The sequence below is a fragment of the Micromys minutus genome (genome assembly GCF_963924665.1).
Source record: "Micromys minutus genome assembly, chromosome: 2".
NCBI classification, from domain to species: domain Eukaryota; kingdom Metazoa; phylum Chordata; class Mammalia; order Rodentia; family Muridae; genus Micromys; species Micromys minutus.
This window is the reverse complement of record NC_137971.1, coordinates 59,419,662-59,491,750: the sequence shown is the minus strand read 5'-3', so window position 1 is coordinate 59,491,750 and position 72,089 is coordinate 59,419,662. Positions and strand designations below refer to the sequence as shown.

The following is a 72,089-nucleotide window of genomic DNA, read 5'->3' as shown; positions in this document are numbered from 1 at the left end:
ATTTCATCAGGATGGGTGGCTGTCTCTCAGCCCCTGAATTCTGCTAGTGCACTAACCTATGCCTACAGGAAAAGCCCCATCTGCCACTGACAGGCTTCTCCTGGTCACTTATTGCTACCATCAAGTTACTGACCAAAAGAAGAGTATTTCACAATCAAAGGGTACCCATTGGTAGAGCCACTATGGACCTTGAGAGCACAGGTAGAAGAGTCATATCCATCTCATTATAATGTATGGGGTCCTGGGGAATACCTCGGGAAAGCCTAGCTATGAGCTACTATGCTCTTGGCCAGGGTGGGGCATGGAAAGGGTTCTCTTAGTGGAGTAGCATTTCTGTGAAGTCTCTTTCAATAGGGGCACTCTCTTTGAGGGGATGATCTCTGGTCAGTAGATGGTCTCTCACTAAGTGTGCTTGCTGTTGCAGGGTCTCTCAGTGAGGCAGATTTGGTTTCACATCATAGCCCATGTGGTCAAGCACCCTTCTGTAAGTTGTTTGGACATCCACATATACCCTAGACCCTACTGGCTTCCCCCTGGAACACCATTGACTTTGAGGCCAGGTATGGGGGTATATAGGGCATGTCCTAGACTGAGGTAGAGAGCCACTTTGTAATGTTCACACCCATCAGGTCTGTGGGCAAACAATTCCTTAGGTGAGAACTAACACCTAAACTTAGGAGGCAGGAAAGGAGCTCTCTCCTGTTAGGATACCACTGTCTTATCCCCTACCTTTCCAGGCTTCGGATAAAGGTGTCAGAGAAGTCTCAGAGGAGATAAAGCTAGTTTCAAATCTCTTCTGAGTCTCATGGCCATCAGATGACCATGGTCCAGTCAAGAGCATAGTAGCTCATTAGCCAAACTTTCCTGAGGTCCCTTCCCAAGACCCTCTACATTATAATGAGACAGAGATGGCTCTCTTACTGTGCCCCTCCTCCAGGCCTATGATGGCTGAACCATTGGGCTGCCCTTTAGCTTTGGAACATGCTTGGTTAGCATATGGGTAGTGGCAATAGGTGACCATGAAAAGCCTGTAGCTGGCAGCTGGGGCTCTTTCTGTAGGCACAGGTCACTACTGAACTAGTAAAATTCAGGAGCTGAGAAACAACCCCCACTAAGATACCACTCCCTCTAAAGGACCACTCTTTTAAATGATTATGCCCACTGAGACACCACATCCTCTGAGAGACTACACCACCAATAAATCCTATCTGAGATACTATCTCACTGACAGAATATACCCACCAAGAGGTCATACCCCAGGAAAGCTAGAAATCCAGGTAACGTAGCAAGGTGGAAGGACAGTGGTTCACAATGCTCTCTGGATTATGATAGACAAGAGAAGGGAGACCAGTAGGCTATGCTGTGAGTCCCTCCCCTAAGTCCCTGAGTTTGCGTCTCTGGTGCAGCTATGCCTCACTATAGTCAGAAAATACTGCCCAGGAAAGGCCATGGCCAAAGTCAGTCTAACGTAGCCAGAAACAGTGGAACAATGAGATGCCTTGATATAGTACCCAAAATCTCTAGAGTCCAAAGTCATCCTCCACAGACCCAGAGTTTCATGACTCCCTGGCAGCACGGAGAACATTGAACTTTCTGGCCAGCCTGGATGTGTAGACACAGACCTATTCTCATTTAATTACCATAACCTACCTGCAGCACATGCTGCTGAGTCTACACCACCATGTAGGGAGTGTGGGCCCTAAGCAAGAGCCATGCCTTAGACATAGGTCCACTGCAGACTCGGGGCTGATTCAGCAGCTGCCTTTGTCATAGCCTCAGTGGCTGCCTGGTGTGCAGAGTGCCAGGATGAATGAGTTATCTCTTCATTTAAATGCAGATTTGGGAAGGAACCAAATCATTCTCCTCTTAAGAAATTGTCAGCATAAGTATGCATACTGAATTAGAGCAAGGTTATTTCAAGTCACTCCCGCCATCGGTTTCCCACAGAAGCTGACGGAGCCCTGCTCAGCCCCGAAGTAAAGCGCTGCTGCCTGGAGGATGTGTGATTAACATGCAGCCTAGGCTCACAGTCAGTGTGGCAGCCTGGGTCCCACATGGGTTACCGACAGCAACAGCTTCCAGAACAGTTCTCTGTCCAATGCAGCCATCCCACCCCACCCGCCTTAGCCTGTGCCTGTGATCAGTGGGAAACAAACTCAGTCGAAGGAGTTGCAAAAAAATCTGCTGGAACCTCAGAGGCCACTAACATGGGCCCCCCCCGGGCTATGGTATGGGCACAGCCAGGACTATTGCTGCGTAGAACAATTCTGTAATCGCCCACAGGGCTCAGGAAATGCATCTGTGGTCCAGCTAAGGTCAACAGCAGCTACATTCATTCCCGTTGCTTAGTACACACCTGTGTCCTCAGAGGGCCAAGCCAACAGGTATCGCAGAGACACAGGAGAGCCATCCATGCTGCTCCTGTTATTCATGAACAAGGAGAGTCTGGGGCCTAGAGAGTAGATCGTGTGGTTCTGCTGTCCACTGATGCCTCTCCAGTCTACAAGGTGACACAGGTCCTGATGAGGACCTGTCTTCTAGTACAGGTCTCAGGTAGGCTTATCAGGACTGGGGTGGTAGCAGGACGAGAGCTGTTAAAACCTCAAGTTGACAAGAGGAGCCCTTCAAAGCCTCCACTCATGAATTCTCTAAAATACAAAACTAGCTGTGGCAGCACCCAGCATCCCCAGAGTATGGGGTCTCCTTGGAGATAGTCATGATGGTTTTTTTCTATTGAGTACACCCGGCACCATTTGGGGCAGCATCTGGGCTGCACCAAGTTAGGCCACTGTGGAGCCCCTGGCTAGGGTGCTGTCCTGAGGTCTGTTTCAGCAGATGCTTCTTGCAGCTGACAAATGGATTCATCTGATTGCTCTGAAACACTGTCTGTGTGGACTACGGTCACTGCCATGTATTATGTTCCTGGAAGAATCGGGGTAGGAAAAGTGAGGAACTCAAGGAATAGGGACAGAACATCATCTTGGTGCTTTGCCCTGTCTGTCCCATGACCTTCACTGGCGGTCTGGGTATCCCTGAGCTCCCAACCTGCTGCCACAAGGCTGGTTCCATGCAGCAAGGGGCTTGTTCCCACAACCAATTACTGTACAGTCTACTGTGTGTCAGTCCAGAAATGTCTGCAGACAGACACTAGCATGTGGTTGAAGCAAGGAAGAATCTCAGAAGGCCATAAGGTGTGACCAAGCTCTATCAACTTTCTCCTTAAAGCTTCAAGTGCTAGGACCATTTCAACTCACACAAGCACATGGAGGAAGAGTAGCCCACCAGCAGCTTGTGTGCTGACTCTAGCAGGGTCAGCAATATGGGGCAAAGGCCCTGCTTTATATGCTATGTATAACCTCCAGTGGCTCTCATGTGTAGCCATTATAGAATGAGATAGACAGATCTTTCCAGCATTCTGAGCTATGTCCATCCGGTTGGGCTCCACACAGTGTGATGGGACTCAAGGGTTCCAAAGCAGAGTCGAACTGCCAACCTTCAGTGAGACTCCGGTAGTTCTTGGGTCCTGCTCTGGGACCAGAAGAGGTTGTCTGTGGAGACCTGTGTTATGGATGGTTGACCTGATGCTCACCTCCACCTCCTGAAGCACCGATCTTACCCTGGTGTAATTTATCCAGCCTTGACACTTAACACATGTGTAGGTATACGACCATGTGGCTGAGTGTCTGGATAGAAGGCAGACTTATGGGGCAATAGTGTCAGATGTTTTCCAGAAGCTTTGTGCTATAACAGCAGGTGCTTCTGAGAAACTTGATGAGAAGTTAGGAGCATGACTGGTGACCTGCCCAACAGAGGACAGAATCTAAATCTGCCCAGAGACCAAGCACAGAAGGCAGGGTGTCTTAGGGTTTTGTTTCTGTCAAGAGACATCAGGACCACTACAATTCATATACATGACAACATTTAATTGGGGCTGGCTTACAGTTTCTGAGGTTTAGTCCATTATCATCATGGTGAGAAGCATAACATCCAGGCAGACATGATGCTGGAGAAGGAGCTGAGAGTTCTACATCTTGATCCACAGGCAGCAGAATCAGACTGGCTGAGCAGGTGGAGCTTGAGCATATGTAATCTCAAAACCCACTACCACAGTGACACACTTCCTCCAACAATACCACACCTACTCCAACAAGGCCACACCTCCTAATAGTGCCACTCCCTATGGACCAAGCATTCAAGCATAGGAGTCTATGAGAGTCAAACCTATTCAAGCCACCACACAGGGGGACCCCCACCTAACAGGCTTCTTCTGATGGAAACATACAGAATTGGTATGAGGTTTATTCTTTGGAGTGATCTAGCTAGGTATGCTGAGATCCATGGCCTCCTCCTGGCTGTAACATGGGAATAGAGGCTGTTACCGGTCAGCATGAGAAACCAGGACCACCCTCACAGGGAGGAGCGCAGAGAAGGTATGATGAGGAGACACTGTCAACTCAGCCAGTGAACTGGCCGCACAGGTGTCACAAATGAATATACCCCACATAGAGGTCCAGAGGGACAGCAGTAGTAAGAAGGCCAAGTCTGAGATGAACCCCTGCACAGGCTGAAGTCACACATGGGGGGGTGCATTTATTGGAGACAAGTATCTGAGGACCTTCCTGAAGCAAAATGTCTCCTAAGTCTGTAGAATACTGACTTCTTTTGTACCCCTTCAGTATCCTCAAGCATCTGAGAGCACGTGCCAATCCATCTAAACCAGCACCATGGGACCAGCATGAGAGTCAGGCTTGGGAAGGATAGCCTTGAAGCTCACAGGAACAGGTCCAAAGAAAAAACTGCCACAGGCCCCAGTGTGCACACACAGGTTACACATAGAGTCTCCAACATCTTCTGCCAGAGCCCACAGCATAGGATAGAGGGTGCCTGAAGTATTCACAGTCATCCTTGAGCCTGTCAGAGATTTGCAGAGACTCTCTCTAAGACTGTCTCTGCGTCTCTAAGACTTAGAAGGAATGAAATACATGAAACTGATCTCACTGAAAACCTTGTCCAAAACTATCCCCCTGCCTCACGCATGACATATGCATGATAAAGGAGCAGCAGCTCTGAGCTCCCAAATTCTTGAGGCAGCCTTCCAAAACCCATCATCATACAGCTCCAGACAATCTGGGTCTGGCATGGCTTTATGGGGACGCCCATTTGTCACAGGCCTTACAGCTGTTTGAAGGAAACCTTGAGGGACTCAGAAGGGCAAGTGGTATGTTCTGAGTGTACCAAGGGTTGCCCCAGGGATTAAATGCCCATCAGATGCCCATAATCTGTGTCTGTCCTTAACCTGTCCCTAACCAAAACATAACCACTCATGTGGAGAAGTCACAGTGACTAAAACCTGGACAGTGATTTTTCAGGGATCATAAGCCATGCTTGCCCAGAGAGTTTCAGCCAAACCTGCCCTCCAGAAAGTTTATAGCTATAGATAATGGGTTATTGGGGCAGTTGAGGCAGCAGAGAAAAAAGGAAGAAAAAGGAAGTCAAGAAAGAGACAGAGAGAGAGGAGGGAGAAGAAAGACTAGGGGGAAAGAGGGAGGAGAGGGGGTAGATGCCGTACACACACAAAGCCCTGCATGCAGGCCAACTTGGATCATTCTAAAGATAGTCAGCAAGGATAGGTACAAGCATGTGACTGCCACTACCCAGCCTCCCATTACCTCTCCCTAACTGGAACATCCAGAAGGGAGGGGCAGCTGCTTTTCTCATTTGTGAGCAGTCACAACATTAACAGCAGGAGAGGAGACTGTGCCATCCAGTGGGGTTCTGAGGATGTCTCTCGGCACAGACACTAGGCTCTGATGGCCTCTGTGTCAAAACAGTTTCACGGCTTCCCTTGTGGGTCTAAGGTGACAGGGATATCAGGACTTGCAGATGGAACCTGATACTCCCCTGCTCACTGAAACTACTCCCCTGTGTCCAGCACCATGCACTGGACTGTGGTAGCTACATGGAAACGTCTGGGAAAGTGTCCCAAACAGTGGCAGGTATGGGTTGTATGGGCACAAGGCAGAACTGAGCCAACACCATCTTTGCTTTCTCTTTCTTTGCCTTGGATTCCACCTGTGTCCCGAGCCTTATTTCCTTTTCTGCGGTGCATGAAGAGCTGCTATCAGCTTACAGTGTTCTACTAATGAGTTTCCCAGTGACTGCAGCATCGGCAGCCTTCATCTCCTCCACTGTCCCTTCCTACTCCTCCCTCCTCCACACCCACTGTCCCACAAATAGGGAAGTCTGCAGAATATTAGACCCCCATTCTGGGAATCTGCTCGTTTCCCTCCTTCCTGTCACGGGATCCTGCTCGCTTGAGTAAAAAAGTTTTTTTTTTTTTTTTGATTCAGAAGACTGACTTGCCCAGGGTGTCTGCTGGGTATAGTTTTGGTATATGGTTATGACAGCTTTCATCCTGAGGGTGTGTTGAGGATGGTGCTCTCCCTTGCCCCTCAAATGGGCCTTCATGCCTGAGTCAGTGCCCTAGCTGGGGCTGGTGTTTAGGGTTGGTGGGAAACAACCCTGAGACTTTCTGGATGATGTCTTTATCTACTTATCTTCATTCATTTTATTTCTATTTCTTTTCTTTCTAGTCTTCCCAAACACTTAGTAGAATGTAGAGTATCTTATCCTTTTGCTGAGAAATAGAGTTCTCTATGCCTTTATATCATCAGTGATTACTAGCAAAGGGGGTTTTGCTCTTCCTACACAAAGGAGCAGGAAGCCCCCAATTGGCTGGAAGACAACTTCCTCCTATCTGCCTCATCTGGGTCTCCACAAAGGTCAGGCAGGCTCTTCAAGTCATCTCCAAGGCAGCACGGTGGGCCCAGCCCTCTGTTGGGAGCAGGACCATCCTACTCAGCCCCGGGTACTTCAGGAAGCAACTGGACACAGGCCTGTTCCGTTCAGTCCACCTAAAAGCTCAAGTCGCCCTGCCATCTGTGCTGGGGACATTGCACTAGAGAGGATAAGGCTCCCCGCATCAGCTACCTCAGGTAGGACTTCTCAGGATGCAGTTCAATGAGGTCAGCCTGCTCCACACTATAGGACTTCCAAGGGCACCACAGCAAAACTCACAGAGGCAACATGGGATAGCAGATGACAGAGAAAAGAAGACATCAAGGTAGACATTCAGCCATCAGCTGGTGTGCACTCTGCAGCTCATTGGTGGAGAAGGGACTTTCCTTACAAGAAGCATATCCTCTGTGACCTTCACAGGACAGTGGAGACAACACCTGTTATATCTGCACACATGTGACATTTGTAAGGCCATCTTGCTTCAGTGAGTGTCAAGGTGCTGGCTACCTGCCAAGTCAACAGCAGAGAGGCTGTGGCTTTGGAATACCTCTGGCCAATATATGCTAAAAGACACTGCTAGAGTATGTGGACTGGCACCCTCCCTGGGCCCAGTCTCCTAGTGAGAGAGAAGCAGGCAGCTGGCCTTTAAACATTGCCTAACCACTGTGCAAATACTTTTTTCAGAAAAGTTAAATTAACACATCACATTCACTTTCCATCTTTTACTGTTATATAATAGAGTCCAAACTTCTCCCATCATAAGGGAGCCAGCAGGAACTGCAGCTCCTGACAGAGGCCTTCAAGGTCACTCCCATAAAGGGAAGCAATGTCATTGGACCACATGCAACAACAGCCCTCCACAACCCAACCCCTACCTAAGGGGCTATTCATCCATTGGGCAATGGGGAACTGGAGGTACAAAGAGTAGGTAGCTGCACTGGCAAGTCTTGGCTCTAATCAACAGACGCACCCTACCCTTAAAAGTCAACCTCCAGGGTCCTATAGGATAGAAGTCCTCTGATGGGATGCATTTGCTTAGTCAGTGGAGGTTCTAGATGAGGGTCCCATGTGACTGACATAATGTATTAGTATAGGCAATAGAGGTTCTAACTAAGGGTTCCATGTGACAGATATATCTGACAGAATCTATTAGTCAATGAGGGTGGAACCAGCCCAGGAAAAAGAAATTTGTTGCAGTCAACAAAGATGAAAAAGGAGCTGGAGATCTGAAGACTGCTTTGACATCAGAACTGGAGATGCAGAGTTTGGAGTTTGCCTAGCTGGTCTTCTGTCTGGCTTTGGGGATTACAGTTAAGTGACTGGATGAAACTCAGACTTTGAACTTTAGATCTTTAACATTGTTGAGACTGCTATAGACTATGGGGACTTTTGAAGTTGGACTAAATATATTTTGCATTATGCTGTGTTTAGGTTTGGCCCCTGTAGACTCATGTTTGAACAAGCTTATGGGAGCCAGAGACTGGAATGTGATAGTTTGTATGTGCTTGGTCCAGGGAGTAGCACTATTAGAAGGCATGGCCCTGTTAGAGTAGGTGTGGCCTTGTTGGAGTAGGTATGTCACTGTGGTTGTGGACTTTAAGATCCTCATCCTAGCTGCCTGGGAGCCAGTCTTCTGCTAGCAGCCTTCAGATGAAGATGTAGAACTCTCGGCTCCTTCTGCACCATGCCTGTCTGGATGATGTCAAGTTCCTGCCTTGATAATAATGGACTGAACCTCTGAACCTGTAAGCCATCCCCAGTTAAATGTTGTCCTTATAAGAGTTGCCTTGGTCATGGTGTCTGTTCACAGCAGTAAAGCCCTGCTAAGACAGTCATCTATCTACAGCTTAACAATCTCACACACAGGTTTCAATAGCCACCTGAGCTGCCCTTACCCTTCCTGGCTCAGGAGCCTCAGAGATGGACAAAAAACCTGTGAAGGTCCAGCAGGCTCTTCCAGGTCAAGGCAACAGGAGTAAGGACAGAGCCCTTACAGGGAGCTTCTCGGGGAGCTAGAGCTCTTCAGCATGCAATTCAGTCTGTTCCTATGTAGCCTGGATTCACCAGTCTCTCAGACCATAAGCAGCTAGGGCCCACAGTGATGAAGTGGGTGTCTGACTTCCCTATCACTCATATTTAAATATGTGTTTTGATCCCTGAGGGTTTAACTTCAAATGTCACAAGCTGTTTTCCCTCGGTGACCTTCAGTGGTCCCAGGTGCCAGTCGGGTAGCCCTGCCCCTCCTGAGTAGGTCAGGCTTCTGTATTCATGATCCTACCCCAGGATCTCTGCTGGCCCAGGGTCACCATCAAAGGCCATCCTATCTGAGTGTCAACCCCTCCCACCCCATTCTCACATCTTCCCGCCTCACAGCCACACCCTGTCCTACACTCAGCGGGTACTCAGTGGACACTGGGTGATTTATATGGCCTGTATTTAGTTTTTTTCTGTGCTCAGAGCACAGGGGGAAGAAAAGTGCCCTAAGAAATGAGCCCTTGTCACATTGCAGCTGCACAGTCAAATGCAGACACCCCATTAGGAGGCCAATCATTTCTAAAGGTTAAATACGATGGTGCTTGAAAAATAATTCTAGCTGTTTAAATGTAGGGCACTGAAAAAAGTTCAGTCCAAGAATGCTCTCTGGCTCGAGGCAGGCAGCATTTCCCTTAATGTTGGATAGGAAGCTGTTTGCTCCCACCTCCTCCCTTGGGATGTGGGACACAGAGGTCTGGACTCAGCTAACGTCACATGGCTAGGCCTCTTCTCCTTGTGCCACTGACAGATAAATATTCTTCCAGCCAGCACAGCCTAGGTGAACGAGGGGATGAAAAAGTGAGATGGATGGGAGGAAGAGTATGAGTAGGTGGACGGGTGGATGGGTGGATGGATGGACGGGTGGATGGGTGGATGGATGGATGGATGGATGGATGGATGGATGGATGGATGGATGGACAGACAGGTGGGTGGATAGATGGTGTCCTGATTAGCTTTTGCTTTTCCCTTTTAGTCAACTTTGATTTGTAAAGAAAAGAGTCTCAATTGAAAAATAAATGTCCCTGTCAGACTGGGCTGTGGGCAAGCCTGTGCTGCATTTTTTAAGGTGATGTGGGAGGGCCCAGTTCACTGTGGGTAGTGCCACCCCTGGGCTAGTGGTCCTGGGTACTATTTTTTTTTAAGGCTGAGCAAGCCAGTAAGCAGCTCTTTTCCAATTTTCCTGCTTCTATTCCTTCCTCAAAATTTCTGCTCTACTTTAGTTGCTGCCTTGGCTTCTCTCAATCACAGACTACATAAGTAAACCTTTCCCTCCCCAAGCACCTTTCGGTCATGGTGTGTCTTACTTAGGATTTTACTGCTATGAACAGACACCATGGCTAAGGCAACTCTTATAAGGACAACATTTAATTGGAGCTGGCTTACAGGTCAGAGGTTCAGTCCATTATCACCAAGGTGGGAGCATGGCAGCATCCAGGAAGACATGGGGCTGGAGGAGCTGAGAGTTCTACATCTTCATCTGAAGGCTGCTAGTAGAATACTGGCTCCCATGTGATTGGGCCTTCTAAGAGTGCCACTCCCTGGGCCAAGCATAATCAAACTGTGTTTCATCACAGCAATAGAAACCCTAAGACTATGAGAGAATGGGTGAATGAGGAAGGGGCTGGGTGATGGTGGCAAACCTGCAGGAGAAGAAGAGGAAGAAACGTGACTGCTGAGGTAACAAGGCAGCAGGTGCCTGAAAACATGGCAAGGAAGGACAACACTATAAGGACAACCAGGAGATCCCTAACAGTTACCTTATCCCTCAAATGCATCATACCTTCGTGAGTTCAGACACGCAGGGGTATGTCTTATTATTGTTGTTATTGCTATGGTTTTCAAGAAACATTTCTTTAAATTCAAATTTTGGGTAAAATATAAGGAAGCAAAATGGGGTGGAGCTAAGATGGTAGGAACATGCAGGAAGCCCCAGGTCAGATCCCCAGCACCACATAAAACCAGCCATGGTGGTGCACACTTGACATCCCAGTCCTCAGGACGTAGAGGCGGGAGAATCAGAAGTCCAACATCAAATACATAGCAAGTCCAAGGCTGCCTGGGTTCCATGGGTCTCAAAAACTCCCATTAGCTCACAAGTAACAATGAATTACAGGAGTTACAAGGAAATGTTCTTACTCCCTCACAAGAGACCTGACAGAGATGGAAATTCTCCACTCAGCAGTGGGGGCTCATGAGCCGGCTTAGCCCTGAGGACCAATGGGACTGCAGAACTGCCGTGAATGCTCACTTCATGAAAGTGCTAAAAATAAAAAGAGGGGTGGAGGGTTGTGGAAGTAAATGCATGGACAAATGATGCTTGTTCTAAAATTTTTTCTTAAACAAGGTCAAGTATCACAAACATACAAATTAGTTTAACATAAACAAGCATGTTTGGGACTTCCTTAGCTACTGTGTGAAAATTATCTGGTCTTGTGCAAAGAAATTATAGATTTAGTGTTTCCAAAAATAGTCATTACTGAGTGTGCATGTAAAAGTGTGCATGATGAGTGAGCAGCTGGTTAGATATTGCAGCTCACACCTTCCATGGATGGGCATGGGTGGGTGTGAGAGACACATGGACACAAGGACATGAAACCAGTTTTGTGAAGTTGGAGCCCCTGATCCTCCCAGAGTACAGGGGCAGAGGAACCGCGTGGCTCCTCGTGTTCTTATTGCTTAGATTCATAAACACTTGGAGCACAGTGATGAACGTGCCTCCCTGAGAGATGAGCCCTTCCCAACTATGTCGGGTCATCTGCCTGCTGGGCTTTTCCCACCAAATCCAGCTAGGTAACCCCCATGTGAGCCTCACTCTGGGACTGACTGAGTGGACACAGATACTGACCCATGGGATGGTTAGAGGCCAGTGGAACACACTGAGTCTCATGTACTCTCCCAGAAAGTGAACTCTAACCTCAAAGGTTCAGCTACCGTCTGCCCAGCACTGAGACACACTCACATGTACTCTTGTGCGTACAGTTCTGTTGGCAGTGCAGATTGGAATGCCTCAGGGCCAAAGGGATATCCAGATCCCTTGCTTATTCCTGGGATCTGCAGACACCGCCAGAATGTTCTGCACTCTGGGGTGGGCATCTGCATGTGAGTGAACAACCAGTGCAAGCATGCATGGCTGCAGCTGGGCTGGGGCTCTCAACAAGCAGGCCTGAGGCCATCAAGGCTAGTGATACACCAACCCACTGTCAGAGTGGCCCTACTGGCTTCTGCCAGTACTAAAATGGCATTTTCCAAAGTTGGCTCATCTCCACATTCCCATGTACCTCATTCCTTGCACAGCTTGCCAGCATTTCCCTACTGTAGAGATATTTCAAGGTATCCACCCTGAAGCCACAGCTCTGCCCTTTGGCTGGACCCACAATAGATGATATTGACTATGATGCTACAAGGTTACCTGAGGCCAAGTCACAGCAGCCCCCCAACACTGAACCCCTGAATGGATATACCCCACACACCTCACCCCTGACCTTCAGCACAGGGCTGCTGAGACCAGTGGTCACCTCTAACTCTGGCCCAGACATAAATGGAAACAATGAGACGCCTGAGGTCTCCTTGGTGTTTCTCAGAAAAGGTCATGAACCCTGAGTACCTTAAGCATGGGGAGGAGAACAACAGCCACTTGGGTGTGTGACTAATGTCCCACCGGCATTTCGGAAGAAAGGCCACTGTGCAGCCAAAAGGCTTTGCATATACCTGGAACTCAAGGAAAACCTCTGCTTGGCATGGAACATTCTAGCTAGTCCTACAACCCAGTGAGGGGACTGACTTGGGTGAAGCCCTGAAGATGCTTCAGAGGAGACCTGCCAAAAACCCTTGCAGGTGGCACATTCTCCCCTGGTGGCTTATTCTTCCCTTGTGGCAAAGAGAAATTAGAAGTGACAAGAAACAAACATGTGACAGACCTCAGCTGAAAATTGATCTCTGTCTGGAAGGCACATGCTGTATAGACCCCACACCACTCTTAGCCTGCAGACGCTGACCAGAAGCCGAGGGTGTGGAATAGAGTTGATGCTAATGTAGTTCAGATGCTCTCTGGTCTTCTGGGCTTGTGCGTGGCCTTTACTTGGTTTTAGGGTCCATACAGGGGAATGAATGCAGGATCAGCCTCCAGCACTCAAGACTCCAGCTACCTGGGGATAGCTCACTCCCCCCGAGACCCAGAGATGAGACTTTCTCTGGAATATCAGGTACTTTAGCTCCATAGTGTGAGGGGAACCGTAAGCCATTGACACTGCCCAACCTTCTGTACTGTGTATCCCATTGCCTGGTACTTCAATGATACACTGTCTGGCACTGTAGACTAAAGGGCCATTAGGTTTGGACATATCATGGCCAAACCTGACCACTGAGAGGCCATCGTGAGGAGCTAGGCCATGTGACTGTGGGGCTGATTGATAGGCAGAGATCATGTCAGCTCTGTGCGTGGCATTAAAGGACAAAATTTCTTTGGACTCCTATAGCAGTGGGGCGGGGGGCTGGATAGGAAGAGACTAAAGTGGGCCACAGGTTCTATGAACCATGGAACTTGGGGAAACTCAGCTGAGTCTGAGCCATCTAGGCTCAAAGATCTCTGAAAAGGTGTGTGTGTCACTGCTGACCCCAAGTGCAGGTGAGGCTACTTCCATGGCAATAGGGGATACTGGCCAAAGGCCAGAACTCTGATTTATCTACTTACATAAGGTTAGGTAGGTGAAATGACATGAGTAGGTAGTCGAGGTATGAGAAAGGATGCTCTTCTTCATCCTCAAGATCCTAAGTGGTCTCATGTGAGCATCAGTCTCACTGTTTCCCTGGGAAGAGCAAATGAGTCTTTATGCGTGTCATCTTAAAGGTCGTGGGCAAGTAATGACCTGTGTAAACCACAGGATCAGAGTTTCCAGACTAGTTCTCCCCTGGGCTTCAGCGATGTTGTCTGGGGTCGGGGACCACTCAGATGTGGCCTAACAAGAAACCCTGGATCCCAGTGCACTGCATAACCATTGACAATCCATTCTCCATCCCAGACAGCTCCCTCGGATTAGAATGAAGCAAAAACTCTAGCCCTGTGCAGCCCAAGCCTGGGCCTGCATTTCACACCTGCCACTTGCCTGCTTCCTCTGAGGGCTCCTGGGAATTCTGGCACTTTCTCCTTTTAATTAACACATGGCATCTATGACTTCTGTCACTTAGTGAAGCTGAACGGGTGTTCCCTCTGGAGGTTGGGGAGAATGGCTCACGGCTAGAGCACCACTCCGTGGTACTGTAGCCGGATGGCTGGTTTTCATTATCATAAAACCCTTAGGTGACTTTTCATCCGTTTCAGACAAAAAACAATAAACAAGTTCACATACGTCTAAGAGGCCCAACCCAGGATGCAGCGCAGTTTGACTCAAAAAAACCCCAGAGGAACACAGCCTTGTCCTTCATTGTCCTACACTAGGAGACAGCATTCTAGACTCTATTTCAACTTACAACTCTGATGTCTGCAGCTGAGACATAGTGACCTGGGGTTTGCTCTGGGCTGGCCACGCAGGGCTCACACTAACCATGGTTGGCCGGCAGATGGATAGTGTATTCCTTACTTTTCTCATTGGTATGATGAAATACAGAATAAAATCAATCTAACAGGAACAACTTGGACTTGTAGCTGAAGGGATGAATGGCCGGGCCCCACAGTGTGCCAAGCATGGTAGTAGAAACTGTTCACGGCACAGCTGTGGTTGCAAGAGCATGAGGCTGCACTCTCACAACTCAGAATTAGGAAGCAGAGAGGAGGGACAATTGCTGCTCAGCTTTCTTCTTTTTTTCTTTTTATTCAGTCTAGGAGCTTAACCCACCCACACTCAACTAGGTCTTTCCTTCTCACTTAACTTCTCTGGAAACACTCTCACAGATATGCCCAGGGATGTGTCTCCTAGGTGATCCTAAATCCCATTAAGTTGACACTGAAGATTAATCCATCATAGATGGCTCAAACCATAGGCAAGCAAAGAAAGAGAATACACTGGAAATTTTTCTCAAATCACTGAGAGATAACTAATGCTTCTAGCTGCACTGGACAAGGAGATTCTATCACCCACTATAGAACAGGAAAGCACACTGCTTCTTCCAGTGAAGAGCCAGGTGTTGAGGGCAGGCAACTGGCAGTACATAGGCCTACAGTTAAGACAGAGTCTGTCTGTCTGTCTGTCTGTCTGTCTGTCTGTCTGGGCCTTTTTTATGCACTGGCTATATTGTGTGAGCAAATGGATGTGGCTCCCTTCTTCAGACAGGCCTGGTTTGTGTGAGCAATGCCCCTCTCAGACTTTGAAACTGAAAGAGGTCAGGAAGGAAGAAAAAAGGAAGAGGAGGAAAAAGAGGGAGCAGGGTGGAGGCGAGGAGAGAAGAAATGGAGAACAAGTGAGAAGGAAGGAAAGAGAATTAAGAGGAAGAGGAAATGGGGGGAAAGGAAGGGGAAATAAGGTAGAAGTGGAAAAGTGTGGAGAGGAGAAGGATAGAGGAAGAAGATCGTAGAGAAGAAGACAGGAACAAGGCAGGAGGAAAAGGAATGGAGGAAGTGGGTAGAGGAGGAAAAAGGACAAGCTGGAGGAGATGGGGAAGAAAGGAGGAGGAGAAAATCAGGTTCTTAATCCATTCTGCGCTCTGCAGATCTAGGCAGAGAGCCCAGGTTTGGTGGCCCCTGCCTGATCCAGAAGGGAACACTTGTCACGAATGTATCACTATGAGCACCAGTTAGGATGAAAATCCAGGAGTAATGATGTCAGTTGTATCTCTCGTTACACACAAGTGTGCATCACCAAGAGGTCACCTGGCAGCACACACAGTGAAGACACTTGGGAACAGATAGATTTCAGTCCCACCCAAGGACTACAAGCACATCTTTTTCTCTTTAGTGGAAACATTGTAGAATTTCTGCTCTGTGTCTACTCTCAGAACCTCTAGAGCTTTCAAACCTGATCAGCGCCTTCCTCAAGCCTTCAAGTCTGCAAAGACAACATCAAACTAGGATTAGGGTTAGGGTTCAGACTAGGGCTAGGGTCAGGGGATCAGGGTTAGGTTAGGGTTAGGTTAGGGCTTAGATCAGGCTCAGGATCAAAGTCAGTGTTAAATTAAGATTAGATTAAATTTAGGGTTAAGGTTTGAGTTAGGCATGCATCTGCTTAGGGAAGTCCTTACAGGAAAGGTTCCTCTAGGAAGGTGTTCTAATTGCTACTCTGGTAGGGAAAGAGCTACTTAATCTTCCTGGTTATAGTCCATCACTGATGAAGTCAGGACAGGAACTCAAGACAGGAAACCAATGACAGGAACCGAAGTAGAGCCCATGGAGGAACACTGCTTACTAGTTGGTTCCCTACAGCTTGCATAGCTTTCTTTCTCACACAGCCCCTGAGGTGAATTTTTTTCATTTACCAGGGTTGGCACCACCCACAGTGGGCTGCGTCCTCCCACTTCAGTCATTAATCCAGAAAATGCCTCCTTTTCTTGCTTACCAGACAATCTGATAGGGGCATTTTTCTCAATTGAGATTCCTTTTTTACCATGTCAAGTTGGCAAAATACCAACTAGGACCAAGTTTATGGCAACAGTGGGGAAAGTTTGGCCCAGGCACTGTTGAGAGTTTTACAGTGTCCACAAAGACAAAATAAGCCAGGTCCTGGCAGCCAAGGACACATCTGAGCCTTCACTTGGGGATACAAAGTAGAGTCACCAGATAAGAAAGGTAACAGGAGGTAGAGGCAGGGGACAAAGGCTGGCTCTTAGAAGATAGCTGTTCCATCCCTAGTAAAGCCATGAGGCAGTGTGGGAACTATGCTGCATAGATCTACAAGAGCCGAGGCAGGGAAGAGCTAAAGCTCAGCCTGGGGAACTCAGAGTCTCCCACGAGAGGGAAGAGACTTTCCCACTGGGGTTGCTCTACAAACTCCTTGTCTTCTTCAACACCAAGTGCCAAATCTGTGTGTGTTTGTCACACCTGACTGGGAACTTAAGAACCATGATATCACATTTACCTAGTTGCACATTATGCTTTTCAATTTTGTTTCCAATTGAACACTATCTACCCTAAAACATTCCCTCTCACAGCCTGGCATTAAGCAGGGGTGATGGAGAGCTCCTCCAGGCCTGCTTCCCACGGTATTGTTCTGTTCTCCTCGGCTACCTGCCCAGGAGCAGGGTCCATGAAGCCTGCTCTGAAATGACCATCCCTATCATCAGGGAACAGCTCCTGGGAATGGTGTTTTAGTTTTTATGGGAGGTTGTTTGTTTGTTTGTTTTGATTTTTGTCTTTTTAACTATATTTCATACCCATTGACAGATCCTTTAAAAAGGGGGGGGGGGGACTCCACACTGGTATGAGGCACTTGGCAGCCAGTGAGCCTCCAAGAGGCAGGTCAAGAGCTTGGTTAGTAAGCGCTCTATGTTAACTTTGTTTGACAGGATGTGGGGGCCACGGTACTCAAGTTTCCCTCAGAGCCTTGGGCTGAGGCTGCTGAGCTGGGACAGTGACCAATGGGGACAACTCTGTCATCTCGGCAGGTAGCCAGGCTGCTTCAGAGACAAGAGTGCAATAGCCTACCACACATGCTCAGTTTTATCATGACGCGTTCGGGGACAGTGTTCATTGGCAGAGAAAGTGGCACAGGAAGGATAGCACGTCCCCCACAGCCACCCAGATTTCCGGCAAGCCTCCTTCTCTTCACAGACTATTTTGAAACAAACCCCAGACATTTCATCACTGTCTATAAATACTCAGCATGATAGCAGAAAAGTAATGGCTATTTTGTAAACACATCCCTGATACCACCACCCAATGCTCAAACAGCCAGAAAGATCCTTTGTAATCAAGCACAAAGCTTGCTTCAGGCTGTCTGGACTATGGTAACCTTTGCTCCTACATCTGGAGAAGGGCAGACCTCCCTGTACCCTCTGGCCAAGCCTCTGCAGCTTTCACTTTCTGCTAGAGAAAGAGGCTAATTAGTCTGGCCAGCACCCATTCTGGCTTTGCAGTGACCTCTCCCAGTCTTGCCTTCCAATCCTGGCTTCACTGTGGCCCTACTTTCTTCTACACCAGCCACTGTGTCTTGGACACTTTTCTTTTTCTGGACAGATTTAGAAACAGAAGACCTCAAGCCCTGGACATTGCGGTGGAGTAAGAAAGGGAAGAATGTGAAGACCAGCATATTCAGGGATGCTTGATGTCTCCTGGGAACACAGCTACTGCAGGCTACAAAGTAAGCAGCGGTGAGGTAAATGTGCTGGAGAAAGGCACAGAAGGTTGAGCCCAGGGTCAAGGAACTGGGTCCTAGAAGAAAACAGGGACAAGACCCTGCTGGCCCATCTGAACTCTGAGCTCAGGGTGAATGTGAGACTGAGCTGCCATCCTGGAGTTCCGAAGTCACAGGGAACCCCACCAGGTGCTGAGAGCTCCAAGCTGTCCAGGGCAGCAGCTGTTTGTTTGCCCCACATCTTCCCCACATCTTCATGCTTCAAGGTTACTTAGGGGCATTTTTCCCAGTAAGAGACTTCTAACACATTGCCCGAAGGGCTGTGGTAAAGGAGAGCTCTGGGGAAAGGTGGGTTTGTGAGGAGTGGATCTTCAAGAGATCTGTTTCCTACATAATCAGATTAGATCAGTCTAAACATGTGCGTCTATCCACAGCTCTTAGAACTCCCCTAACATCCAAAAGAGTTCCCTGGATTCTCCACCTCCACCAAAAATGGCTGAGCACCACACTCACCTGCAGAGATGTGGTAAGAGGCCTTCTCTTCTTGGAATCACCGAAAGCCTACAGTAATAGCAGGGAGCACGCTGCCATGCCCTACCACCAGCCTTCCAGCAGAAGCTTCCAAAAGCTGTTCTTTGTGACCAACACTGCCAGAAGCCTTGTGCATTACCCTGCCCAGACCCAGACAGCCAGCCTCATCTGCCCTCTACAAATAAGAAGAGGAAGCTGGCAAGAGCCACTTACCTACAGCGTGGCCCTTTGGGATGACGATACCTCAGGTGCTAGAGGAGGAGAGAAAAGTATAACCCTCTAGTCCTTCCTCCCATCTGCCAACAGCTAAGATGACCAAGGGCAAGGGACACAGGAGTCCTCTCTCACTGTCTTGTCTCTGACTTTCCACCCATCAACCCTGCCCACTTCCATGAGTCTGGGTTCCTGGGGGTCCTGATGCTGAGGCACCAGCTCACCAAATCTTGAGAAGGAGGAGAATCAGAAAGACAGTGGCTGTGCCTTCTCTTTTAGGAGCGGTGCCATTCACTAAGACTTTCTCCATGCTCACTGAGAAAAAAAAATTAAACAGATGGCCTAACGGGTCAAATATTTGGAGTTTGTTACATGTATTTTGAAATTAATGAGGTTTTTAACTTTTATAAACTCCTAAATTTCAAAATACACCAACTTAGGAGAAAAGAGTTCTCAGTTGTGTGACACCAGCTTGTGATGACCTGTTTCCTGCCCTGTTGTCGTTGGCATTTCAATGTGCTCTATTCCACTGATATAACAAAATACTCCAAGAAATCAACTTAAGGCAGGAAAGGCCCACTGGGCTCTTGACTGCAAAGGTTTCTGTCCATGGCCACTTGGCTGCATCGCTTCAGGGTTTGTGGTAAAACAGATAATGGCAAGAAGACATAGTGATGAGCCAAAGAAGCACAGGCAGAAGAGGAAGGAAGGGGAAAGAGGAAGAAGAGAGGGAGGAGAAGAGGAAGGGAAAGGATAAATGAAAGCCTGGAAATAACTCATACCTGTGGGTACCTTCCCCTTTTCCCAGGATTCACCCCCAAGTTTCTGCCACCTCCCAATGCACCACCCAAAAATGAACCTACAATGGATTAATTCATCAGTAAGGTCATAATGCTTATAATCCAGTTCCCTCCCAAATATCCCACCTTTGAAAATGGTTGCATACATCGACCTGTGCCCTTACACGAGACCTTGGGAGACATTACGGATCCCATCCCCTGTGCACACGGAACCCTGGCTTGGTTCCATTAGTGCTTGCTAACAAGCCCTTTCTCTAGGGTGGGAGTGCTGGTGTCTGTTCTTCTGACAGCTTGGTCAACAGCAGGGCTTCTAAGAAGGCTGGATCTCTTAGGAAGAGTTTAGTGTTGCTCTACCCCTATGGCACCCTACAGGGTGCCCCCACCCAGTGGTCCATTGCTTCTCAGACCTGCCGTGCCACCTTCATGGTTTCCAGGAGCCAGCTGTAGACAGAGAGGGTGTCTGTGCTAGTGGTTCCCACCATTCCATTCCAGGGCCTTACTTCTGTGCACCCCTACATTCAGGAGCACTTAGGAGCAGGAGAGTCTACCTCCCTACGCTGCTGGAACCACCTGCATAAGTCAGGGTGGCCACTTTTGCCTCCATTGGTTATGTTTGCTTTCCCCTCGTTTCTTGACTTTTTGTCTGAAATTAATTATTTTTCTGTCCCATTTTGTAGCATGGGCAAATACTAGAGTATGTCAAACAAATATAATAAGAAGCTAACTGAAAAAGCGACAAAAAGTAAATGTCTCCACTAGAAAAATTTTATGTTTAATGATGAAACTAATGTTACTGGGTTTTTACACACAGGAAGAAAGTGATGTCTGATAAATGGTAGCAAAGCATGTGGTGAGCAATCATCCGTCATCAGTTGACCAGCCATAGCTGCACAGACATGCTCAGCACAGGAAACTTCCACGTTGGCACATGTGTGTGCAGACACACACACACACTCAAACTCATAAGCTCTTTCATAGTCACACTCATATATTCACACTATGTGGTCACACACTCATGTACATAACTCCCACATTCATGCACACTCCCACATTCACATCCATACTCATACCCACATGTGCAAGAACATTCACCCAAGCCATGCATTCACTTACACATGTGCACACACACACACACACACATATTCACACATGTACATTCATTCTTGTTATTAACACCAACTACACACATTCACACCTGATGGCACATACATATGAGCATACTCTCACACATGCTTGCACACACACACATGCATTTGCATACTCACACTAATACCCAAGCACACATCTGACTTTAGGCATGCTCACACTTACATAATGGTGCACACTCACAATAATGCACCCTCACTCACATGCTCACATAAGTCACTTATACACACACTCATGAATGCACATTTACACACTCACATGAGTATATTCGTGTCCTCACAAGCATCCACCGTCATACCTGCATGTACAAACACACATACACAATCAATGTGATGACTAGCTTCATGTCAATTTGACACAAACTGGAGTCACTTTGACAAAGGAAACCTCAATCGAGAAAATGCTGTCACCAGACTGGCCTGTGGTCAAGCCTATGGTGAATTTTCTTGATTAATGATTGATGAGGAAGAGCCTAGGTCACTGTGGGGGATGCTCCCTCTGTGCTGGTGATCTAGACAACATAAGGAAGCAGGTGAGCAAGCCAGTAAGGTTGCCTCCAGGTTACTGCCCTGCATTTTGGTACTGGCTCCACTCAGTGGTGCACCCAGTAGCTATGAGGTAAAATAAACCCTTTTCTTCCCAAGATGCTTTTTGATCTGTTTTATCACAGCAATAGAAACCCTAACCAAGACATTCACATTCACACTAACATATACACACATGCTCAGAGACATTTGTTTACATGCCTGCACACCGTCATGTGCATGTACATTCCCACTCACAGATGACACAATCCAACATTCACATTCACACACTTCACACCCACACATTTCACTCACACTTATTCACATTGGTGTGATCACATATATTCACACCCATACTCCACTCTCATGCACATTCAAACATAAACACAAGAACACACACATATGATCATACTCCTACAACCACACAACTCACCCTAACATGTTTAGCAAATCTACATTGGCATGTTTACACACATTTGCACTTGCTTGCTCCTCCACATTCATATTTATGCATCCACATTGACACACATACTCACATATACTCACCTATTCCCAACTATCTGCACACCTACACACATCTATCTAAGCCTGCATGTTTGCACACTGACACACTCACATTTTTGTGTACTGTAGCATAGTGCCACACATACAATAATGACTTGAACACTCAGGAGCTCACTTACATTCAGCTGTACTTGTACACACTTGAACTCTGAGACACATTTGCACACACTTTTACACATTATCATTTGAGCAAATATTTTCTTCAATACATGTGTGCTGTCTGCCCACACATGCTGACCTGCACATTTTCTCACATACTAACACACATATGCACATTTTCACACTCACAGAACACCATGATAGCTGTGATAAGGGCTCACAGAGCAGCAGAACTGCCCTACAGTGTGATTTGCTGGCTGCTCCCCAGAGTGGGTATTCAAGTGTCTCCAACCCACCTCTGTGTTGTATATTTAAGCTCTTCAAAACTTCTTTTCTTACCAACAGCTCAAAGAACAAATGACTGGATGAAAAATTATTAGAAATTTAAAAATATAAAGATATTTTTAGGCTTAAAGATATTTTTGAAACAGAGGAAGAATTATTTCACAATGTAAAGAAGAAGAAGGCTGCCCTGGGTTGTGCCAAAATTGCTAATCCTAGAAACACCAATGACTCAGAAACATTAATTTTTAAATAAATAATTACTTTAACAAAATTGCCAGGTGGAACAACTTGCTTCCTACCCCGTCTAATTTGGTTAAATTGCTCTGACCCAACTGCCAGAGGACACAGCAGGAGCAAGGCCCCCTGGGAGGGGCAGGCAGCTAGCAAATGCAAGCCACACTGATGAATAGTCCAGGTGTGATTTGGTTAGCATCACCCAGAATACTTAGAGGGTGTGGGCTCCAGGCTCCAGCTAGAATTTAGCTGCTAGATGCAACAGGAAAAGGACCTTGGGCATCAGGGTCTGGGCAGCACCGTGGACAGTTCCAGGACAGCCTAGCGCCTAAAAGGGGCTATCTAGGGAGGGCCAGGTGCTCTGTGAACTCCAGCTGGGATTGACCTTAATATCCTACCCATGGCTGACAGTGGCCAGGGAAGAGGATGGATGAACTGGAGAGTTGGGAGGAAACAGGTGGATGAACTGGGCAGAAAAAAAGAAAAAGAAAGGCTGGGAAGAGAGTGTATATGAAGTTTGTCCACTGAGGTGGTTAGGAAAATATAACAATCCCTGCAGCCACCTCTATCCTGATCGAAGGACTGCTAAGGTGACTTCTGTCCATAGCACAATGCTCCTCCCCCAGGACCCTCACCCTGTAGGTTTTACTCATCTTCTCATGAAAGCCAAACTGTTGGTTCATCACTGAGGTCTGGAGACTAGGGTAGTCCCTAAAATTTAAAGCCATCTGGAAAACTGGATGTTTCTGTTCCATCTTTAGCTCACATTTGAGATCAAGATAGCAGTAGGGAATGTGGTTCTGTTACAGAAGTCCCAGCAGGTCTGGCTAAAAACGCTGTGTTTAAAAATGTTCCTGAGGACCCAGGTTAACTCCTGAAAATGGAGGCTACCGAGTGACCCACAGTGTTGCAGGCCAGCACCTGGTGGCTGTGTGCCTTGCAGGTTGCCCTAACAGTTTCTGCTATCAGTCTAGCCAGTGGAGACAGTCTCTATGTATTAGGTATCTGTGATGAACTCTTATTGACAATCTGGGCAGTGCCAGAGTCTCTGCAGCTTGAGGAAAGCTTGCTTACCCTGTCCGTGGCCATAAATCCAGGCCATACCTTAGCTCTGGGAGATGTGGGATGCTGATGCTAGCATTTTTTTATACTGGTAAAACTGGTGTTCTCCAACAGGCACCGCTGGGGTTCCCTTTACCTTTGGAGACCCAGGTCCATGTACAAAGATCAGGTTTTACTCAGGCCATTCATGCACATGCCCAGAACTGTCAGGGGTGGAGGTAAGCAGCTAAAGGCCAGAATATATGTCTGTTTGCATGTCAAGATGGCAGGTGTTCCTTGGTATCAACAGAGGCAGCCCCGCTACCCTCTTGCCTTCCAGAAGGAACTGGATGGGTTATAGGGTGGGGTTGGGGGAGGATACATGGAGCCGGGAAAAGGTTGTGGATTCACATCATGGTGTGACCACTTTTGTTCCCTGGCTCTGTGCTCCTCCAATACTGAAGATATGGTTGAGCAGTGTGCTAGCTCGTGGTAGCTGTAGCCCATCAGAAGACTGTGTGTGAAGTTTATGAGGCCTCAAGGGATAAAATGAGAGCACTGAGAGCCACATCGTCGTATCATGCTACCCATCACCATGACAACTAAGAACAAACATGCCTCTTACTCTCTCCCTCAGATACAGCATTCCATGGCTCCCTAGTGCCTACAAAATAAGAAAACTTTCCACACATGCCAAGCCTCTGCTCCTGGGCCCAGTGTCCCAGGACCTCTCTCTAGAGTGTGGGCAGGTTTGCTGGGCAAAGAGGCCATATATCTCTGCTACTATCTACCACAGAGTTGGCAGAAGCAGAGAGAACTGCAGCCTCCATGATCTTGGAGACACATGGCAGATTCTCCACTCTGCCTCGCCAATACCTTTGCCCTTGTGACTACAGCTCTCTAAACCTCTCTAAGGGCCTCAGGGAAGAAATGTAGCCTTTGTAAGAAACAGGAAGGGACTGAGGCTCAGTAACTGAAGGTCAGTGAGGCACCCAGCACTTGGATGCAGTCCTCACAGCTCCCAGGCTAACAGGGCCTGAGCTCTCTTCACTGTAGTCTGGACAAGCCATAACCCTGTTATCTACCTAGAAGGCTTCTGGGCTCATGTGAAATGCCAAATACCTATTTGTTACCAAGCAGAGGCTGCACATTAGCTCCTTGTTCTCCACAAGGCTGTGGTGGGCGGCTAGACTGGCACTGGGCCTCTCCAGGGTCCAGCAGTGTTTTGTTGAAGACCCAGCAGCATCAAAATACTGTACGTTTGGTAATTTTATCATTTGCTTCTCAAATTCAGTTTCCCTTGAGGTGAGAATGAGTTTGTTGGTTTGAGTCTGTTAGGAATGGTCTGCACAGATTCAAACTGATGCTGTGGGGAGTGGGGGTGCAGGGAGATGGCTGGTTTCCACAGCAACCCAGGAACCTTTTTAATTCTGCTCTGCAGCCCAGATTCTGCACACAGAGAGGCCAGGGCCACCATCCGTCCCCCTCCAGGGACAGGCTGCATTTTCCAGAGGCCACCATTCCCACATTTTCATGTTTCCTGCTTTGATTTCTTGGTCTCCACTAAATGACCAGGAAGCTCTGAAGACTCAAGTACTCGGAAGAGGTGCATCTAGCCAGGGCACTAGCAGCTATCCAAGGCCGTTCTTATTCTAAGATGAAGTGTTTCTCGCAAGTATTTTGCTATGTCCTTGGTAGCCTCAGCCCTTCCAAGAGATTCCAATAACCAGGTGTGTGACTCAATCTCAGCCTCCTCATTAAATTGTTTCCTGTTCTCCCACAACCAGCTTGAAGATTCCTGGAGTCAAGCAATACAGAGGGAACCCTGGACTCCTATGGCCCTGTGTTCTGGATGCTTAGAACTTATCCCCTTAGCTGCTGCCGGCAGCCAACCTTGCTCTTTCTGAGCATGGAGTAAGCTGTAATCCATCTATACTCTGTCTCTAACTAGGCAGTATTAACAAGCCCACTCTGTACTCACAGCTGCCTTTAGTCAGGATCCACATCTCTGCAACATCAATAAGTCAAGTTCAAAGGCTGCTGGGAAGGCCACAGCTTTGATTGAGATCCTAACTCTTCAGAGGAGGCCAAAGCCACCAGCTCAGTCCATGAGACTAGCTGGATGATCGCTTCACAGTACAAAAAAAAAAAAAAAAAAAAAAAAAAAAAAAAAAAACCCTGACCTCTCTAGAAGGGAGGCAGAATCTGAGGGCAGTTGGGGAACTAGATTGTATGCTTTAAACAGGCCACATAGCTTTCGAGCCCTCTGTACCTTTGCTGTCCACTGATGCTTCTTTTGGAGAGTGTTCGTGGTAAGATTTTCATCAGGAAGCAGCTAAGCAGCTAGAGACAGCCCTGTGCCAGCAAATGGTGAGAACTTAGGAGATCTGACCAAGTCCTAAGGACATGCTGCCTGGGATAATGGCCCCAGAGCCAATACAACAACAGTTTGTCACATACAACCTATAAACAGGACATTCTTTCTTGCACTTTTAAAAGGTTGGGAAAAGTAAGTATAGCATCTCATGGCATGTGAGAACTGTGTGTGTTTTTTCTCAATGTTGGCATCTAGCCAGCCCTTTGCTGAGGACTTGTCTGCACCAGCAAGGTTGGATGCTGTTAGGAGAACCTAGCCCATGGAGCCTAAGAGAGGTGCTGTATGGCTCTTTATGAAAGTGGTCATGATGGGACTATCCTGTCTCAGTCAAACAGGACATTGACAGAGAGGGAGGTTTGAAAATGTTGTGAATGTTAACTGTCACTTCCAGTTTATCACACGTGAGAAAGATGACCCTGGATGATTAGGTAGTACAGCCTGCCTGGCAGTGGACAGGCCCAAAGACTATAGCTGAAGTCTTCTTGAGATGAAATCCTCAAGGACAAAGCATCAGTATGAGCTGAAGACTTCCGGGAAGTCATCTCTACCCTATTGTCTTGCTGTCCCATAAGCCAGCTCCTTGCCAGACACCACTGCTCATGTGACTGTCATAGATGCAGAAACTCTCATCCTCTACTGGCATCTCAGCAGGGACTGGGCTTGGGGAATTTCCGTAAACAGAACATACCCTAAGCAAAGCATTTCCCAACATGGGGGGATTTTACCTGTCCTCAGTAAGGGTCCTTGTTGCCTGCATCCTAGTGGCCTCAGGTAAGGGGTTATTTCATTGCTTTATCCCAGCCTCATTCTTTTCCTGTGATCTCTTTGACCAGCTGAGAAAGTTAGAAGGTATTCTGAGATGACTGTCTCCATGATGCCCAGAGATAGGGTTGTGTCCTATAGCAACACTGAATTCACCCAGCTGAGGATACCCAGAGGTGGACACTAGAAAAGGGCTTGGGCCTCTTGGAACCTTGTGCAGGGGCAGTTTCCTAACTGCGGGGTCTTTTACATTACTCCCAGTGTTGACAGAAATGAGATCTGAGGCTTGAGCCACATTGTTGGGTGTTCTTGTTTTGAAAAGGCAGCTCATAGCCAGGTAAGAAGCAAGTGTGGCCTATCTATCAAACAGGACAAGGGGTCTCCCAGAGCCTCAACAAAGGCTGGGTAATAATCAACAGTATACCTGACTATGGCATGTCTCAGTTTCCCCATACCATCAAAGAACTACTCTGTGTTGATATAGAACAGGGGTTCTCAACCTGGGAGTTTTCAACCTTGGAGTTAAACAACCCTTTCACGGGGCTCACCTAAGACCATAAGGAAATACAGATATTTACACTATGATTCATAATAGTAGCAATATTACAGTTATAAAGTAGCAACAAAAATAATTTTATGCTTGGAGGTCACCACAGCATGAGGAACTGTATTAAAGAGTCACAGCATTAGGAAGGTTGAGAACCACTGTTATAAAACATGGATCACTATGTAGGTAGGTCATTATGGCACCTCTGTCTCCTATGGTACCCTAGAGATCGTGTCTGAAGTGATACCCTCCATGGGAAGTTCCAAACCTAGGCCCTGGTATAGATGCCGAGGGGTGTGTGGGACACTTATGAATGGATGGAAGCCACTTGTCTAGTGCCCAAGGATTCATAAAACCGGGTCTTAGGCTTTGTTTCTGGAGACTTCAGCTACACAGTACAAGGAGATTGACTCCTTCTTGCCACTCCAGAAGGAAGCTGAGAAACATCACTCAAACAATGTAGAGTCCAGAGACCAGTAGCGCCAGGCTCTTCTGCCTCTCCTGAGGGCCTGTACCAGCTGTGACAGACCCAGAGCCCTGAGCGGAAGCCCGACCCAGAGCTTCTCCCCCCCACACACTTCCTTCTCTCCTTTCTGCCTGCTTCCCTACCCACCTGACTAAGACTATCATCCAGAATCCATCAGGGACCTTGGCTGGCCTCCAGTCCCTCAAGAAGAGACTGAGAGCTCAGAACACATGGAGGTCTCCATGACTCATAGGGTGCTGAGCAGACAGAACCCCTCAGGGTCGCATCCCACTGAACACTGGGACAGGACAGTTGACCACACCCCACCCAAAGGTTACACACCACAGGACTTCTAAGACAAAAATTACAATGTCCCTGGGCCTAATTCTATCTTTATGAATCTTAACTATAACCCCTGCCCCAGGAACTCTAGCTTCCAACCCTTTAAACTTCAGAGTAGCAAGAACCTGGGGACCCCCTAGAGTAGGCACTAGCTTTAGCAGTAGCCTAAAGAGCAAAGTAGCTGGGGGGGAGGGGGGCTGAGGGCTACAAGAAAAGGAGTCGAGTGGAGAGGAAAGGAAATAACCCCCAAACAGGTGTCTTCCTATCATAATGCTGTGCTCACATCTGCCAAGGGAATAAACCCTGTGAAAAATCTTGCCCTGACCTGGCCCTCGCCTCAGGCAAGCAGTCTGGACCAGGCCATCCCATAATAGATGAGCTATTGCTCTGGCCCCTGACACACACCTCTGTACACTTTGCTCAGTCTTGAAGAAGGGGGTCAATACTGGGGTTAGGGAAGACACTTTCTGCCCAGCCAGGCCCTGTCTACAGACAGGACCAGCCTGCTGATTCATGCTCAGTTTTCCCCTCAGTTTCGAAAATTTTAATTTTGAACAAATTTTAATACAGGGGTTGTGAAGATTCTTCCAAAATCAATTTCCGTTTTCACCTTCCTGTTCCTGGAGCCCTTGAGAGACAGGGATCTCTTTTAAAAATGAAATAACATCATCCTGTCCTCCTTTTGGGGAAAATGCTTTAATGTGAGTTGTCTGAATCGGTTGGAAGCAAGCAGCAAACCCTGGTCGGTTGTCTCTTTAAATCGACTCTGCAGTGTGACGGGCAGCCGGCCGCCGGGCTGGGAAGAACCATTCCCGCTCTGCCGCAGGGAGCCAGGGCACGGCGCTGCTGTGGTCCGCGCCTCCCCCAGTCCCCATGGTTACAGCTCCTGCTTCCCGGCCGGTCCTTCATTCCTCTGGCTGTTGCTGCAGAAATCAGGCGCGCAGGCGGCTGGCGTCCCCCAACCCAGAGCTGGAAACTGCCTGCAGAGAGCGCATTGGATGCCTGATCTTCTAGGCTCTGACTCACTCCCTCCAGGTGCAGAGCTCCGTCCCCAGCGCAGTGGTCTGGCCACAGCCAGGCGCCAGGCTGCAGCTCTGCAATCTGTTGATAACTCCACTCATAAGCTCCAACCTAATGCCTTTCGTCACAGAAAGCTGTTCCCTAGCACGAGGGACATGCCACATCTCGCCTGTGAGAAGCGGGAGACCTGTGCCTCTTCGGCTGCCTTTACCAAAATAGGTGAGAAGTTGGGTGGCTTCCTCCTGGTGTCTGAGAAGGGGAGGGGAGGGGTAGGGCTTGTGCCCAAGCTACTGGCCGGCCACAGTGGCCACTCATGAAGGCCGTCTCTGGAGCAGAAATGCTGTGAGAGGTTCGACCACTCTTGCTGTTGAGAAGGTGGATTCTGATAACTTTGGGTAAGTCTAGAGCTTGGAGCCCTAGCAAGACCACATAGTTTCGGCCAGGCAAGAATGTCCATGTGGGAGACACCAGCCCTCAAGGTCTAGCCACATCAGGCAGCAGAAGCTTCTGCCTGTGAGATCGTCCCCGGGCACTGAGAGATTTATTCAGGTTTATTTGATTCTCTTGATTTCAACCGACAATGCTTGTCTGGCTTGTGCAGCCTGAAATAACCAAGTTGCAGTTTTATGTTGGGATGCTGAGCAGAGAAAGACTACTTAAGGGATGGTTTCTGGCCGCCAGGAGCCAGGTTTCCTCCCAAACCCCAAAACCCAGGATGTCAACACCTCTCTCAGATGGAGCCTGAGCCGGGGACTCCAACAGGCTGGCCAGGGTGATAAGAGCCAGAAAGGGGCAAACTTGGGAAGGGACTGAGTGCTCTCTGGGCATATTGACCAGTAACTGGCTGGGAGAAGAAGGCTCCCTTGCACCCTGACCATGCACTGTCTTTGCAGGTGGCTCAGCCTGCAGATCCCCATTCATCTTGTCCCAGTCACTCTGAGGTAGCCTTCCCAGGAGCTTGACCGTGACTGCTGTTTGGGACTTGACCTTCCAGATGGCCATGGAGGCCAGAGGGGAGAAGGGCACAACATAGTGGTCAATGCCAGCAACCCCATCGGTGTGCTCGCTGCCCTAACTCTGCAGGGCTCATGGTGAGTACACAGCCCAAGGGGCCTAAAGCTTGGATCAAGACACTGTGGTGCACATCAGATCGGGGGCTACCACCTCTGTTAGGTGGAGGAGGCCTAGGCAGGAAAGTAAGTTACGGGGTGGTTAGGCAGTTAGCAACTGTCCAGCCTGTGTCAGTCCTGGGGCGGGAGAACTGTATGGGAGCGGTGCTGAGGGCAGCGGGGTCTGGCTACATTGGGTCTCTGGCTGCCTGCCAGGGTCTGTCTGCTCACTGGCTCACTTGGTGCTGTTCATACTAATTAGCTGCAGGCACACGGCAGTGTCGAAGCATTTAATCAACAGAGTGGCATCCATCCATGGGGGATCGTATCCATGCCTTGTCTAGGCCTAGACGAGGTTCCCTCCCACTCAAGGGGGCCTCAGTCAGGTCACCAGGCCCTTCCTACTGTCCCTGCCTCTCAGAAAGTCAGATGGCTTTGGCAGCTAAGGCTACAACAGGAGGGGGAAGGGTGTCTCTTCTCACTAGAAAGGGATAAGGACAGTGTGGTCAGCGGGTTGGAACAGTGTCCAAGACATGGTGGGGCCCTTCCTGAAGGCTCAAGCTTGTATTGTGGTTGCTGCCTATTGGTCTCTGGAAAGACTGACAGCCAAGTAAATAATACATTGTGTATGTTCCTAGGGGACAGCTGACAGGGGCAGCTCAGAATGGGGTGCGTGCTGAGAATGCCAATGACCACCAGGATTATGTGTCCGTAGCCAAGACATGGGCATAGGTGCCTCAGTGCAGAGCTGTGTGTCTGCCTAGTAAGGAGTCTCTGTCTGAATCACTGTTCACTTGCCTCTTGCACCATTTAAATGCCCAGGAAGTGAGATCCCTGATACCCAAATCCACATCACTTTAGCATTGCTGGCTAAGGCAAAGGTTATGCCCATTCTCTCTCCTGACCCCAGCAAGGTTACCTGTTCCAGGCAGTGGCAGCTCTCAAAGGAGTGCACCCTGGGCTCAAGGGTCCCTATGTCTCCTACTGCACCCAGGTGCCACACCCAACATGGCTGTCAGCCCTAGATTGGAATGGTTTATGGCCTTCACCCTCAAATTCACGATATTTGCAAAATGGAAAACTGCCCTTGGCAGATGATATTGAACTGTCTGAAGCTTCAGGAGGCATGGGTGGCTGCAGTGACCCACCACCCTATGTGACCCACCAGGCAGACTTTAGCTGCCTAGCTCAGGCCCCTCCCCCACCTACAAGTCCCTGTCCCTCTCCTACAATCAACTCCCTATGCAAGATGTGTCTGCCCTTTGCCCCCTCTTGCCTCAATATACAGGACTGACAGCAGTTGCCACCAGCCCTAGGGAGATTTCTGTCCCACACAAGAGTCATGCCAGACTTCCATGTAAATGCCTCCCGACAACTTGCCCTGCAGCCTGTAGACTTTCTGGGAGTTTATTACCATGGACTGACAGTTTGCAGATGAGAGACACAGAAAGTGTGGGGTGAACAACCTGAGGTGCTACACCTTCTGTGTGTCTACAGGCTGTGACACGGGTGCTGGACAAATCACCTGGGACCTGGAGACGGAATGGTCAGTAGTTCTAAGACTGGTTGGCCTTAGCTGAGGCTCTACAGCTACCTATACCATGCCTACAGGAACTTCTCCAATGCATGTCCAGCAGCAAACCACTTTCCTGCTCTAGGGCCAAAGATGGTCTTCCAAAACTCACACTCGGAAGCCAACTAGCTTTGCTATTAATAAGCACTGCTGTTTAATTCCAGCAGACACCCAGACATGGATGACTTTGCCCTCTGTCACCTGTGATTCTCACAGTCAGCACCAAGAAAGCAAGTTTCCTAAAGGAACAAAGTGACACCTGTGAATGACCGGGAGAGGTGTTCGGCATCTGTCTCCTCCCAGCTGGTCCTTGGAAGCATCCTAATTGGTGGACAGACTAAGGCACTTGCTACATTCATTGCTCTCATTTTCTGGCAACTAGAGGCAAGGAACTAAGCAGGGTAGACTTACGTGACAGACGGATTCTGCTGTGGTGTGGGGTGTGCGGTATAGAATAGTGTGGTACAGAACACGGGGTATAAAGGAGGTGGGGTGGAGTATGGAATGGTGTGGCACAGAATATGTGGTGTAGGATGGGGTGGCATGAAACGTGTGGTAGAGGATGGACAGGATGAGATGTGTGTGTAGATGTGGAATGTGTCATGTGGGAGCATGTGTTGATATGTGGTATAGGCTGTGTGCTGTTGGTGTGTGTTGTACATGTGTGATGTTGAATAGTGAGATGTGAGCGTGTGATGAAGATATACAGCATAGGGTATGGTGTAGAATGTGTAGTGTGGGCGTGTGGTATAGGGTGCGGTGGAGTGGGACGTATGGCACTGGTATAGAATGCTATAATATAAAGTGCATCATGGGATTTCGATACAGACTAGTGTGGTGTGGGATGTGCTGTAGGATGTGTGGTGTGGGATTGATGGCACACATGTATAGAGTAGGTGTGGGATATAGAATGTGTTGGAGCTGTGGGGTATGAGGTGTGGGGTGGTATATGATGTGTGGTGTATATGTGTGGAGTGTGGTGTGTGATGTAGGGTGTGTTGTGTGTGGTGTATGGTGTGGGGGTTGTGGTGTGTGGGATATGATGTGTGGTATGGGGTGTGAGGTATGTGAGACGTAGTGTGTGGTGTGATGTATGGAACGTGGTGAGTAGTATGTGATGTGGGATGTGGGGGTGGTGTGCTGCGTGGTATATGGTGTGGGGTGTGGGGTGGTCTGTGGTATGTGGTGTAGTGTAGGGTGTGGGGTGTGTGATGTGAGATGTAGGATATATGTTATATGGTGTACATGTGTGTGGAAGATGTATGATATGGGATGTTAGGTATGAAATGTAAGGTATGCAGTAGAGTGTGAGATTGTTGCATAGAATCATGCAGTATCAAATGTATGGTGTGGGATGTATGGTATGAGATGTGTGGAATAGCTGTATGGTGTGGAATGTGTCGCATCTGATATGTAACAGTAATATATGCTATGGCGTATGTGGCATTGTATAGTATGATATGGGATGTGTTGTGTAGAATGTGTGGTGTGCAGGGGATGTGTTATAGAGTTACCAGAGTTGTCATGTGGGATATGTGGTCTAGAATGGTGTGACATGAGATACATGGTATGGGGTGTGTGGAGTGGGGTGCATGGAACAGGGTATAGTGTGTTTGCTGGGATGTGACACACAGTGGGGCAGTGCTATAAACTGGGAGTGGTGGGTCATGCCTGTCATCTCAAAACTCAGGAGTTCTGAGGCCAGAAAATTGGCATGTGTCTGGGATACACAGCACGACCTTGTCTCAGAACCAGGGTGCTTCGATGTAGAGTTATAGTCTGAGACACTGCCCGTTGCGTAGAAGCACGTGGAGTAGCTGGCAAGATGGTATAGGATGGTATGGTTGTATAACAAGGTACTATGGGGTTACATCACGTGGGTCAATGCAGGATAGAACACTGAGCTGTGGACAGTGAGTGGTATAGTGAGGGCTGGTGTGGTGTGGAGCCACACAATGTGGACGGGTGTGGTATGGGATGGCACGGTGTGTTTTATGATGACGTTCTTTGACATAGTGTGATGTAGGATGGTCTGGAATGAGAGCATAGAGAAGAGTCGGAGGATTAAGATGGTGCTGTGCAATAATAGGGTAGTCTGGGATGACACAGTGAGGAGACAGATGGTGACATGTGATGGTCAGTGTGCTGGGAACATGTGGTACTGGGTAATGTGCTGAAACTCAGGGTGGGGTGGGGTGGCACCGTGTGATACTGTAATATTTGAGTCTAGCTGATCAGGTGCTTCTCCTCTGTGTGGGTTGGGACAGTGCTGTGGCTTGCATTGGTCTGAGCATATTGACAGCAGTAGCAACAGTTCTGGCTTTTACAGAGAACTCAGTTGGCTCTCACTTGCCATGGCCCAGGGCTTACCTTACTGTCACTGGATGCTGGCTCGTTTGGCAGGGCCAAAGCCTTGCCTAATCTTTGCTTGGAGTCAAGGGTCTCAATACATGATATATTTGCAACACCCTTTGTATCTGCTATTTCCACACTTAAAGAAGACAGAAGAGGGGACTACAGACCCACAAAAGCCTAAAAGCATGAGTTTAATACCCCAGAACCCACATAAAAGTGAAAGGAGAGAGCTGATTTCACCAAGTTTTCCTCTGACCTCCACACAGGACCCATGGCATGAATATACTACACACACACACACACACACACACACACACACACACAACATATATACACATACATACACACATATACACACAATGCTAACACTTGATTAAATCAATAAATATATAATAAACATGACATGATTTTAAATGCCAAAGGTACTGGAAAGATATATAAAGCGTAGACCTCACACCCTGGCTCTGCAACTCTATGGAACTCCAACAAACCCCAAGGTACTGTCTTCCTCCCCACGGTGCATGAGGGTCACAGAGGCTGACAATGGAGCACTTTCAGATGCACAGAACCTTTACCTGTGTGCAATCAGCTCTGAGACCATGGGTGAAGAAAGATCTGTAGCCTCAAGCTAGGAAACATATGTGAGCCCAAATGCCGTAAGTTCATTTCAACCTAACCGGGCCTGTGATTCTCAGGAGCCAGCAAATGGCCTAGCCCTGCCTCCCCTTACAAGCAGGTGAGAAAGAGCACTATATTTATGAGCAACTCAGAATTTCTATTCTCAAAATTTGTTGAGGTCTGTTGGGTTTTGTTTTTTTGATTTTGCTTTTTGTTTTATTTGGTTTGGTTTGGTTTGGTTTTTCGTTTTCTTTTTGTTCCTCCCAAGGTCTAAATGGCTAGAAATGTCTCAGAGCTATCATTCTGTCCGACAGAGCTTTTCCCATCTCAACATTCCCCTCAACTGTGGATACACTGAGAAAGCAACTGCCAGCCTAGAAGAAAACTTCCATAATACTCTTCAAAATGTCTTTCTTCAAACCTCTTCATGATTTCATTGTCCCATGTGTCCCTCTAAAAAGAAAGTCGCAGCAAACTACACTCATGTGACATCCACTGGCATTCCGAGAGAGTGCGTGGTTCACCTTCTGCTTGTCGCATGGAAGGCTGATCGATCGATAAGATCCCGTTATCACTGAAAATACAGGCAAGGAAATGCATCAGGCTCTATTGAAACCAGTCTGGGTTGGCACAGAACCAGAAAAGAAAAAAGAAAAAAAACTACAGAACCCGAAAGGAACAAGAAGAGTAAGGAAGCTGAGCACAGTGACCAACACTGGTGAGTCCAGCACTTGAGAAGCAGAGGCAGATACTAGTGAGACCCTGCCACAAAACAAAAGAGAACGGAATCACAGATGGAGACGAGGAAGACTGCCCAGGAAAACTAAGTCGAAAGAAGAACCGAGGCTGAGGAGATGACTCAGTGGGTAAGAGGACTTGCTGTGCGAAACACACGAGCCTGGGTTCAAGCCTATCACTTATGTAAAAGACAAAAACTGGCATGATTACATGCTCCCATAACCCCAACAAAGACAGGAGGGTTGTTGGAGCTAACCTGCCATGAGGCTAGCTCCAGTTTCACTCAGAGGCTGACTCAGAAGCTTAAGGCAGAAAGTGATAAAGCAGGACTCATGATGGCCTCCTCTGGCTTTTGCACACGTGCAGAGGCACATGCTTCTGCACATACATGTGTACATACATCACACACACTGTCACATACAGGTACACAGACACGTGAGAGAAAGAGACAGAGAGACACACAGAGAGAAACAGAGAGAGAGAGAGAGAGAGAGAGAGAGAGAGAGAGAGGTAAACAGGAAGAAAAGAAGAAGGAATGAACAAACCAGAAGAGGAATCAGAAAGATTCAGTTGCTCCCTCTAGTCAAAGTTCACTGGTCAGAAAGTCATGAGCCTTTAGACTTGGCATTGTGGGTTCAAGAGACTCCTTTTTCATTTGTTACAATTACCACAAGCTTTCATATTATTTAATTGAACTCTCTTCCTCCTTCCCTCCTTTCTTCTTGTCTTGTGTAACGTCCTGAGTCCTTTTATTGGCAGAACAAGCTTAAAGGGTACATCAACTAAAATACAATGAAAATGTGAATAGAAGCCATGACTCAAAACAGGATACCTCTTACTGTATGTTTGAGCAGGTGTCTTAGCCACTGTTCTGTTGCTGTGACAAGACACCATGACCAAGGCAACACTTATAAAAGAGAACATTTAACTTGGGGCTTTCTTTCAGTTTTCAGATGTTTATTCCATTATCATCATGGCAGGGAATGTGATAACAGGCACACTTAGCTAAGAGCTACACCCTGATCCTTGGGAGACACTGGGCTTGACTTGGGATTTTGAAACCTCCTAATCTTTCTAATCCTTTCAAATATGCTAGTGCTAGTGACTATTCATGAGCCTATAGGGCCCATTCTTATTCAAACTACCACAGTGGGGATATTTATGAGACTGTTGGCATCCAGCTTAAGAGAATGGAGAAATGTCCAAAGTGGCATCTGATACAATCAGCCCACCATGCAGACAAGGAAAGCAGCATGTCACCTGGACCTAGCTGGTTAGAAACAGCCTTTATCCCTCACTGAAATTCACCCTGCTTCTGAGGGTTCTCTGGGATAGCCCTTCCTCCATGTTACTGAATCTACAGATATTTTTTTTTACTTCGAGCTGATAGCATCACCCAACAACAGTTCTGGGGAGTAAGCAAGAAGTGTTATCCAGTGGTCCTTGAACAAAAAGGGGAAAGAACCCTGGAGGCTCCCTGGCTGCACTAGGGTGTGGGTTTTCACTAGGCCTGCATTCTGGCAGTTCAGTCTTTCCTGCTGTCATCAGAGAAGAGAGGAGATTTCCAGGAAATAGGGTGCCACCTCTTTTCCCCCTGACTTGGTTATATTAAGATCTTTGACAGTGCGGTGGGTATAACTGTATCACTATAATGAGATGGTAATGAGCTCAGCATCCTCTCGAGTGTCAACATGACCTCCACATCAGACTTCACTGATGTAGAGTTCCCGTAAAACGTGTGTGGTAACTGGGTAGCCAGCAGCCAGGAGCATGTGGTTATCAGCATGTTAGCTATAATTTGTGGGGGCAAGTGACAGCTGGCTGGACAACAGGCTTTGGTCACTTGAGAGCTCTTCTATGGTGACCTAGGAGTCAAGCTCTGCTCACGATCACTGCTTCAGAGAATGCTTTGGCTCCACAGCCACAGAGGGAACTGTCCTTAAGCCAGGCAGCTTTTGTCTGACCCCCATGTCAGATGGCTGGAACCTTGCCCAAAGAACATTTGCACAGTAGACTCCTTGAGAGGAACTTGCCCATGTGTGAACTTTAAAATATGAAATGCATCTCCATTTTGCATTGCCTACTTTGAATTTTAAATGTCACCTCTAAAAATGCAGAAAGGCACTGCTGATCATTCTGATACAAATAAGCAGGAAGCCAAACCAAATCCCATTTTTTACCAAGCTCATTGATCATTCCCTGGGTCATCCTGTTCCTAGTTTCTGAAGTATCTGTCTTCATATAGGTGACTCCACCAAACTCCAGGCCAGGTCTCCAAAGCTTACAGAGCCCCCAAAGGGTCAGAGGCCTCCCCTTTTGAATACCCAGCTGAGAATGAGCCCCTTGGCCCAAGACTGTGTTGTGTGATCAGGTCTGGACAACATCCTAGAAAAAAAAAAATCACTGTGTAGTAAGCCAGCTCTCTGAACATTCTGCCTGCTACAAGAAGACAGTTCTGTTTTGTTATTTGGCATCCCATGAGGCTTTGTTATATGAATCCAAGCCATAGATCTGGTGTTCCTATAAGAACTGGAGATGAGAATGTGGAACACTGCTCCCAACTCAGAACACCAGGGACTCTGAAAGCAGCGCTCTGGTTATAGCTGAGCCCTCTACCCTCTGGAGCTACCTCAGATCCCTCCCATCACAAGCCTCTGATACAATCAGGAACACATCCCCTGTGACACCTTCACACCTCATATCCACAGTAACAATGACCATGATGGGGCATGGAAGACTTGGAAGTCATAGACAGGCCTTCATTGTAGAGTTTTAGTGCCAGGGAAGAAACCTAGCTGCAAGGCAAGGACTGTACTTAGAAGCTCATTTGAATTTTGTTCTTCTTATGCACTCTCTCTCTCTCTCTCTCTCTCTCTCTCTCTCTCTCTCTCTCTCTCTCACACACACACACACACACACACACACACACACACACACAATATCTCCTCTCTTTTTTGTCTGTCTGTCTGCCTGTCTGTCTGTATATCTCCTTCCATCTCCCTCCCCCCCTCTTTCACACACACACACACACACACACACACACACACACATAATATTTCCTCTCTTCTCTGTCTGTCTGTCTGCCTGTCTGCCTGTCTGTCTGTATATCTCCTTCTATCTCTCTCTCTCTCTTTCTCTCTCTCTCTCTCTCTCTCTCTCTCTCTCTCTCTCTCTCTCTCTTTCTCTCTCTCTCTCCCCCAATAGCAACAATGCTAAAAAATAGGTCAAAATCCTAAGACCCCCATGAAAAGACCCATGTGCATAGGAACCTGGAGATGTCACTTGGGCCCAGTTGAACCCAGAGTTCTTAGAACCCCATAGCACTCTACCTCCCAGTAGCACAAGCTCATCAGGTATGTGGGTGTCCTGATCTCACCAGGAAGCATGCTCTCCATGACTCAGAAGTTGGCTTCCGTCTGACAGGAAGCAGCTGAGCCAAGACAAACAGAATAATGGCCTTGGTACTCACAGAAACCAGAGTGTCCTCTATCACCACATAGTAAATTCCCTGTAGACAGACACAAGGAAGGACAAGTGGTCTCCCATGCAGACCAAGTGTCCGGGAAGAGGCTGCTCTACACTGGGTCTGGAAACCTCCACTTAACACACTGTAGAAAGCATCTGAGGCTTTGAAGTCAGGAGCATTCAGGAGGTCTTAATGGAGGCTCTTATTGCTTGGAGAGTGAGGTCGCCTCTGGCTGTGCTCCTAAAAATACCCATGGGCAAATGCCCTAGTATGCCACATAACTGACCCACCAGACTGGGTGCCAGATGCTCAGGAAGAAAGGTCTGATTAAAGACAGACTCCTTGGGGAAACAGTACACTCTTCCCCTCCAGAAACCCCCAGTCCATTGCAGGTGCCTTGTCCTTACTCAGGCACAGGCTCCTCCTGCAGTTGTTGCCTGGCCAGCATTTCTGAGGGTTTCCTGAGGCAGAGATGTGATGGCGCTATACTGGATTATCCTGTAGATACCCAGACTGCACATTCCCATTCCCAGGAGCTAGCTTTGCAGTGTCTCACTAGGAAATCATGACTGGGGATGGACACGGGCCACATGACATCTCACCTTTTGAGTCTCATGTCTTCCAGAGAGTTGTTCATGTGCTACTCATGTCCACCCCTACTTCTAAGACTTCTTTTATGCATCGGCTATGACCAAGAAGAATGATTGATATGCGGATACTGTGGGAACAAACCCTGGCTGCCCACTGACCAGGTGTCTCTTCAGGGCCAATCACAGACCCTCTTGCCCCAAACATAGTGGCAAGAACACCCACCCCAGGTCCCTAAGGATTTCCAACCCAAACATCCATCCCTCTGTCCTACCAAAGGAAAGTGATGCTTTCATGTGAAACTGTCACCTCAAACCCTTTACTTCAGTTTAGACACACAGTAAAGTGGATGAAGCCTGAAATAGTCCTTAGGCCATATTTATTGCTTTGTAACAACTTCTCTTTCTCCATCTGCTCAGGTTAATGTTGATAGGACCTGCTGAAAACAGGTGGAGAATTCCCTCAGGGAGCCATTTACAAGCAGAGTGTCAATGAATGTGGGGTGCAGACGTGGGTTTGGGGAGGCTGACTGTTCTGTAGCTTGTCTAAAGGCAGCAGACACACATGCAGTAGAAGCTGGCTCCTGCCTGCCCTCTATCTGTGACATGAGTAGAGAGAAGGCTAGAGGCAGATATAGGCATTGTGGAAATGCCGCCTCTAGGAAATGCTCTCAAGAGTCATGGGCTGATGCTCTCAGCTGAGCAGCCCTGGAAAGATACCAACCCCAAGTGGGCTCCTGGGATACTATACCCTACACCCTTCCTGCATGGATAGTCACTGAAGAGAGTCCCTCTCTGCTACCAACCTGACCCCTCCTGAGACACCTGAAAAATCACATAAAGAATCCTGGATATATCAATCACTCAACTCTCTGCTTCCTTTCCAGGATTTGAAAACTGTCCTCTCCCTGCCCCAGTACCCAGGGGAGTTCCTGCATCCCGTGGTGTATGCCTGCACTGCGGTCATGCTCCTATGTCTCCTTGCCTCTGTCATCACCTACATCCTGCATCAGAGGTAAGAAACCCACCCCACCCTACCCTGCACAGTGGCCACAAGTGGTACTAGAGAAAACCCAAGCCTTCTATCCTGGGTCTCAAGCCTTCTTTTATTATTAATGATTTGTTTGTTTGTATTTTATGGGTATGAGTGTTTTGCCTATATGTATGTATGTGTTCTGTGTATATGCCTGATATGGCCTAAGGAGGCCAGTAAAGGGTGTCTGATCCCCTAGAACTAGAGTTAAGAATGATTATAAACCATGTGGATGCTGAAAACCAGACCTAAGACCTCTAAAAAACCCCAAGTGCTCATAAAGTCTGAGCCATCTCTTAGCCCCCACTGGAAAGTCTTAACAGCATCCTCTGTGTTCTTGTAAAACTGTGTGAAATATGTCTGTTCTGCAATTAAAGCATGTTGGTTCCAGCATCCTAAGAGATCATGGTCATGCTTTCAGGACCCTTGAAGTTCCCTCTTTATTGTGACTTTTTATCTAAGGACCTTCTAGACAGAGGTCTATTTCAGAGTTTGTTTCTGGATGCCTGTGTCTGAGTATGAGGTGTGTGTGACTTCTGTGAGTCTGAACTTATAGAAGATGCAGAAGGAAATAAAAGAAGGGATCCCAGCCATAGCCATAGCCAAACTCATAATTAAAATTGTGAGTAATGCCTAGGCCTGGGCCATAGAGAGTCACAAGTGGAGGCTTGGTATGTCAAGGCCACTGTTGGGGGAGAGGATTGACGAAAAACTGTTCTCCATCTACTTTGGCAACTCTAACACATTACTGGAGAGCAGCTGATTGATAACAATGGCTAGAATAGAAATTGTTTCTTCACAGTTCTAGAAATTGGAAGTCAAGAGTAAGGGTACTGAGCAGGCCTGGTGTCTGATGAGAATTCATGTCTTGGTACATGGATGGCATTCTCTCTGAGTCTTCCAGTTGTATAAAGAGAAGGGAGTCCTTAGGGATCTTTTTAATAAGGGCATTAAACCTATTCATGAGAACTCCATTCCAACAACCATTTCCTAATACCATTGGGCTGCCAATGGAATTTCAACAGAGATTTCTTTAAAAGATTTATTTATTTTATGTATATGAATACCATGTAGCTGTCTTCAGACACACAAGAAGAGGGCATCAGATCCCATTACAGATGATTGTGAGCCATGGCGGGTGGCTGAGAATGGACCTCAGGACCTCTGGAAGAGCAGCTGCTGCTCTTAAGCACTGAGCCATCTCCCCAGCCCCTGTTCAGCAGAGAATTTGAGTAGCACACCCAGACCACAGAATCTGTAGGATGAACTTAGACAGGTACACAGTCATTATAGAGTCAGAGTCACAGGCCGGCTCTGACCTGACCACGAACATTTTTATAACCAAAGGCAATCAAACTTGTAGTCACATAGTCTGGCCCTCTCTGTGTACCAGACGGAGAAGAGAGGAAACAGTCCCAGGAACCAGGAGCATAACCCCCTCTGAGACCCCAGACAAACCAGTCTCTGTCAAATGGGCATAGGGATAGAAACTATAAAAGCCTTTGCAAGCATTACACCCATGAGAACCTGCTGAAGTAGACAAGCCTCAGTTGCTTTCTTTTTCATGGACCGGCCATTCAGATGGGTTACTTCCAGCCCTGGTGAGAGCCTACTGTTCCCACCATGGACAAGGGTGGTATTTCCAGAGTCTTCTCGAAACCAATGGTTTTTAATGTGAAGTCTCTGTTTCCCACAGTGCCATCCGGATAAGCCGGAAAGGCCGGCACGCGCTCCTCAACTTCTGCTTCCATGCAGCTCTGACCTTCACCGTGTTCGCTGGTGGCATCAATCGTACCAAACACCCCATCCTGTGCCAAGCGGTGAGCGTTGCCTTACCCATGCTAAAAAACAAAAGTGTGCATGACAGTTTTCTTATCACAGCAGAAACGTATGTTAATTTGCTTACAAAATAATACCTTGGTGCTCGTTCAGAGGTTGCTCCCGAGGAGAAGAGTGAGGCTTCTGTGGCCCTGTATTTTAGTCCCACTCCATCTGAAGCAGGTTTTTTTACCCAACTTTTGGCCACATGAAGTAATTTTTTCACAGAATCAACTTGTCTAAGGATTAGTGGCTCACATACCTAGACTGTCCAGCAAATGTTGATCTTCACAAGAATGAGGACATGATGACTCTCCCCCCCCTAAAAAAAAAAAAAAAACAGTGAGGCAGGACCCAGGGGTAGGCTGAGACCCTCCAGTGCTGACCTCACCCCGCCAGCAGATCTGTGAGCTATAGCTACCAGTAGCAGCAGAGGCTCTATCCCCACACGAACCAGGTCGAGCATCCCTCCCAGGCATCTAGGCTCTCTCTTAGGAAAAGGGGGAGCTTTGAAACACCCAGCATAGAAAAGAATAGCTCAAACCACAAGGCAGATCATCTTCACATGCGTGGCCTGGTTTGAGCATCTTAAACAGGGAAATACACAGGGTCTGTGGCCCATGGCTAAGATGATGCTAGAGAGACTCCTTTCAAAGCCAAGCCCAGGGCCGTCCTTTTGGATTGTGGCTCTTGATCAAGGAAAGGAGCCAACTGCACCTCCAGCAAGGAGTCTGTTTCTGTCCTGCTCCACACCTAAGTACCATGTATGAGGACAGACTGGGATCCAGAGCAACTTACCAAAAAAACCTAATGGTTTCTATCATTTTATGGCCAACATCTTCCTTACATCATGATCCTCAGGTATCCCTAACTGTTGCGAACTCAGCAAATAGCTATTGGCAGCTGCAGAAGTGACTCCAGCTCACCTGAGGACTCCATGACCCACATTAGTGACAACAACCACGTTATCACTTCCCTGGTCTCTCCTATGACCTGTCCTCCTACATGGGTAGCTAGCTGCAGGTGAGGCTTATCCTGAAGATCAATGGGTAATAGGCTATTCCCAGAACAGCCTGGCTAACAAGACACAACCCTCCTACATTCCTGGTTCCCACCCTGACCCACCTGGCTCAGGCAGGCTTAAACTGACTCAGCCAATGCTACTGTTTCCCTACACTGATGCCATTTGAGGCCACAGTGTTCTGGGAGCATGACATCCACACCTGAAAGGCACAACCCATGCTCTAGTTCCCTGGGCACCAATTGTATGTGTGACACGTCAACCCCAGGAAGCCAGGCCACAACCCAGGCCTGGGCCAGACTAGCAGAAGAGGTAGTGCCACATGACTGAATGGGAGAGAAGACAGTTTCCTCCACTGCTGCCTCTGTTAAGCTGGAAACAGCCACAGTGAGGGTTAGGAAATCTCACTCACTCTTGCTATAAATGCTTGCCCAGAAGCCATCGAAAAGACAATTGAATGGGTCGTTATTTTTATGTCTTTGCTCTGCCTCCAAGTGCCGCACAGCTGGGGCCTGCTGGCCACACAGTCATTGGAATAATCTTAGGGCCTCCATGAAATCTAGCACTGACCCCAGGCTCAGGCCAACCTCATGAAGCCCCATGGATCCAGGCACCAGAATTCCCCTGGGGCAGGTCGTAGAAGATAGATTTGGTAGGTGGGGACAAAGGGACCTGGAAATACCCTCTGAGAGAAGTCCTTAGTAACAGTGCTGGGACTCCAGATGATGGATAGGTCCCTGTGTGCTGGAGTATTGTGGACTGCAGAAAACAGACACCTCCTCGTCACCAATGACTTCCTGAAATGGCCTCTATTCATCCCTTGGTTGGTGACACATCTGCCAGGGACCAGCAGTGTTAGTGGTGTGGGACCAAGGGCAACACATCCGCCAGGCTATGCTTGGGGGAAGTGTGGACATCAGACTAAAGCCACATGGCTGGTTAGTTTTTTGGGGACCTTGAACTGCTGCTGTGAGGGCAGGGGAGTCAGGGAGAGCTCAGGATAAACAAGGGCTAATGGAGGGTTCAGGTCCCACAAAGCACTCCAGATAAGGATCTCCACCACACAAAGTCATTTTTAAATATCTCAATGCCTATACACAGAAGTGAGGGTGTCTTTCTGAGGCCTTCCTGAGCCAGAAGCTAGGCTGGTTTTAATCAGCCACTTGATAGGTCAGAAGCTAGCCCACCTCACTGCTTACAACTGCTCCTCTGCCTCACCTGCTAAGACGGAGATACCTGAGAGGAGCAGGCTAAAAACTACATCACTGGAAGGTACATGTGTCCTGACTTTGATCAGCAGTCAAGGGACTGAGTACAGGAGTCCCAGCCCGTCCCCATCCAAGCTCAGCATCATCACAGAACAGCCAGGAGAACTGGTCCAGTGCTCTGATGGCTGGCAAGAACAGACAGTTGTCATAGCAACAGAAAGATGACCGTGAGTCTCATTAAAGTACTAAGTTACATCATAAACAAAGCAGACGGCTGCTGTTAGTCCCACATAATGAATGTGCGTCAGTGCTGGCCCTGGGTCCGGAAGTGAGGGAGGGTGGCCTGCCTGCTTCTTTCTCTCAATAGCACATGCTGTCTGGAAGCCAAGCGGCATCCCTTGACCTCCCTATGTGTTCTGCCTCAAGTTGGTGTTTAAGAGACAAAGCCTGCCTTTGTACACTTTCTGCTCCCTGCTCATACAGCCTGGAGGAGACTCAGCTTAAGGGAGGAAGCAGCCAGGCCTGCACTCCCTCTCTCCTCCCAGCCATGCTCCCACTGACCTCAAGGCCCTGAACTAATGCCTCAAGGGCAAAAGTCAGGCGCCCTTCTGAGGATGAGTCTGACATTTCTGTCTATCTATGACAATGAAAGCCACACTGCAGGCCTTCCTTCAAGCTGTACCTACCTCCCCTTTTCTGTTTGCCTTGGCACTGAACTCTTAGATGGCAGACATTCTTGCCACCCAGGTCCGGGGCCTCCTACTGTCATCCAGGAGAGGTGAGCCCAGTGTGGCTGGAATGTCCGTGTGGCCCATCTCACCTGAGCAGTAGCAAAGCCAAGAGAAGGCTGAACTCACAGGACATGCTACACTGTTCCCACAAAGCCATCTGAAACCATAAACAGTTCTTCAATCTCTCCAACCCCCACCCCACCCAAAATTCTCATCAATTATTATAGCATTTGCTCATAAGTAAAAATTGAACTCTGGATTTAATAAATCATTATAATGGTGCGATGTTAGCTTTATTCAGGAAATCTCTGTATTCCTTAAACATTTATGTTCTTTCCGATTATAGCAATATTTTACTTGCCATTTCAAAATGTCAGGTTAGTACCTCAAAGGTAGCCTTATTTTATGGAATCAGATGGAGATGAAGCCGTGCAGAATGCGTAATTAGCTAGCGTAAAAGTGCTGGCTGGGACTAGCTCCAGCGGCTGTTTCCATAGCAATGAGTCACTGTGACGTGCAAGGGTAGGTTATCAGAGCCTCATCCCTGAGGTGCCTTTCCTTAAATGCAGTGCCTCAGTGAATACACATTGGGAACCCTGCTGCGAGCTGTGCCTGCCTTCCACTTGGGGGGTCCAGAGTGGGGCCAGGGTTCACAAGTAGTTGTATACACCAGAGCCCATACATAAAGATGGCATAGACATCCTGCAGACAGGGAACTAGTATGCAAACCCACAAGCTTCCCACAGGTCCACATACACAGCAAATAGCTGAATAGTGTAAGAGTCTCCGCTGCCTCTGACTCATCCCTTACCTGTTCTCCTACTGGTCTCACTTTTTTTTTTTTTTTTTTTTTTTTTTTTTTTTTTTTTTTTTTTTTTGTCCCTAAAGAATTGCAGAGTAGCTGTCAGAGTTCAGTAGACTCACCACCCAGAAAGTTTGGGCTGCTTGAGAGTACTATGCTGTGCACTCTGGGGGACGTGGCTAGGGGAGGTGGCTGGGGGAGGTAACTGAAGGTGGCAGGGGGAGGTGGCTGAAGGTGGCAGGGGGAGGTGGCAGGGGGAGGTGGCTGGGGGAGGTGGCTGGGGAGTGGCAGGGGGAGGTGGCTAGGGGAGGTGGCTGGAGAGTGGCAGGGGGAGGTGGCTAGGGGAGGTGGCTGGGGAGTGGCAGGGGGAGGTGGCTAGGGGAGGTGGCTGGAGAGTGGCAGGGGGAGGTGGCTAGGGGAGGTGGCTGGAGAGTGGCAGGGGGAGGTGGCAGGGGGAGGTGGCTGGGGGAGGTGGCTGGAGAGTGGCAGGGGGAGGTGGCTGGGGGAGGTGGCAGGGGGAGGTGGCTGGGGGAGGTAACTGAAGGCGGCAGGGGGAGGTGGCTGAAGGTGGCAGGGGGAGGTGGCAGGGGGAGGTGGCAGGGGGAGGTGGCTGGGGGAGGTGGCTGGGGAGTGGCAGGGGGAGGTGGCTAGGGGAGGTGGCTGGAGAGTGGCAGGGGGAGGTGGCAGGGGGAGGTGGCTGAAGGTGGCTGGGGGAGGTGGCTGGGGGAGGTGGCAGGGGGAGGTGGCTGAAGGTGGCTGGGGGAGGTGGCTGGGGAGTGACAGGGGGAGGTGGCAGGGGGAGGTGGCTGGGGGAGGTGGCTGGGGGAGGTGGCTGGGGGAGGTAGCCTTCCGGCTTTCTGACACTTTCTCCTCCCAGGTGGGTATTGCACTGCACTATTCCACACTCTCTACCATGCTGTGGATCGGAGTGACTGCCAGGAACATCTACAAACAGGTGACCAAGAAGGCCCTGCCATGCCCAGGTGCAGACCAGCCACCGTACCCTAAGCAGCCCTTGCTCAGGTATCCATGACTGCTCATGGGCCCCTCAAGCACCTGAGCCCAAGAAACCCATGACCCGGGACATACTTTTCATGTGTCCTATAAACCTTCCTTGACAGGCTCCAGGCTGGAGATGTATAAGTGATCTGAGGGATGGACAGAGCTGGGAGGTGGCACAGGAAAGGGGCAGGGTGAGTCTGGTGGCAGGAAGTGGGAGGCACTGTGCTAAATAGGAGATCCCGTAGCATGGGGTGGTAGAGCAAAGTCCTGAGGTAAATGGGTTCAGCCATGGGGGTGAGCCTAATACAGGGACTTATTGTTATATGTAATAATATATTATTATTTATTATATATAATATAGGTAGGACCAGGGCAACCTGGAATATTGAGAAGCAGGGCACTGCCATGTTATCTCTGGCTGGAGCTTAACCAGTCTGAGGACTTGTGTTCCTATGTTGCATGGGTGACACTGAGCTGCCCACTTGCTGACAGAAGGCGCTCCATGGCTCCTGGGGTGACCACACATGGGAACTGGGCATTCGTGACTTTGGTTTACTTTTGGTCTCGGTGATGCTAAGGCCCCTAATAGAAAACCTTTGCACAGTCTAGCATTAACTTCATAGTCACTATTTACTGTCATGTTGGGACCCTATGGATTAAGGAGGCTCTGTTAAAGCTATGTCCACTACCCCCTTTCCTCAGAGAGAATTCTCAGAAGGCTTGGAACCACAGACATGTTGGGGCCATGGAAACAACCCTTGAAGGCAAAGATAGCAGGATGGTCACTCCCATCTTTCCAGGATCAGAGGCAGAGAAACCACAAGCCTAGCCCATCTAGGAATTGCCAGGAGCCTGCTTGCTTCTCTTGGAAAGGAGCTGTACTGCAAAGCAGTTGAAACTTACTTCAGATGAGAACATGCTTGTAACCACAGTAGATGGCAGTTACCAATATGAGCCCCATCTCTTTGTCACTTGCTCAAGACCAAACCCCTGATACTATAGTCAACAAAAGCCAGATTTAAGAGTAGCCTGCCTCGGAGACACTGGACATAGGCACCAGCATCCATGAAGTAGGCCTGGCCTATCCTGTAGGCCACTGGGGTTCCACAAGTACCCTTCTTGGTCTATCAGGACCTGATGTGCTAGGATGGTCCTGATCCTAGGATCAAGATGATAGGATCCCAGCAGCCCTTGGTTACTGGCACTTCCTGTCTTCCCAACCCCTTTCCTCACGGCTAGCTGTGAGCTTGGTATACATACATTCTTGTATACCACAAGCATCTTGTATATATCTATATACATACTTATACCTTGTACATGCCCATACACATGGAAATATTCATGCGCAGGTACATAGCCCCTGTGGATACATGTTGTCCACACATACATGCATTTGCATGATCTCTACAAGTTCGCTCTCTCTGCAGGGTAATGTCATCTGAAGATGCAGGCTCAGGGATTATAAGGGGTGTCGGCTCCATGCACCATTAAGGGCTTGCTTCCCTCTGCTGATTTCTGACCTGGCTGGGGCTGGAAAGGGGATTGATATGCCTGATCTTTCTCAAAGAGAGGAGGTACTAAGAAGAAAGGGAGACCCTTTCATCTCAAACCTCATAATTGCCTTCTGACACTTGATCTTGATTGTTAACTGGAATGACTTGAGAGTTTCTGGAGACCAGAAAAGTACTTCTGGGTCTCACTGTGAGGATCTTTCCAGAGATGACTAATATGCGATGCAGTAAAAGAAAAGGACAGGCCCATCTTGAATGAGGGCAGGGATAACAGCCATTATGCACAAACCTTATACTTATTGAGAGGGTACATCTATTCTGGCCACCATGGCCCATGGACACCAGACTCCATCTTCTTTAGCATTTAAACATACTCATACCAGTGGCTCTCCAGGGAGCTTCCATGTTTCCAGCCCCAGAATGAGGCATCCCTGGTCCATCTTGTTCTAAGGCTCCCAGCTCCTTGAGCTGAGCCTCTAGGGGATCCTCTACTTCTCCAGTGTGCAGACAGTCATGGTTGGACTACACAGACTCCACTGTGTGAGCCAATCTAACAAACCTCCTTTTAGATAGTTTTCAAATACAATAATCTTAACACGCATGCATTCATCCTATTGATTCTGTTATTCTAGGGAACACTGACTAATTCACCCTCCATCTCTGGCCCAGCATCCTCTAACATGCCCTCCTTGATCCAGCATCTCACTCAGATGTCTCTTCCTGAGACACCATAAAGGATATCTCTCTGGGTTTGCATCCTGCCCTGGTCCCCAAATGCATAAATTCATATCAACATCCACTGAAATTAGTTCCAGAGTCCCAGGAACTTCCCAGTTCCTGGAAAGAGCCCTCGAAATGCTCGCCAAGTACATGCCTGCTTAACTGCTCTCTGGACATAATACTTGAACACCAATTCTCACCACACCCTGTGCCACCACAGGCAGAAGAGCCAAATGTGTGCTGCTGGTGAGCTCTGTTTGCCGTGTGCAGAGACCGTGTGGCAGGATAGCCTGCAGGTTTCCAGAAAGAGGTACTAAGAGAACTGCCCACATGGGCTTCTGGGGGAGCCCAGGCACCCAGTTGGAGCTTTCCACGTGTATAGCAATCTTTCCTTCCCTTCCCTTCCCAACACTGCAACCTTGGTATTCTAAATACAGTCCCTGCTCAGCATTGAGGAGACATACTCACCTCAGGGAAACTTTGAAGAAAAATAGAGCCACAGAAGATTCCTAGGACTTGGTTAGTGAATAGTGAGCAAGCCCACAGCCCTCGGTGTTAGTGCTAGGTGCTACACAGGCTGTGTCATTGGGCACCGGCATGAGGACAGATGGTTCTGACTCCCTAGAGCCTTCACATGTGTGCTAGGGGTGTTTCAAGGAGAGAGAGATCCATGGAGGTCTAGCAGGAAGGAGCTGAGTGGGCCTCATTGCCAAGGTTAAAACCAAGTATTTGCTCCTCATCCATGATGGAGGTTGGTAGTTTCCATGACAACAAAAAAAAATTTTTAATCTAGATTCTCAGTAGTGATTCTGTGGTTTTTAGATAGTGATTCACCTGGTCTCATTTTCACTTACTCTCAAGATGTACATTTGAGCACATGCACACACAAGCACACACTAAATCGGGCTAGCACACACAGAAGATTAAGGAACACCCTGAGAAACCAATGAGCAGCCAGGCCCTCAGAGAGTGGTCCCTGGGTATGTGGAGAAGCAGCAACTGCGGTCTCTTCCTCAACAGTGGCATGTCTTGAAGAAGGCACGACCAGCCAGGATCCTGGCTGGGGCCACCTCAGACATGGAGCTTATATCCCAGAGACAAGTCATCAGAGGCCAAACCCCAGGAAAGGATAGGTCAAAGACCCACACATGCTCATAGCTTTGGACCAAAGATGGAGAGCACTGGCCTTGGGAAGTTTGTCTGGTCATTTCAGAAGTCATGTAAGGAAGTATTCCAAGTCTGCAGATACTACCTCCTTTCTATGTATGGAAATCTTTGATTTCCCCAGAATCCCCTATAGTTTACAACACAGAAGTCTTGGACCTCCTTGTTTACATTTTTTTCTTAAATTTCTTTTTTTAATTTTAAATATTAATATAGCCAGGGGTAGTGGCTCAGCCAGTGTACTGCCAGCCCTCGGGAGGCTAGAGCAGGGAGATTATCACTAGGTCAAGGCCAGCTGGTGATATGTAGTGAGTTCCAAACCAGCAGAGACGACAGAGTGAGGCCTTGTCTCAAAAATAAAAATAGACAAGTTACTATAAATTGAGATTTTTCTTAATTTCCAGTTCTAATCACCCAGTGCTGACCTATAGAAATACAGCGGGTTCTGTGTGTAGATCTTGAATTCCAAAGGTTTTTGGTTAATTCCCAGGAGCTATGTGCATGTAATAATTGTGGCACTGTTGCCTAGGGATGGAGTTGCTTCTCCCATGTCCTTCTGAATGCTGTCTTTCCTTCTGTCTGGTTAACTGCTCTGGCTCAACCTCCATGTCAGTATTGGCCTTCTCTCTCCTCTTAGCGCCAAGTAAGAACCAGCCTTTGGTGTATTCTCTCTCTCTCTCTCTCTCTCTCTCTCTCTCTCTCTCTCTCTCTCTCTCTGGTTTGTCATCTCTGCTCTGTCCTTCCTTCTGTGAGAAGAGGTTTGGTTTGTCCTTCTCCCTAGTTTCTAACATGTGAAATTGAGGGATTAATTTTTAATTAAAATAGCTACTTCATATCTGTAAGTTGTCTTGTGTGTGGCGTTGTCAGGTCCCAAAGGAATAGTGTGTGGTTTTTCATTCACCTGAAAATAGTTTCTGGTTTTCCTTAGGATTCCTTTCTTGGTCTTTGGTTACTTAAGAATGTGTAGTTTTACTTTCATAGCTCATTTGATATTGGAAGACAGGAGGAAAAAATGGTAAACATGGAGATTTTTCTTTTAGTGATAATTAGAATGAAGAAATTACTGGCTTGGGTTATAGAAATTGTGGGTGGGGGTTAAGGTTTCAGCTGCTCAGACTCTGTGGAGAGAGCTCTTCTTAAATTTTATTTATTTATTATATATAAGTTCACTCTAGCTATCTTTAGACACACCAGAAGAGGGTATCAGGTCTCATTATAGATGGTTGTGAGCCACCATCTAGCTGCTGAAATTTGAACTGAGGACCTCAGGAAGAGCAGTCAGTGCTCTTAACCACTGAGCCATCTCTCCAGCCCAAAGAGATCTTTGCTACAACCAAAAGACAAGTCTCATTTCTTTATCATATTTAGAAAATTCTGTGTGTGTCCATTGGGTCTGTGACCAGGGAGAGAGGCAGAGAATGGATGGAGAGAAGGTGATAGCACATCCTACTCCCAGATAAGTCCAGGCTGTGTCTGGACTAGTAACTACTTGCTTTCTTAGAGTAGGAAGAAGAGAGTGGAGTGTGGAACTGTGCTGGTATGTGCTCCATGGGAACTACAGCCTCTAGAGAGTTCCAGGGCTGAAGACCCTGAACAGAAGTCACCCAGACATCACACAACAGGCCCAGAGCCTTGATAGGGGCCTCTGGCCTTATAGATCAAGTGGAGACATACATCCTTAGTCCCATCTCAAACCTCTTTCAGTTAAGAAACCACTTGTATCCAAGAGAAACGTTAGAGAAGCCCAGGAGCAGAAGGGACTCAACCTCAGCTATGGAACTGAGGGCTTCTGACAAACACAGTCTGGCCTTGCCACTGAGGGGAGGCTGACTTTGACCAGGCCTTAGCATGTGGGCAGAATGTGACATACACTGAAGAGTCGTTGTGCTGGGGGAAGGAAGGTGAGAGAAAAAGCTAAGCTGCCTGATTGAGAGGGACAGCAGCATTGGGCATTGACTACCCAATGCATGGGAGATGTAGTGCCAGCATCCCAGCCACATACACAGGACCTCTGATGATGTGGAAACACCTGGCTTAGCCAAACATTATAGCCACAGCTCTCACAACTAACATCTTGAGCTCACTACACTGTGGCCAGATCTACAGGCAACCACTGAAAGTATGGCTGGCTCACATCAGTGCAGCCTCCCCCCACCCCCACACAGAAGTAACTACCTAACAAGGCCTTCTCTTAGAGGCTACCATATAGCTCAAATGAGATTGTAGGCACAGGCCTTTCCCACAGTTTGCTTGAAATTCTTCCCTCACAGGACCAAGATTCCCCATGTGGAATCTCCATATGGGACCAGAATTCCATCCCTAGTGTCTATATCCTCTAAATGTGTCCTCAGCCATGTTTACATGGAAACAGAAACTCATCCACAATGTTTACATGAGATCAAGATCTCCCCATGTGTCCATATTAAGCCAGACCCTCCTCTTCAGTATTCACATTAGAACAAAATTAACTTCCTCATGTCAACATGTAACTGTAACCTACCCCTCTGAATCCAAATAGAATCAAGATTTCCCCTAAGCACACGTGTGCACACAAACACACACACACACACACACACACACACACACACACACCTCACATGGAACTAGTTTATTACCCATCACTCATGCGGAACATCACCAACCTCTCTCTCCATTCCATGTGGGAACAGGATACCTCCCTTTTCCCATCATCCACATGGGGCCTCTTCATTTATCAGAGGCTGGCATTAAGTCCTACTCATAAATATTGGCACTGTAAGTAGTCTTTCATCAGGGTCTGACTTCTCCTTCTATAAATCTCCTCTAGTCTGAGTTGGATAGTTTAAAGGAATGTCACATGTAGCTTATCCTTGTGAGGCATGAGTGACCATAAGGGTCACTCATCTTTGTGAGTTCCTTTGGTCACATGTCATCAAGAGCAAGCCAGGACTTGGCACTCCAAAGCAGACACCATCATGAAGTGGTACCTCTGTATAGAAGGACACACGACAGAGCCTGCAAATGAAGAAGACCTATTAACTAGAGTCAATGAGAATCAGGAGCAGGTTCTTATTGTGCAACTTTTCCTGGGAGGGTATTAACAAAGACACCTTCATCACGGATAGGACACCAAAGAGAACAAAGAAACAATTCCACTGTGGCCTAGCCTAATAAGTCAATAGTCTTGTTGGGGTCACTTGCAAAACAATATGGAGTTACTTACTAGAGTATGAGTGACTCATAGGCAAGTATGTCATGGAAGCCCACCCAAGCATGAGTGAAAACTCAGAAGAGAACTGGGCTATCTGTAGAGCTACCTCAACAATTGGAAGTCAGCTCGGCCCATTTGGAGTCTCCCCAGCAATTGTTACTGCTTGCATAGCCTGTAAATCTTGTAAGTTGCAGGAACTTCCTGGATCTTTCAAGTTTTGTGTAGGTCCTGAGTCTTAAGACCCTTCCTCTAATCTCCAGTAGGAAATGTTTCAATTCAGAGAAAATAGTTAGTCATCATATCCCAGATTTTCATGGGGTCTCTGACACATTTCTTCCTCCAACAGTTAAAAGCATTCTGTCTTCATCTAGAAAAGCAGATGTCCATGGTTCACTCAAAGTTCTTTCTGGGTCTAAAGTGTGAACACAGCCTTGAGCCCCTCCCCCACTTAGGAGGCATACTGCTGCCTGACATATACAATGTTACTCATATAAACAGCCTTGGGAGGCTGGTTCTGCAGGTTCAGTGCTGGGTACAAAATAGGCCTAAGTAGACCACATTAGGATCCAGGCTCTAAGGCCTGGTTGCCAGAGCTACCCTCATAGAACAGGCTAACATCTCCTGCACAGGGCATATGTCCTCCAGTGAAGGCTGGCAGACCTTCACATCTCTGGCTACATGACTACACAGGGCCTATCTGCCAAGGAAGTTGCTATAATCATCTGTCTTTGAGGATGTTGAGAAAGGTGAAGTAGGAAGATAATGGGTGAGAAATATGCAAAAACAAACAAACAAACAAACCAAGTATGGATACTGTCCCCTGGGCTGAGCTTTCTTACACAAAGTAAGGGCATAATTAGCCCCCCACTTCTGGAAAATCAACACACTTAAGACTTTACATAAGAGCTATGTAGGACTTACTTTGTCCGTAATTTCTTGTAACCTTAGTAACCCACTTCTCTGTTTCTGTCCTCTGTTAAGCTACACAGTCTGAATACCATAGGCAGGACTCCTGGACAAAACAGCAATCAGTCCTGAGCATATGATTAAATTTTATACAACCATTGTATCAAGTTACACCTATTACCTTAGTGGGATAGTGGCTAGTTTCATAGACTGGGCCTGCTGGCCAGCTCAGGTACCGCTCTCCCAGTCCTGACAGTCTGCCCTCATTCGGAGATGGTCTCTGTGGACACATCTTGCCACATTTTCTCTATCCTCCATCAGCCTAAGGGGAGCCATTTCTGAGACCCAGAGAATATCTTGGGGTAATTTGTACCTGCTCAGGAGCTAATGCCCAATTAGCTAGATGTGATAACATCCTAAGTGTCCGGTCTGTTTTGCCTCTTCTGATGGCTTCTCCCTCAGTGGTGTTCATTATGGTAGGACCACCAGAGATGTTTCTGTCTAGAGGAAAGTTCTCAGCAACCACAAGAAGATTGCAGTCAACTTCAAGAGCGAGCTTTGGGAAATGTCATTTGTTTCCTCCCATATAACAAGGACCACTTTGCTCACCCCAGGACAGACATGTTGGTAAAATAGCTCCCTGGAACCCTCATCCAGGAACCCCCTTCTAGGGCAACAGTAGAAAATTCTGAAACCTACCATGGTTTCCAATGTCCTTATGTCTAAGTGTCAGGCAGGGTTGATCTGCACACAGAGCTAGGGACCCTAAAATTGGCCAACAGGGCAAGTTCACCTACCTCTGTTACACTTGGACCTTACACTGGAGGCCAGCCTTTAAGAGCCCTGTGCTGCAGGGAGCTGCAGTCTCATGCAGGCAGACAGATGCCAGTCAGGAGACAGGGACATGCCTTAACCTCCTCCTCCTTGGATTGTCTACTGCTCTAAAGACTGTGGGTTACATTGGAAGCTGACAGGATGCTGAGATCCAGAGCTAGACAGCCTAGACTCTTATGAAGGTGGTTGCCTCTAGAGCCTGCTCTGCGGCTGATAGGCATCCCTGCTACCTTCTCCCATCATTCTTCACAGATCTTTGAGTGCCCGGGCAAAAGGGCCTTAGAGTTAATGTCCTGGCCCAATTTCCCAGATAGAGAGACATTGGAGCCTGCACACAGCTATAGCCAAGGTTTCAGGATTCTGAACCCCACATTCTTACCCCCACAGACTCTTGAAAGCCTTCCAGACCACTAACCATATTGTGTTTCCTCACACACACAGTCCAAAGGCCATAACACTGATCGACTTTCATTGTCTGCCAGTGGGCAGGAAGACCATAAAGTGATTTCGAATGCTTCCTCAAACCCACTCACCACCTCCATGAGGGCCTTCTCAACATCCCCCTGTAGGGACCCAGAGGATTCCAGGACCTTGGTGGACAGTGAAATCATGGCAGGCATTCATATCCAGGAACAATCCTTGAGTCCACACATGGGAAATGCATCCTAGAGCAGACTGGGCTGAACAGTATAAACTCTCCTCGTGGCAAAATTGATCCCATCGCCCAACCTCTGAGAGCCTATTCTAGAAAGTCCTTAGGAGCGGTGCCTTGATTGGTCTCATTATACAGTTGCCCTTCTGAACAGTAAGATGTCACAGGGCCATTGCAAGTGTCATCTGGTCTCACTCTCCACTTGATCTCCATGTCTGTGTCTCTGCCTGTCTTCTTGCCTAAAACCCTCCCTCCATCACCATGGATGTGTCTGGGGTTGCAAAGGAACTTCATGTCAGCCGTTCTATGCAAATGGATGGGAGCGGGCCAGTAACTTAGCTCAAATTCCTTACCTGAGTTCTGTGTAGAAAGCCCTCCAAATATCTCCCCACGAATCCTGTGTCTCAGGGCTGTAAAGGTGGCAGAGGGCAGAGCCAAAATGTCTTAATTTCTTTTCCAATGACCCTGTTAAAATACCCTGACAAAAAGCAAACTAGAAAAGGAAGGGCTTGTTTTAGCTCGCAGTTACAGACTAGTCCATCACTATGGGAAAGGCAGAGCAGGAAGAACTTGAAGAGACTTAGCCACATTGCATCCATAGTTAGAAAGCAGAGAGCAAGGAATGCCTGTGCTTAGCTTTCTCTTTCCATTCCAGGTCTGAGGCCTGAAGTGGCTCCACCCACATTCTGGGTGGACCTTCCACTTTAATTAACGCAGTTAAGAAAATTTCTCACAAGGACTAGAGAGGCGATTCATTGGTTAAAAGCACCTACTAAGCTCAATTCCAAGCACTCACATGGCAGCTAAAGAACCATTTGTAATTCCAGTCCCAAGGAATCTATTGCCCTCTTCTGGCCTCTGTGGGCACTGTGTGCATGTGATGCACAGACATGAATGCAGGTAAAATGCCTATACACATAAAATAAAAATGAAGGAAGTTTTCTAGAAAGAAAAGAAAATCTCTCCCAGGCAAACCCATGGACTAACTTGATCCAGACAGTCTCTCGCTGACACATTCTTGCCAAATGATTCCAGATTCTGCCAAATTGACAGTGGAAATCAAGCATCATGTAAGGCTTCTGAACTGTCACTGCCTCTGTGCAAAAGGTTTCCAAGATGCACAGCAATGCCCTGGACTGCAGTAACCATATAATCTGTCACTTGACAATCAACTCTAGCATATCCATGATCCCAACACATCACAAGTGCTTTCTAGGGACTTTGATCTCCTCCAAGAGCAGAGATAAAAACAACATCAAGCTCAGTGGTTCTCTTCCTGCCTCGGCTCCCAAACCTTTGGGACTAGTTGTCCATCAAATAGCAAGACCCCTCCCATGGCCTTAGTCACAGCACTGGGCCATGTCCTGGATGTGGACCTGACTCTTGCTTATATGCCTCCAGCTCATATGTTAGCCAATGTCCTAATGTATTTGTGACCTGGCTTGCTGCCTCTTGCAAGTATTCAATCAATGAGTACCCAAGAGTTTTAGTGTATAAGTATGTATGTGTTGAAGTTATGTATGCATGCATAAAAAGGTGTGGTGTGTGTGTGTGCCTGTGTTTGTATGATACATGCATGTCAAGTGTGCACTGTGTGTTGTACAAATATCATTCATGTAAATGGTGGACTCATGAGTGACTACAGAATGTGGTAAGATTGTGGCTGTGTCTGAGCCCTCTTCCACAGTTTCCCAGGATTCTGGGAATAAATTTATTGCAACAGGTACACCATTTCCAAATGGCAGCCAAGTGACTGGAAAGGCAGGGCCACAGGCTGTCTTAGGGTTTCTCGCTGTGATAAAACACCATTACCAAAAGGAACCTGGGAAGAAAAAGGCTTATTTCTCCTTTCAGCCTGTAAACCCAACATCAGGGAAGTCAGGGCACAAACTCAAGACAGGAACCTGGAGGCAGGAACTGATGCAGAGGCCATAGAGGACTTCTGTCACTGATTGTTCAACTTGCCTTCTTATGGCACCATGGACCACAAGCCCAGGGGTGGCACTGCCTACAGTGAGCCTTTCCCACAGCATCAAACATTACTCAGGAAAACTCAGCATAGGTTTCCCCACAGGCCAGTGTAGGAGGGATACTCTCCCAACTGAGATGGGTCCCTCTTCCAAAATGACTTCAACTTGTGAAAAGTTGACATGAAAGTGCCACCATACAGGGCCACAGAAAAACAGAGAGCTACACATAAGAGGACAGGCTCCGGTCCTGACAAAGCCCCCTTCCAGAGCTCCAGCACATCACCGTCTGGGTTCTCTGTCTCTACCTCTCTCTCTGTCTGTCTCTCTATCTCTCCATCTCTGTCTCTGTCTCTCCCTCTCCCTCCCCCTCCCCCTCCCTCTCCCTCCCCCAAGCATATGAGGAAGCACTTACAGAGATGAATGTGCAGGGATGTGTGGCCTGTAGCCGAGAGGAACTCCCATGCCTATCTAGCCCCTAGTCCCACTGGCCCCATTGTCTGTGCTTTGTCACCCAAGTTCATAACCCTTGCACTGGTGTGCCGGGCTCTGAGCTGGGAATCCTGGAATTATTTCATTGTTTTATTTTTATCATTTTTCGTGCACACTGTTCTTTATGGCGCGTTACATAACTATCTACAATATGGCTGTCTGTTCTACCTCACTACCCAATATGGGTTTATATGATGCTGTGGTTGGTCCAGCCCTGCTGCCTCCCATAGTCTCAGGCTTCCCGGTCCCACCTCCCTGTCCTTATAGCCCTGGCTGTGTGACTCTAAACTGCTATGTCTAGAGATTAGCCTTTTGAGGGCCTCCCTTCCTTTGCCTTTGATATCCTGGGACTGACCCCAAGCTATACAATTCAAGCTGCAACTTCCCTGTGTCAGGTAACCTGATGATTCATAAGAGGCCTAGAGTCATTGGGGGCCTTGTTGGCTAGAGATGAAAGACTCAGAAAACAGAAGCCTCCCTGCAGAGGGAAGCTCCATGTATCAAATCTGATACTGGGGGACATAACATAAGAGGAGGTTTTAGAGGAGAATGCATTTGGAGCTTCCTCGGGGCAAGCAAGGGATCAGACCCAGTGAAGAGAACATGACCATCACCTACTACTCATGAGAGCTACTAGCAGCCAGGACAAGGACAAGACAGGCACTGGGGCAAAGGTCCATGGCCCAGACAGCTGCCATTGAGTGAGATGGGGCTCTACCATAGTCCAGCATCCTCCTTGGTGATGAACAAAAATGCAGCAAGAAAAGCAAACACAGCCAAGAGGCACCTTGACAGCCTCTGGCGCCATCTGCTGACAAAACTTGACACTGCGGGCAAGCCGGAAAGGAGGGAAAGACTGAAGTTGTGGCTGTGTCCTGTGATGGCTTGGAGCTGGAACTCTGCAGGAGAGGAGCAGCCTTCCCCAGTCACTGACTGTGAGAAATGTCTTTCCTCTGAGCAGATGACAGTGACACTGGAAGACCCAGTCTCCCAGGACAAGGTCTGCAGACCTGCAAAGGCAGCACTGGACAGTGCTGAGTGTCCCTGCTGGGACCTACAGCAGCCTTCAAGCTCCAAGGAATGACTAAAACTCAAGGCCACTGATTCTCCCTGAATCCTCTGGGTCCTGGGCTTGTGAAGGAGACCATAGGTTTGCATCAAACAGAGCAAACCCATCATCCTGTCCCATTGTTGCCAGGAGCCTTCAACAGCAAGGGGTACCTCATGGATGGAACCTGTAGACACCGCGGGGAATGTGACTACCTTCCCATTCAGAATGAGGTCTCAGGCTACCCTGTGCTCAGAGCCAGGGCTTTCTGTGTCCCCACCAACCATAGAAAGAGCAGAGAGTCCCTGTGCATGATGTCAGGTAGGCTGGCTCTAGACAGCCAGGCATTGGCTGGCCTCCAGAGCCCAGCAGCCAGCTCTGGACAGAGCTTGCTTTGGGGGGAATCTCCGATCACAGCTCACTCATGAGTTTTTCTGCTGCTGTTATGGACAAGGGTGTTACTGCAACATCAAGCGACCTGCTAGTATGTGCCACTGCACAGCATGATGCCTTCCACACGCCAGCAGTCCCCCGGAGTCCTGTCATCCTTCCCTTGGCTTTTTGAGATTGCAGTCTGGAAGTTTTTGTGTATTTCCTTCCTCAGTGTCTGGCCATGGTTCTGCCCTTCACTCAGCTGGCGGGCTGACTTACTCTATTGTACTCTGCTATACACGTTGGGCTGCTTCCTGACAAGCCAGCTTCCCTATCCCTGATGTTCTAGCTTGGTGTAGGCTCACATTTAGTCATAGACAAAGTACTCAACTCCACACAGAGTCCCAGTAGCAGGTCTTAGCCAAAGCCTAATTTCATCAGGAAATGTAAGAATCCTGTGACAAGACTAAACACCCACCCGATAGTAGCCACCGCATGGAAGCGCTGTCTAGCTATATAGAATCAGGTTGGTCTCCACCTTCATGAAAAGACCACCATGTATACAGGACAGTAATGTGACAGAACAGATTCTTGGGTTGGGGAGGGAGTTTTAAAGACTAGAAGCTTTGGCATGAATGAGGCAAAGCAGCTAGCCTGTAAAAGAAGACTTTGCAGGGTAAGGCTCTGAGCCGTGATGGGTTGCTGGCTTCTTTCTTATGCAGACTGCTCAGTGGCCACTGAGGTATTTCTATTTGAGCTGAAAACACTACTTATAGTTCTTGTTCCCTAAGAAAAACCCTGATACTTTCTCATCAAGTGACACACACACACACACACACACACACACACACACACACACACACACACACCACTTCTTTCCAAAATCTATAGGAGATGAAGCTAAACCTATGTAAGCCAGGAGCAAACAGAAGATCCCCCCAAAGTAAGCTCTGTCCAGAGCTGGCTGCTGGGCTCTGGAGGCCAGCCAATGCCTGGCTGTCTAGAGCCAGCCTACCTGACGTCATGCACAGGGACTCTCTGCTCTTCCTATGGTTGGTGGAGACACAGAAAGCCCTGGCTCTGAGCACAGGGTAGCCTGAGACCTCATTCTGAATGGGAAGGTAGTCACATTCCCCACAGTGTCTACAGGTTCCATCCACGAGGTACCCCTTGCTGTTGAAGGCTCCTGGCAACAATGGGACAGGATGATGGGTTTGCTCTGTTTGATGCAAACCTATGGTCTCCTTCACAAGCCCAGGACCCAGAGGATTCAGGGAGAATCGGTGGCCTTGAGTTTTAGTCATTCCTTGGAGCTTGAAGGCTGCTGTAGGTCCCAGCAGGGACACTCAGCACTGTCCAGTGCTGCCTTTGCAGGTCTGCAGACCTTGTCCTGGGAGACTGGGTCTTCCAGTGTCACTGTCATCTGCTCAGAGGGAAGACATTTCTCAGATACCTGGAAAATCTGGTCCTCCCTGCCCTGGAGACCAGGGAAGGGTAGAGCCTCAAATGGGACCAAACCACAGCCCACCTGCTGCAGCTCACACCAGGGTTCACCAGGAGGTGGGTGAATTTCACTCCGTATCAGATTCCCACCCAGCCCTGTTCCGCTCTTTCCTACAGTACAAGCAATGGATCATCTATCACCACTGCAGAGGAGTCCTGGTTTGCTTTTTTTTGTTGCTGTGATAAAACATTGACCAAGAGCAGCCTGGGGGAGAGAAGGCTTTGTGCGGATGACAGGCTACAGTCTATCATTAAGAGAAGCCAAGGTAGGGATCTGGAGGCAGGAGATGAAGCAGAGGCCACAGAAAGACGAGTGCTGCTTACTGGCTTGTTCACTCTGGCTTGCTTGGCTGCCTTTCTCATGCAGCCCAGCCCCACCTGCCTAGACGTGGCACTGCACACCGTGGGCTGAGCCCTCCTACATCAGTTAGCAATAAGACAGCAGCTCAAAGCCCATCCTGAACAAAGTAGATCTGCAGCTGAGGTTTCCTCTTTTCCAGTGGCTTCAGGTTTGTCTTACAATGACAGCTGAAGCTGACTGTGACAGGTGTGTCCCACGTCCTCTGAGATTTTCCCTAAGGCATTTCCTGCTAAGACAGTGGCCTTCTCCCTCCTCCTCCCAGCAGTTTATGATGAAAGCCTTCCCCATTAGTCCTCTGCTGTACCACCCTGCACTGTCTAGTCACCCTCCAACGCTACAGCCCTCCACCTGGCACCCACTCTCTACAATCCATCTCCCTCCCATCTATCCACCCTCCTTCCACAGCCTAGCTACACCCACCTGGCTATCCACCCCCCCCCACACACACACACACCTGCCCGTCCATTTGTTTGCCTTATTTTTGTGTTTTTTTCCAAGTATGTTGTTGACCTCATATATACACCAAAACTGTTGAGCAGTGTCTGATTGCAGGACTTCCCCACTGGGTGGAGCTCACTTATGCTTAAGTGGGTAGTGCTCACGAATGCTCACTGCAGGCAGAGAACCTGATCACCCACCTATCCATCAGAGCCCATGGGAAGTTTATGGAAGGCTCTGCATATCGTGGTAAATCAGGAGTGTATTCAGTGTGGGGAGGCAACCAAGAGAAATAAGGAGGGTGATCTTCATGGGATATAATTAAGTGACCTTGAGCCCACCAATCCAGATGGTGCTGCCTGAGGCTGGGGAGCTGCAGGAGTGTGTCCTGCTGCAGGTGGGGTGGCCTCTGTGCAAGCTATGTTTCCAGCAGTCTGCTGTGGTGGCACTTCAGATCAGGCACATGTGTGAGCTCTTCTTAATCACCTCCCACTTGATTACTTATCTGCTCGCTAGTTCCTATTCATTTTGCTTTGGGTTTGATAACTTTCACAGCCAAACCCCAAAAGTGCCCTTATGGCTGTCCCTGGGCACCTCTATGAGTGATATTTTTTCTATTACACAGTGACTCTGCCTGGCTTAGTGCCTGGGATTAGTAACATCATTCAGGGGGCTGGAGAGATGGCTCAGTGGTTGGGAGCATTGGTTGCTCTTCCAGAAGTCCTGAGTTCTGGTCCCAGAAACTACATGGTGGCTCACAGCCATCTGTAATGGGACCTGGTGCCCTCTTCTGGTGTGTCTGAGGACAGCTACAGTGTACTTATATATAATGAATAAATAAATCTTTTTAAAAAATAAGATCATTCGGGGCTGGAGTATTGCTCTTTGGTAAAATGCTTGCCTACAATCAGAGCAAAAACAAAACAAAACAGAATACTCCAGTATTTAGCCTTTTGTATCAGACGTGGCTGCCTCGGATGTTTCTGTACCTGTCAGGTCAGGTACACAAATCCCAATCATGTCAGAAATGTGGGAGTACCAGAGATTCTTCTTGGTCTTTCAAGATAGATCTGAATGGTCCAGTCATTTATACTCCCAGATAACTGTAGAATCAATTTTTCAACTTTCACGAGAAAAAAATCTTTTGGGGCTGAACTGGTAAGTTAATGCCATTTAATGACATCTTTATTTCTCAATGTCTCCTGTTATTACTCAGATATAAAAATTGTGCCTGTGTGTGAACTCTGCACCCTCGTAAATTCACACACATGTCCCATAGATCCTGCAGAATTTCTCATGCATCCCATCTCATTATCTACAAACAGAAACACATCTTCCCCTTCATTTTCATCCACATCTGGTGCAAATTTTTCCCAGGCGACTTATAGACACTGCCTTATTTTACTGGTTGGCTGAGTTTGAGAGTGATACATGCTATTTCCACTCAGTGCTTTTCCTGAATCCAGCTAATGGTCTCACCATATTCTCCACACTGCTGATACGTTGAACTACATTGCTAAAATGTATGAATAACAAACCAGCCCAGAGTCTACTCCCATGAAGTGCTAAGACTTCATTTACTTATACATTATTAGAAAGTTAATTGCAAAGGACTACAGGTGCAAATGGCTGTCCTCTTCAGTGCCTTGTGTCTGGTTTTAACATCAGGTTCCATTGACCTCAAATCTGAGGAAAAATTTCCCTCCAAATTTGTCATATGAACAAGCATATAAATACTCTACCAGCAAGTCTACTGAGTGTATAGATGTTAAAATCCGTTTTTATTAGACAGAGCACACTAAAGTTTGTTTTAGTTTGGTTTGAGGTTTGGTTGATTAGTTGGTTTGTTAATTGCTTGGTTATTTAATAAGTTGAATAGTTGTTTGTTTGGTTGGTTGGTTGGTTGACTGGCTGGCTGGCTGGCTAGCTGGCTGGCTGGCTGGTTGGCTGGCTGGCTGGCTGGCTGGCTGGCTGGCTGGTTGGCTGGCTGGCTGGCTGGCTGGCTGGCTGGCTGGCTGGCTGGTTGGTTGGTTGGTTTGTTGGTTGGTTGGTTAGTGGATTGGTTGGTTGGTTGGTTGGTTGGTTGGTTGGTTGGTTGGTTGGTTGGTTGATTGGTTGGTTGGTTGAGGGGGGTTGTATTTTGTTTTCTAGAGTCTTTCTATGTAGTCCAGACCAGCCTTGAACTTTCAGAGAACCTCCTGTCTCTGCCTTCCAGAGCAGGTATGTGTCATCAGACCCAGCAAGATTTTCATTTTTTTTCCTTTTCTTTTTCTTCTATACAATATATTTTGGTCATACAATTTCCCTCCCCAACTTTTCTCAGATTCTCCCCACCTCCCTACACACCCAAAATTAAAATCAAAACAATAAGAAAAACAATAAAACCAAAAAAAAGGTTTGTGCTGGCTAACTACTTCTGGGCAAGGCGCCTACCTGAAGTGTGGTTGACTCTCTATTGGAGAGAATTGATTTTTTTTTTTTTTTTTTTTTTTTGCCTTTGGCTATCAATTCCAACAAATTTTCCTAATGTTTTTGGTTTTATTTTTCCCAATGAATATATTAATTTCATCAAAATTACTGAATCTGTTGGCACAAAGCTATTCACTATACCCCCCCCCTTGATTCCTGTAGTTTATCTGTAGAGTGCATAACAGTAATTCTTTCTTAAGATTGGAATTTAATGTCAATCTTTTTAATGAGTTTATTATCACTATTGTGTGTGCATAATGTATGAGGGGGGGTTCTTCATGGTATGTGTGTGGCACTTAGAGGACAAGTCTGTGGCGTTGGTTCTCTCTGTCCACCAAGTTAGTAGGTTATTATTTGGGTTACAGAGATCAAACGTGGGCCTGCAAGGCAAGGTCATTTGCCCACTGAGCCATCTCATCAGCTCTTCCTCTCTCTTCATTAGTCTAAGAGTTTATAGCTTCACTGGCTTTTGCTGGGTGGGAGCACATTTTCAGGATTTTCCCCCGATCTTTATCATCTTCATCAACTTTGGGCCGAGCCTGAGCTTTTGTTTTTCTATCTCGTCAAGGTAGACTAGATCACTAAATTTTAGATCTTTCTCTTCTTTCTAATGGAAGATTGAAAACTATAATTTTTGTTCTTTCAGCCCTACTGTATCTGCAGGCAAGAAATTTTGGTGTGTTATATTTTCTTTGGTATTGGTTAAGGCACATCCTTTGTGATTTCATTCTTATCCCATGAGTAATTTATAAGTGTGTTGTTAAGTCCACAGTACCTGTGGTATCTTGAACAAAATATTGCTCCTCTAATTTATTTATGGTTAGAGAATATGCTCTGCATGATTTCAAATCTTCTAAATGTCTGAGTCTTTCGTGACATATGCCTATTGAGGAGCCTGTAACACACTAAATAATGCCATTGTCATGGTGAATATGCCACGTGTAATTAAAGAGCACATATAAGGTACCAGTGTTGTCATAGTAAACAAGCCACACACAGTGAAGAGGGATATATGCATACCACTGTTGCCATAGTGAACAGTCCACATACACAGTAAAGGAGCACATTTGAATACCATTATTAATATGGCAAACAGGCCACATGCAATGAAACAGGATGCCACTGTTGTCATGGTGATCAGCACATGCATCTTGGAGGAAGCACTGTGTCTTGGTGAAGCAGCCACACAATGAAAGATGTGTGGGTGCCTCTGTTTTCATGGTGAACATACCACAGGTTCTAGAGGAGGATGCATGAACCATGGTTGACAGGTCACACACAGCAGAGGAGTGTGTGAAGATGCCACAGTTAGCATGGTGAGCACACACACACTGGAAGTAGATGTGTGAATGTTATGGCCGCCATGGCACATAGGCTACACAGACAGAATGAAGACGTATAGATGCTACCTTCATGTCACATGACCTTCCTTCAAGTGTACTTCACTGGGGCTGTTAGTCACAACTCAGTGCACCTGTTTTGTTTCATTTGGTTTTAGGTAAGCCATCACTGTGTGGCACTAGCCTCTCTGGAGCTTACCTGTTAGATAGCCCAGGCTGTCCTCAGACATCACAGTTCTCCTGGCCCTGCCTCTCAAGCACGAGAATTACAGGCATGCACTGCCATGTTCCACTGCATCTTCATTCTTGAATTCTAATAGCCACAGCATCCCTAGGCTTTCCTCCCAGCCTTTGGGTCTGGGTCCTAGTTACAGTGCTTGTGGGGACACTGTGCCACACTCAGAGTGTCTGTAAAAGTATCCCCTATCTTGGGAGATTCCTCTCTGAGCTGGCCTTGAGGTGGCCCCACCATGGCTCAACACCTTAGGAAGCCATCAGGTCTGGCAAATATGTCAGAACTTGTGTGTGCACAGGCTAAGTCTAGGGCACGCATGCTCAGTGGGATTGGACTCAAATAGTTATCCTATAGGCCAGATACTGAATCATTCTCAGTGAAGCTATCATTTGAAGCCCATGGAGGGGAAGTCGGTCCCTGCTACTGCCTACCCATGCCAGGGTGTTCAGCTAGCTTTCCAGAGATAAGTCAAAGGTGAGCAACTCTTCCAACTGCCACAGAGAGTTAGGGGCCCTAGGCTCCTCACTCTAAAGCTAGGTTTAACTATACACTGAGCCACTGATCAATGAGCACTGTTGACAGAGAGGGAAGGGATATGAACTCTGGCTGAAGACAGGTCCAAAGGGAATCCAACTGGGCCACCACTCAAGACACTACTTCAGGATAAGGATGCCCTACTCAACATCCTCCATGACTGTCTTTGCCCTATGGGCATATTGACTGTACCACTTTAGATCTGTCCAGCTCCCAGCCCAGGCTCCATGAGGTCCCACTGAGTCTGAAGGTTCACCATGAGTCCCTGCTATTGAGAACCAAATGAGTAGAGAGCATATTCTCCCACTGGATGTGTGCCTGTCTCTTCTAAGGGGTGGCCTGGCCCTGGACTCCAGCCACCTCGCCTTGGCATCAGGGAGTGGGAAGGATTTGGGCCATTCCTGGGAAGTCAACCTTCTGATCTCTGGCAGGTTCTACCTCATCAGCGGAGGGGTCCCTTTCATCATCTGCGGGGTCACAGCTGCCACAAACATCAGAAATTATGGGACCGAGGATGAGGATGTGGCATAGTAAGTACTTCCTATCTGTAAGCTAGGAAAAGGCTGGGATCACTCCCCAGCTCCTCCTGTGGTCATCCCAGACCCTTGCAGAATGTGTTGACTTTGTGCCCAAGGCTGGGGAGGGCAGGGAAGGTGCCCACAGACATCTTTCATAATCAACCTTTGTTAGTGACTGTCCCCGAAGGTACCTGTGGTAAGGTAATCAATCCTTTGAGATGAACAGCAAGCCACGGTTCTTGGGTCCCAGAGGCCAGGGAGAGTTGTGTCTCCCCAGCCTCTGGATGAGAAGAAGCCCTTCTCCCAACATACTTGGCTTCCCACTGACTCTTAAGACACCAAAGGACTGCCTTTGCTATAGTCTAGGATCAAATAATAAAAGGCTAGCTGAGCATGGGATAGCCCTGGAGCACAGACAGATCCAAACCCACACCTTACAGGTGCCCAAAGCCCTTCCTCGTTCTCAGGGTCCCCTCAGAAGCAGGGAGTCCAACTCTCATTCACGCCATAGTGGGACCCATACCTTCCTCATCAGAGCCTGATTCCATCCACTCCCTCCTTACCCAGGACAATTTTGTGCCTCCATCAGTGGACACCCTTGCCCCATCCACCCCAGCCTGCTTCTGTCCCACCCTGACCCACCTCCTAAGGGCCAGCACAGCAGACTAACCAACAGCTGGCTCCAGACACCTATCCAGACTGCAATTCTCATAGCTGACCAGACTTGGGTGCCCATCTGTTTCCTTATAAGAAATATTCCCTTGTAGGAAAGAAACCCCATTCAGTCCTGATAGCAGGGAGGCAAGCACACTAGCCACATACCCACACTTACCCGCTTCTCCCTGCAGCTGCTGGATGGCCTGGGAACCCAGCCTGGGTGCATTCTATGGGCCGGCTGCCTTTATTGCCCTGGTCACCTGTGTGTACTTCCTCTGCACCTACGTGCAGCTGCGGCGTCACCCGGAGCGCAGGTACGAACTCAGAGAGCGCACGGAGGAGCAGCAGCGGCTGGCAGTGCCAGAGAGTGCCCATCGCCATGGAGTGCGTCCTGGCACACCACCCACCTGTGACGCCCTGGCTGCCTCGCAGCTGCAGAATGAGCATTCCTTCAAGGCCCAGCTCCGTGCCGCTGCCTTTACTCTCTTCCTGTTCACAGCCACGTGGACCTTTGGGGCTCTGGCCGTATCTCAGGGTCACTTCCTGGACATGATCTTCAGCTGTCTGTATGGCGCCTTCTGTGTGACACTGGGGCTCTTTGTGCTTATCCACCACTGCGCCAAGCGAGAAGACGTGTGGCAGTGTTGGTGGTCATGCTGCCCTTCTCGGGGAGATACCTCCGCCACCAAGCCCAGTGCACACCCTGCACTTGATGCCAACGGGGATGCGCTGGGGCACACAGCCTGCCTGCAGGACTCACCATGCCCTGGAAAACTCAGAGGTTTCGGCCATCCACCAGCCAGTCACTGCAAGATGACCAACCTGCAGGCTGCCCAGGGCCATGTCAGCTGTCTGTCCCCCGCCACCCCCTGCTGTGCCAAGATGCACTGTGAGCAGTTGATGGAGGAGGAGGCCCACATTCACATGGCTGAGGAGGATGCCTTCCCTCACGATCCTCACCTGCATGACCCTCACCTGCACAGGTGCCTCAAGGGCAGAACTAAACCCCACTACTTCAGCCGGCACCAGGCAGCTGCGGCTGAGAGGGAATATGCCTACCACATCCCCTCCAGCCTGGATGGCAGTCCCCACAGTTCACGCACGGAGAGCCCCACCAGCTCTCTTGAGGGCCCGATGGGGATGCACACATTGGCCTGCTGTGCCCAGGCTGACCCCTTCCCCATGGTCAGCCAGCCCGAGGGTGGAGACACAAGCCCTGGGCTCTATGGTTGCCCCCCACGCCTGTCCCCAGGCCCCGCCCACTTGGAAATGCTACGAAGGACACAGTCCCTGCCTTTTGGGAGCCCCAGCCAGAATGGGCTGCTCCAGGGTGATGTTCGAGAAGGCCTGCCCTTTGGCACTGATGGGACAGGGAACATCCGAACAGGACCCTGGAAAAATGAAACTACAGTGTAGCCAGGTTGGGAACACAACTCCTTCACCAGTGCCACCGTGTGTCCCTGGAGGAGCTTCAAAGCAGGGAGAGGCCCTTTGCTGTGTGGGGTTAATAGGCTGGGAGGGTCATCAAATGACCAAGTGGTTCTGAAATGGTTTACACCCCTCAGCCATGATCTCTTTTATTGTGAAAGAACCTATTGGAAGAACGCTGGGCCACATACTCCTCCACCGGTTCCCAGGGCTCGAGGTAGCTCTCCATAGGTTTGTCAACTGCTTTCTGTTTATAGCGCCTTCCCTTGCTGCCAGGAGGGAAGCTAGGAGAAACCCTCAGAGACTCTTGCCTTTGGTACACTACGTTAGGTTTTACTCTAGGGACCACAGCAGTGGCCCTCCAGAGCTCACTCACACTGGGCAGTTTCCTGTCCCCTGCTGTCCTTGCGTTACCTCACACCTGCATCTTCACTGGGGGACCCACCCCGCACCTCTTCCTGCTCATCACCTGCACCTGTATGGGACATGGCCCTGGCCTGAGAGCCTGGGGTCATTTTAGGTGCTAAGGATGAGCCTGGTAAGGAGCCATGAGGAGAGGAAGCAACTAACGGCCCTGGCCTTCAGGGAGCTGGCTATAGGCTCTCTGGGCCTCTGCTTTTGAAAGTCAGCCACTGTCAGACTGGATTCTATTCCAATGTGAGCATGTAGTTGTCAAGTTCTCAGACCCGCAAAGAGGGGCTAAGTAGGGTGTGATGTTTATCACGGATGAAGGTTTCTTATCACAGATGAAGCTTTCTTTTTCTTTTGCCATTTTCATGAACATTTTGGGTACAAAGCCCCACCTTAAAGAGTATATTTCAACAAAGAGCCTTTTGTAAAAGCAAGTGTCTTGTCCTAGGGGAGATCCTCATAGAGGTGAGAGCCCAGAGATGCCAACCTGTGAGACTGTCCACCTTTCCTCTCTAGCTTTTTCTTCCCAGTTTGTAGTCCATATGCATACAAATGTACACACACACACACACACACACACACACACACACAGAGAGGCATACGTATATGAACAAACCACATAGGCACACATTTGTATGTACACACACATGTGAACACACATGCTTATACACCAAGCAAATCACATACATGTGCATCCACACACTTGCTCACCACATACATGCATGTGCACATGCCTGCACACCACCACACATGCACACATACTACACTGTCCACATATAGACACACTGATGTTCATATGCACCCACAGACAATTAGTGTTTTATCCTATCCCTGAGTGATGGGTTTCTTTTCAGGTGTAGGTGAGTCTGTGACTTGCCTCACAGAGCATAGCCTTCCTGATAACCACCTCAGAGAACAGGGCATGGGGAAGTTCCCAGAACATTGGAGGCAGCACATTCTGCAGCCTGTGGTGGGCAGTGCCATCTAGAGGCAGACACTCAGTATCTGAGTAAGGAGACTGGCAGGCAGATCTGACATTTACAAGCTCCTCTGTGATGTCCCTTAAAGCAGCTTTCTGTACCCATCGCTCAGGTGGGTAGCCAGGGACCACCAGGCTGTTTCAGCTCCTTTCACTAACAGACTTCTTTACCTGCTTGCGTAGCTGATGTGTGCAGAACCCACCTGTGTACGTACTGTAGATGCAGACCATCCAGAGGAAAATACAGTGTTTTCCATTGTTTGTCCTTCGTCAGGCTGGTCAATAGCATCCGTGTGTGTGTTTCTCAGTCTTGACAAGGAAGAACAGCGTGGGAGAGGCTTGGACCTCATCCAGGCTGCTCCCCTGGGCCTACTCCCTCATCCTTCTACCATGGTGCCTCTGGGAGAATAGAGACACCTCTTCATTCAACCAAAGAAATTCGGCATTAAATATTGAACCTGGCTATGTTTCAACCTTGATTTAGACTCATGAGTCCACCTGGACCGAAGCTGCAGCAGAGTCCCGTCATGTCCTGTGGGGGAGTGTAATGATTTGCAGCGTGCCTGCTCCTTAGAGCCCTTGACTCAGAACCAGCCTCCTTAGACTGAAACTTATCTATGCCAGCTTTGCAGGCCTTTCTTTGCCATGCCCCTTCCTTCCTTAGTGAGAATGTGCATGGCCAATGTGTAGGTGACTGTACTGCGAGTGTGCATGCCTGTGTTATGTGAGTTGTGAGTGGGTGTTGTCAGAGTTTATATGTCCATCTGTGTGTGTGTGTGTGTGTGTGTGTGTGTGTGTGTGTGTGTGTGTGTATGAGAGAGACAGAGACAGACAGAGAGAGAGGGAGGGAGAGAGAGAAAACGATCTCTTCACAAAGATAGCATGACACACACACACACACTCACCCCAGGCTCCCTGCACAGGTAAGTATTTCATGAGGTTATATCCTCAGCACACAGAGATGTTATGACAAATTTAATCACCACAGCAGTGATTCTAACTATGGAGTCTCTGCCTGTCTGGAGACTAGCAGTGTCTGCTGTGTCTCCCACGGGGGCACTCCACAGCCAGACAATCTCACGTCTGCCTGCTGAGGTACTGGCGCTGCCTAGGCAGATCAGGGACACCTCTCAGATCTATGAATGAGTCACCTCCTCAGGGGCTTTGAGCAGCCGAGAGGCCCCTGGAGCTACCAGAAAGAAGCTGAGGTGGAATCTACATTCCATCTGCCTGAAACAGGCAGGCAAGACTGAAACACAGGAAGACAAGTGAGACTCCGGGCCCCGTCTTCAAAGGAA

General features: G+C 48.2%; 1 protein-coding gene across 1 annotated transcript; it reads left to right on the top strand.

Annotated features, from left to right (window-relative positions):
- Positions 1–40,340: 40,340 nt before the first annotated feature.
- ADGRA1 (adhesion G protein-coupled receptor A1) lies at positions 40,341–69,389 on the top strand (the record flags this gene model as incomplete). The annotated part of the gene is made up of 5 exons (XM_080913627.1): positions 40,341–40,462; positions 42,177–42,300; positions 46,938–47,083; positions 67,230–67,328; positions 68,165–69,389. Exons 1-5 carry the CDS (start codon positions 40,413–40,415, stop codon positions 69,387–69,389), a joined length of 1,644 nt encoding a protein of 547 aa, XP_080769753.1. The 5' UTR covers positions 40,341–40,412.
- Positions 69,390–72,089: the final 2,700 nt, after the last annotated feature.